General features: G+C 44.1%; 1 protein-coding gene across 1 annotated transcript; it reads right to left on the reverse strand.

Moving 5' to 3' along the window:
* Positions 1 to 35,278: 35,278 nt before the first annotated feature.
* On the reverse strand, positions 35,279 to 60,031 carry MYL10 (myosin light chain 10). Its single transcript, XM_034752717.1, has 7 exons — positions 59,923 to 60,031; positions 53,268 to 53,357; positions 47,806 to 47,881; positions 46,072 to 46,176; positions 42,617 to 42,695; positions 37,338 to 37,386; positions 35,279 to 35,524 (listed from the first exon to the last, which is right to left on the reverse strand). Exons 1-7 carry the CDS (start codon positions 59,923 to 59,925, stop codon positions 35,426 to 35,428), a joined length of 501 nt encoding a protein of 166 aa, XP_034608608.1. The 5' UTR covers positions 59,926 to 60,031; the 3' UTR covers positions 35,279 to 35,425.
* Positions 60,032 to 72,089: the final 12,058 nt, after the last annotated feature.

Here is a 72,089-nt window from a genome sequence, read left to right on the forward strand (position 1 = left end):
ACCATTCATGATTTTATAGATCTCGATCATACATCCCCTTAGCCGTCTCTTTTCTAAGATGAGCAGTCCCCGTCTTTTTAGTCTCTCCTCCTATAGAAGTTCTATATCCTTAATCATTTTTGTTGCCCTTCTCTGTACTTTTTCCCCAATTCTAATATATCTTTTTTGGGATGGGGAGACCAGAACTGTATAGGATATTCAAGGTGTGGGCATACCATGGATTTACATAGTGGCATTATGACCTTTTCTGTCTTATTGTCTACCTTACCTAATGGTTCCTATCATTCTGTTCACTTTTTTGAATGCTGATGCACATTAAGCAGATGTTTGTATCACTTTGCCACCACATTGTTTATCCCCTTTTCCAGATCATTAATGAATGTATTGAATAGCATTGGTCCCAGTACAGATCCTGGGGGGACCCCACTTTTTACCTCTCTCCATTGTGAAAACTGACCCTTTATTCCTACTCTTTGTTTCCTATCTTTTAACCAGTTATTGATTCATGAGAGGACCTTCCCTCTTATCCCATGACTGCTTACTTTACTTAAGAGCCTTTGGTGAGGGACCTTGTCAAGGGCTTTCTGAAAGTCCAAGTACACTATATCCACGTTTGTTTATATCCTCAAAGAATTCTAGGAGGTCTGTAAAGGGAAACCAGGCCTTACTAACACCCTGAACATCCCTCAAGATCTATGGGATTTAGAGTATAACCTCTGCCCATTGGGGAATAACCACTCACCCCTCCACCTTCTCCCCACCCGTCTAAATACTTCTGTGCTCCTGCCCCTAATCACTGTCATGCCCGAGTGCCTCACAAACAGTTAATTTATCCCTGCAACACCAGTGCTGCTAAGGTCTCCCTGGAAGTACAAGCAGAGCTGGGAATTGAACTCAGATATAGCGTTGCTGCATCCCAGTGGGTTAGCCACAGACCATCCTTCCACCCTAAGTAACGGCCTGAGGGGAAACACCAAGAACTGAATGTCAAGGAGCGTTCCTCCCCCCTGGGCCCTCCTCCAGTGGTTTGACTCACAAGCAAGATTGCCCCCAAATTAGCAAGTCATCACAAAATGAAATATAAAGGTTGTCCCAGTTCATTTCCCCTTCTCCACGGCTTTCCCTCCCCTTGCCATTCTGTGTGGTCTCATGCATACGCTGTCCTGATTAGCATTCGGGCTCCTTGGGACAGAGCCCTTGTTTTCTCAGATGTTAGCCTACACACAATCATAACCACTCAGAATGAGGCCAGAGAGATTAAATGAACCTGCCCAAGGTCACAGAGGAAGTCACTGGCAGAGTCAGGGATATGCATACCGTTATATAACTGTAGCTACAAGTACTATACCCGGTGTGAAGTTTTTATATCATCATAGCATCATCGGTAGTTGCTGCAGGACTGCTTTACTAGGTGTGCGGGTGAGAGAGTATATTCACTAAATAAGAGAGATTGTCATCTTTCTAGATAGAATAGCGTAGTTTTAGCTCAACGGCCTTGTTCTTTGTCTGTGTTCCTAGCGAGTAATAAGTAGCTCATTGGCTAAAGGCCAGCACTCTCCAAACTGCTCTTGGGACAGTCTAATCGGAGCTCTGATCTCTTCTGCACTCATTTGTTTAGCCACATTGCAATTTTTTCCCTATTAGAATATGTGAACGTGTCATTTTCTAAGTGCAGTAGCTCACCTCAGGCTCTCCTGTTGTGTAAATGCAGAGGCAAAAGGCTGGTCATTGTGCCCAAGGGGGCAAATACCTCCCTGGCACAACTGTACGGGAATCAACGGAGTTGCACCAAATAGCTGTATGTTTTGCCACACGTGCGTGCAGCGATAGCGGTTTAAAGAATTGTTCTATGCCAAGTGACTGGCAGTTCAGTTGCGATCTTGAAACAAAACTGAGCCCCATGCACTGGGAGGGCTTTTTTGGAATAGATCTAAAAAACCAAGGCCCTTTCTGCTCTGCATGGAAACTGAAGACCCTCATGGCACTTTGTGAGGTTTTGCCCCACTCCGCCTACCCACCTACTTCTGCACAGTGCAACAAGCTTTCTGGCTGCTGCTCTCCATCTTCAAGTTGGGTGAACTTGGGTGGTGCTGTACATACGCTGTGTGTGAGGCATGTTCGGATGTGAACCATAAAACATGGTTCTTCACAGGTACTCTGTATCCTCTGCTGCACAGAATATGTTCTATGCCAGTGCACACAACAGCATGCCCAAAGGTGGATAACTTAAATGTTTTACTTTCTTTCCTGTGTACAGTTAAGACTTAGGGCCAACATTTGCTCCTCTTTGTGCTACAAGATCACAACTAAGCTGCCAGTCATCTGTCCAAGAGGGTTACGCAACAGTCAGGTTTACAGAGAAGTTGTACAAATTTTCTAGCACCACAAACACTTTAACTACCAGGATGCTTAAAACTCAAGAGCCTTTAGAGAACAAGGAGGGTTATTCAAGTGCTGCAGCACTTTGGCTGCATGTTTTCCAGGTGTATGATTTCACCACATGGAAAAACAGAGACATGGCCAACGTGAACTCATAAAAACCTTTGATGAGTAACGTTTGGATAAGCACAAATCATTTGAACCGACAGTTGGTCGAATTCGCAAAGGGGTTTGGCAGACATAATATAATTCGTGGTTTCACACACAGGCTTTTTTTGCTAATCTTCACAATCCGGAAGATGTTGTTCTGGAAGATGCGTTGGGCTGGGTTTGTTGCTTTTTCCCCTTTAGGGTTAGGCACCGAACTACTGCACCTGAAAGTCATTTGGGGCTGCGAGCTAGACCAGCAAACAGGTTTTCCAGAACGGTGATTAGGTAGTTGTATGATCTGTCTAATGCACACACACACACAAAAAAAAAAACTATTAAAACTTGGTTCTCTCACCACCCATTTGCTAGCAGGCAGGTAATATAAGGCAAACGCTTTAACATCTCTCCTTTTGACACATTTGGACATGTTATTTCAGGGTAATAGCATCATTGTCGGCTGTGCCATGAGATAACGCAACATTTATTTCTCCAAGCTGGGAGCAATACTGCTACAGCTTTTAGATAACATTGAGAAAATATTTTGCTAGATGATTTCTCAACAGATTTATCCAACAAATTCATCACTGAGTTAATGTTATGGGCTTAATATTCCAACAGGGATCTATCGGTAATAGAAATATTATTATTTAAAGAGCACCACCACCATCTTCTTGATGCATGAGCACAGGGTCCATCGACACTGCATTCACGGGGTGTGACTGCAGCTCATGTAGGCATACCTGAGCTAGTTTTAGTTGAACTAATTTGGGTACTGGAGCAGCGCCACTGCGGCAGCCTGGGTTTCAGCATGGGCTAGCCACACAAGTATTTATCCAGGGTCCCAGGCGGGCTCGTATAGCCTGCCCTGAAGCTGTGCTGCTGTGATTTCACCACTACCAGTTACCTAGATTAAAACTAGCTCAGGTATATCTCCATGAGCTGAAGTCACCCCCTGTGATTGCAGGACATACATACGCACAGATGAAGACAGACTCCTAGCTCAGGCAGATTATACTACCTCAGCCACAGACAATAAAGTTCAGATGTTTATTTGGTGCTCGATTCTCCTTTCGTTTACACAAGGATAAGTCAGGAGTAACTCCACTGACGTCAATAGCATTTCACCTGGGTATAAATAAAATAAAGAAAGAAATGAAGCTTCTACCCCTTTAAATAGTAACTTGCACTTTCCAGGTAATTAACCATCATTGAAATACACAATGTGAAACTTTTTTGGACCATCAGGGCTCTTCTATCCTGTAATGGGTAGAGAGGAGTCTTTGAGCTCAGTTTCTAGAATAAGATGCACGTAATTTCCAACAAACTTCACACTAGCGGCTGAACTTTGTGACGGTGATCCCTTCCAGGTCCACCCATCGTTTGCCATTAAATCTGGGTGAGTAATTCACAGTAAACACAGTATTCAATTCATTTTATCACTTTCTCTGTTTGCGATTTATGCTTGGTATTCGCTATTCAAAACTTCTTGCAAACTCATTTCAGTTATTTAATGTCTTGGTTTATATATTGACCATGAAATGGTCAAACGGTTTGAGAACAAAGTTTCAGTGGTCACACGATGCATCTCTGTTCACCAATTGGTTGAGTACCTTAGAATCACGTTCCATTACATTTTCTGTAATATTTGCTTAAAATTCTCTTTTTTGATGGACACTCCTGTCTGTACACTCACTGGAATATTCATGGAAAGCAAATATGAAGAGAGAGACAAACAAACAGTGAATTAGTTAAAATTTTCACAAGTGTTTTTCCTGATGTTCACCCTGTTTGTCATAATTCTCTTCTGAGTTACACACGAAAGTACAATATTTACATTTCTTCTTGTTTATATCTGCATATGTAATTGGAATTGCATCAGCACAAGTCATAAGCAAAAAGAGAATCAAACTATGAGTGTTGGTAACAATCACGGAGTATTGGTCTGTCATGTCTATTGCCAATTATGTCCAGTTTTTTAAAAACCACCACAATAGTTTGTTTTGTTGCTTTGCTGATTTAGATCAATTTTTTCCTTAGGTCCATGGGCTCTGGTGCAGAACGAATTTACAGGCCTCAAGTTTGTTGCTTTGAAATTTGCGTTAGATTCTTTGCTCCAAATTCTCCCATGACCGACACACCACATCCCCTCATTTAAGTTGATGAGGCTGTAACACATCTAGGCCTTCACCCTTTCCTACATACTCCTATTGACTTCAGTAGGCGCAGAATCAAGCCCTTCATCTGTAACCTGCTTCCATGATCAGCGCTTCCCCTCTTGGTTTGTTTGTAAGTGCTCAAGCTCACACAAGCCTAACGATTCCCTTGAATTTTACAGGCATCTTCATGTTTGCTGTCAAACGCATGAGTTAGTTTTCTGGAGGCTATTGCAAGAGAGAAACCATTAATTACTGCAACTGCACAAAATGTCTCTTATTTAGAGACATATTTCAAAATGTTTTCAGCTGTTACACTGTCGTTTTCACAAACAGGGAGTAGCTAGTACATCATTCAGCTACCTTGGATTTGCAAAAGGCTGGTGGTATTTAAATTTCCTGCAGGCTAATCCTCTCTGTGAACTGCTTTTTACCCCTTTTTAGGATTCTGTGCCTTCAGGGGCTTAACGAGAAGATTTGCCCATACAAGGAACTGCCTTTATAGGATGGTAGAAATGCACATTGACTTATTTCTGAAGCTTCACAATACAATTTATTTTGATGCAGACAACCTCAAAAAGCATGGTTCTCAAGCAGATCCTGTGGATAAAGGCCTTGGGAAAGATGCCCCCTCCTTTATGTATTCCTAATGATATCATGGATTCTTCAACATTTTACATTTCCAGGTGGATACCTTATGGGTGGAGTTTTCAGAAGGGCACAGCACACACTGTTACAGCCAGATTTTCAAAAGTGCTCAGCCCCCAGCACCTCCTATTGCAACACCCAATGAGCTGAGCACTTTTAAAAATCTGATCTTCATTTAGCTGTCTAAATGGTGGCCAAGCTCTTCTGAAAAATCTGACCCCGTGTCTAACCTTGGAAAGTCGCCCTTTTTATGGAACTGAGCAAATGAACATTTAGTTCCAAGTACTTTTGTCCCATTTTTATTGACTTGAATTTTTAGCTCCAGCAGAAACTCTCCCCCCCACACACACACCTCTGCTATGAAATGTTCTCTCTTCAGTAGCGTTCATTAGCAAGAGTAAATGTGTGGGCCTAAATTCTGATGTCAGCAAGTTTACTCGGATAAATAAGGCATCCAGGTTAACAAGGATCAACTGATGAATGACTCCAGAAGTCAAGATTCGTAGGAGACTCAGAAACAAAATAATAAATCAGTGTGTTTCCTAATATTAGTTGGCCAGATTGGCAGCAGTTGCCAAAAAGTGAGCGATCTTAAAACAAACAAAACCAAAACTTTGCCTCTCTCTTTGATTATTAATGTTGGAACTATTTCCTCTTGCTTTTTGGGATGGAGGAGGAAATTAGTTATTGACACTACCAGTGAAAACCGAGACCTTCCAAGCATAGCTATGTCTATTCATAGAATGAAGGACACCTTCACCTTAGCTACACAGGGTCAAAATCTCTCTGGGTGCTGTGAATTTGAAAAACGGCTATTAAAAAGTCAAGGCAGAGATTTTACCACTTTGTTCCAAAACTGGCAGTTCTCTGCCTTATTACTGGCCTGGTAATCTTCCAAAAGATGATTAGTACTTGCCACAACTAGTATCACTCTCACAGATGAGGTCATATCCTTAAAGATCCCCGCTTATCTCCACCACCAAAAGAGAGTTTGAGGAACATCTTTGGAAGTTCTGAACAGACAGCAAGGGAACAGCCTAGAACTTGCAGCTTCAACGTACCAGCTTTTCCAAACTTTGAAATACTTGACTCAGACCATCTCACAAGCAGGGATCCACAGAGACAAGGGAAAGAAGGATGTCAACAGTGCATTAGATCCTTGGATTCTGAGGCCAGGAAGGACCATTGGGATCATCCAGTCTGATCTGCTGCATAACCCAGGTTATAAAGCTTCAGCAAAAGAATTCCTTGAGTATATCTTTTAGAAACACATCCAATCCTGATTTTAAAATGGCCAGTAATGGAGAATCTACCACAACCCTTGGGAAATTGTTCCAATAGTAAATTCTGGTCCTCCGTCCCCAACCTAGGCCAAGGGCTAGCCAGCCTCAGTCACCATCCAGGAGTTTTGTTCCTTCCTAGCACTTGTTGGGTACCACTGCACGTTCATACGGGTTTGTGTGCAAGCATCCATGCTGCAAATGAAACGTCTAATGTTATTTCCCTGCACGGCAGAGCATTCGAATGCTTGTTGGGGGCAGCAGGCAGGATCCCGCACTGGGAGGCAGCTGAGGTTGCTCAGTGGGTTTTGCAGGGATTAGAAACAAAGAGACCTAGCTCTTATATAGTGCTTTCCATCCGTAGATCTCCAAGCGCTGTACAAGGTCAGTCTCATTACCCAATGTACTGAAGGTGAAACAGGCACAGAAAAGGTGAAGCGACTTGCCCAGGGTCACCCAGCAGGCCAGTGGCCAAGCTAGGAATAGAACCCAGGTTTTCTGAATCCCAATCAAGTACTCTGTCCACTAGTCTGCACTGCTCTAGACTAGACAAACTAGAAGAGAGTGATTGGATCTGTAGCTCTTTTGTGGGAGGGCCAGTTCACAGAGGACTATACTCATCTGTAGCATTATACAGCAGTTTACTCACTGGCAATGTCCCAAGGGCTAATTAGCCAGACCAGCAAATGAACGTTTTGTGTTATGCTGTCAGGCTTATGAATGCGAATTCACCTGGAGGTGCTAAAATAAGTAGCCGAGCACATGGACAATTCAGGATGCAGACCATGGACAGGGAACATAAAACCACATCACATGCTCCTCAGAAAGCTCTCATCTGGCAGTTGACAACATTAGCTCTGCAGTGGGTAATTTAACTAGATTCATGGGGAAGAAGGGAGGCGTTGTTGTTCCTGCATCTTTGCCAGGATGCTCCAGAAATATAATTAAGTTTTCATGCTCAGACTAGTCAGCTAATCAATATATGGCTTTTTCTTACTTAACACAAACAACACATCCCTCTTTTACTGGCTAACTCCCATGGGCGTGGCCAGAGGATACGGATCGCTTTAGTTTTATTTCCATCCTTAACAAGGATTTCAATATCTTTATGGCTTTTGCGCTTCCAGGGGAGACTCCATACAAGCCTTTTTCTCTTTAGACCCTTGGAAGTCATTATATGGCCTGCAAGCCACTTGCAATACGATGATTTATCCTCATGCCTGTGACTGTTTTCAGACCCTATATGACGATGTAGAGCTACAGCTGCTGACTCACCTTGAAAACCATCCCCAGTTTGTCTCATTAGCTACAATGGAGGCATATAAAGGGTTGACAGTCTCGCTCTAAAGCAAGAGAGAAACAGGAAACCCTGCAGGAGAAATCCTAGAAACAGGCAGCTCGGCAAAAAGTTCAATTTTATGCACACCATTAAGAAAATTAAGAATAAAAGGAAAGCCCTAAAAAAAATAAGGTAGGGACAGGTGTGTACATGTGCCCCATGCCCCATTTAGAGTCCCCTGCTGCTATTCACCAACAGAGCAAGACTACATATATTAGCTTGTTTCAAGCAGTTGTAATCTCACGGACAGGTATTTTAGAGACATCACAAGCTGGGATGCTCATTATGTCAAGACACTGCATGCCCAGAGGATTGTCAAACCAATCAAAATAGCCACATGTGTTTCCGGTATACGATGTCATTAACACATCCGTTGAAACTGACCCCACAGCTGAAATTTTAATCCTACAGTCCAACCGTTTCGACTGAATTATAATACTACCACCATCAACTTATTCTTACATAGCGTTTTTTATCTATAGATTTCAATGGCCTCCTTTGTAAAGTGCTTTATCAAATATCTCCATTTTACAGATGGACAAACTGAGGCACAGAACGGGGAAGTGGCTTGCCCAAGGTTGCCTAGCAGGCCAGCGGCCAAGTCGGGAACAGAAGCCAGGTCTCCCTAGTTCCAGATAAGTGCTGCATCCACTAGGCCACATTGCTCCATTCCCATAAGGTTCACATGAGATTCTCCACTTTGAAAACTTTGCACTCCCATCACAGGCGTCATTGTCATCGGGCTCTTTGTCTTCAGGCAATTTAATGGACGACGAATGGTCCTTAGGCATGCGATGCCATCCAGACACATTATGCCCTGTGAGGGGGCTGGGAACAGTAACAACGACGAACATTTATACAGCATTCTTCCTCTCCAAACATTCAATTCATTTACAATCCATGTACTTGCAGCTTCGCTGAAAAGCAGCCACCCCTGCAGTGGAACTTGGAAGCCAACTGGTACACAACGTACTGAACAACAGATGGAAATTTTAATCAAGGACACCCTCCCTCCCCCCAGGGCGAGTCTCATTAAAATTGCCATTTGCATTCTTCGCAGACAAGACCTCCCTTTTGAAAGAAAGAATCTTCTCTGAAAGGATGGCAGCCTCTGGTCAAGGCCTGACACAATACTTTAGTTCAGACCCCTGGAGCACAACATGGGAACACTGCGCGAATAGTCCCAGGTGTCCAACGTGAACCAGGTTCAGTGTCACCTCTTTGTAGCCAGTAGCCCAACAGCCTGTAGGCAGAGTTCCCTTGGTGTATGGTCCAGGCAGGCCCTTCAGTATTGAAGTCATGCTTGTAAGGAAGCCTGCAGGTGTTTATAACATCTCAACAGTGAGTTTTCAAACAGCTCCTCCAAGCAGAAACCGAGAGTCAGCATTTCCTCCTTACCCCAGAGCTAGATTGTACCAGGTAGAGACAGCGGCAGAGAGGCTGCTGTAGAGCAGTGATGCCCCAAGGGTCACCCCAGAAGTTGATGCATCTCAGCAGGAAAAACCACCCCATCACACCCTGCAGCTCCCAAGGAGAACATATTTTCAGCCATCTCCTGGGATTCTTTAGCAAGGTCTCTCTCATCCAGACTTTCCATTCCTCCATTCCCTCTTTGGGGCGATGTGTGCCTTGCAGGTTTCAAGGAGTACTTCACATAATCCCCCAAGCACAGGGCCTGCAGTTCTTGCTGGTGCTTGTGTGGTGTGCACAAGGGCAATGGAAAAGGCGCCTGTCACTAGCTTCAGGAACAATCTAGCCCCTGAAAAGTTTGTCGGGGTCAACCAGCCAGCAGAGCTGGACCTCCTGCTGAAGCCAGGAAGCAAAGGCATATCAGGGTGATCCATCATTACATGATAATAAAACCTGTTAAAGACTTTCATTGCACAATGGCATCACCCTGGTTTAAAACTGGAGTAACACAGAGGTGAATCAACCCCCGCACACGCACACACTAAAATGTGCTACTTAAAAAACACACCTTCAGACACTGGAATTAATTTACATCTGATTTGTAAACTAAAACAAAGTTACCATTTTGCAAGATCAGTAGCACACCCACAATCAGGAGGCAGCAATGGAGAGCTATGCAAACGCTTTGCACTCTGCTCCGCACATATCAAGGTGTATCTTTATGACGACATGCTGTCTTTAGTAACCAATGCACCCTGTCGCAGGCAGCATTGGCCGATTGAGAAGTCAATAGATGGTGCTACAGAGCTGCTGCTCTGGTGTTCTCCAAGGTGCAGGGTGTTTTGGAAGTGTCTCTAGATTGTTATAAGCACAGCAGGAACCTGTTGCATGCATATCCTCATTACACACACACACACACACACTCTCTCTCTCTCTCAAAAGGTCAGCTCCCCCAGAGCCACAGTCACCCAAGGGTCAGAAACTACTTAAAAAAAATAAATCTGAATGAGTGTAATGGCCTGTAATGACAGATACAGAGACCCTCTAGCAGGATGTCACAAAAATCAGAATAAACACTTTAAAGGAATTGTGGGAAGAGGAATCCCTTTTGTGATTCTTCTACTAGACTGCCGCTAATGGCGGCATAGAAGGATGCTAATGTGCTCAGAAGGCCTTGGCTGGGCAATGAAGATTTGTGGTGGGAAGTTAATACACTCTCTGTGAGGATGTGAGGAATGGATTAAATGCTTTTCCATGTGCTCCCTATTCCGTTTCACACCAGGGCTGAGTCACTCAGCCAACACCAGTTGCTACCTTCTCCCCATCCGTTGGGCCACTTTGTGATGTCCCCTGAACTTCTCAAGCTGCATTATGGACCTCAGGTGAATCCCCTGCTCCCTGCATCCCATGATGGCAACAAATGGCTGGCCAGCACCACTCAGCTTTGCATTCCGGCTCCTGCCGCTCACTGGCTCACTACTGTTGTCAGGGTCTCCTCAGACAGCGGGGTTTGGGCCCCTCTCCTCCTCTGTGCAGCTACACAATCCTGGCACTGCCAGCTGGTAACCAGACATTAAAGCAGCCTTCACCAACTAGCAGAGATCCCATGCAGTGATAAGGCCCACTGGGCGCGAGCCCTGTGCACAGACTCTCCACGAGGCTGGTTTCCTGATCTATAGGCTGCAGCTCTGTTGTGCATGGAGCCTTCTCCTCACGCCTACCCGCTCCGTGACTGAGCCAGAAGGAGCTGGTCTAACTTTGGCTTGGGCAACTCCCACTCTTGGATGCCAGCTGTGAGGGCCACATGTGCATGTCGGAACAGCATTTGGCCTTTAGGGAGTCTGGAAGGAGAAGGAGGTTGGGATTCTTCTCAATCCATCTGCAATGTTTTGCAGAAGGGAGCAGGACCAGCGCCGCTCAGAGGATTCAGGGGGCCTGGGGCAAAGCGGGGGAGCAGACACACTCACCAGGCGGCGCTCCGAGTCTGCGGCAGTGGCGTGTCCTTCAGTCGCTCCGTAACTTCGGCAGCACTGAAGGACCCGCCACTGAAATGCCACCGAAGACCCGGAGCGACTGAAGGGCCCCCCACTTCCGAAATGCTGCCAAAGACCCAGACCGCTGCCGGGTAAGTAAAAAGGCGCCTCTAGCCAGGAAAGAGATTCTTGGCCGGGGCCCAGGGCAAATTGCCCCCCCCCCCCCCCCCCCCCCCCCGGGCAGCCCTGAGCAGGACTCTAATTGTCCAGAGAGGTGGAGGGGACATCATGCAAGGGGCCTTTCTCCTGCATAGCTGCCACTACCTCCAGTAGAGCAGACAAGAGGGGGAATATTCAGCTTGCAGGAATCTAATTGGCACGCTCCCCTCCTGCACTGCGCAGTGACTGCCTTCAAACGAACAAATAAAGAGTTTGTTAAAGTTGCCCAGAGTGGCATGAATTATCTCGTTGTGCTCTGTGACCACAGGGGAGGGCTCCCAAGGAACAGCTGCAGCCCAATCCAGCCAAGGTGCATTCACCTGGGTTTGACCCTGACAGGAGCACAGCCGGATGATTTTCTGCATTTCCAGCAGAGTTTCCTGAACATCTCTGATCTACATGGGCACTCTAGGTCCTTGTCCCTGCCAATCACCTCTCAGGGGCAGGAGATGCATCTGTTTAATGTAGAAGGTAGCTCAGGGTTAGTGTCACTCACCATCCCACCCCAACCATCATTATGGCCAGACCATTATTCTAAACCCACTGCTAGCTTGCAAGGCTGCATTCCACCGCGCCTTGTTTAATCACAATATACTGTGACTGAGGGTTCAACAAAGCCCCATGACGTATAAATATTTTAAGCTCTCACTGCGAGAGTGTTTTGAGAATTAAAATGTACAGCCTCACAAAATTACAGTGAGCTGCTCTGTTCGGGACCACGCCTAAAGACACCTGAACCAAGGCACTTCATCATGACAAAGCCGGACAGCAGGAAACGACTACAATCTCTATCACACTGAAGCCACAAGTCAGAGTTTAACCTGCATAACAAGCTCATCCGCCCTGCATTGACAACATAAATCTAATACCATCCCAGGAACCTGTACCCTCAAGACTATGATCTTTGGCCAATAGCAACTATTGCACGTCTCAGGTGAAACCAGAAATAGCTCTTTCAAAATTGATCTTGGCACAAGTATAGATGTTTAAAGTGGAGACTGGTAATTTATTGGGATAGTTCGGAAACCATACATTCAGGAACACCCATGACATAACAAAACTCACTTCAATGTATTCATAGTAGGGGTGAAGTCAAATCTCAGCTACATTGGTGTAAATCCTGAATAGCTCCAGTGGAGTCACTCAAGATTCACACCAATGTAAATGTGAACAGGATTTAGCCCAGGGGCAGGAATAGCATTACTGCCATCACTAGAGGTGCCCTGGACTCATGCTAGCCCTCAGCGCTGGGGTGAATTTCACCCATCGTGCTTAGTTCTGAGGCCCTCCTTACTCTTTTCTTACTTAGGTAAAACGTCCATTAAACTCAAAGAGTTTTACTGGAGTAAGGAGCGAGTCAGGACTAAGTCCAGAATACACTGTTCTGTTCTTTAAAAAGTTCACTCATTTTTAAAAAAACATTTGGAGTAACCAAATCAATTAAAAAGAAACAAATTTTAAAATGAGAAAAGGAAATGTTTTAAAATACAAAGTATAGTTAACTTATGGAACTCATTGCTACAAGATATCGAGGCCATGAGTTTAATGGAATTCAAAAAAAGATTATCCCTATACAGGTGTAGGGAGAATGTTCACTGTTACATTATATAGTCTAAAATGTATAAGGGGTATAAACTTTCATGCTACTAGACATAAGCCAATATCTAACTGACTGGGATTACAAAGAAACCGCCTCCAATGGGCAGGTTATTGCCTTCCTGTTCATTACCGTGGAGTTCTTTCATCTTCCTATGAAGCATCTGTTTATTGGCTGCATTGGAAACAGGTTAGTCTGGTCACTATGGAGCGGTCTCTATGTTCTGTATTAGAACTGAATGGCCATGACAGGGAAAGCATCATAAATAAGTGTCAAATCGTCTTGAGTTTCTCTGGAATTGATACCCTGCAGTAGCACTTAGCCCTACTTATTGGTGTCATGCGACCTGAAAGGACGTTTATAGTAAATTCCCATAAAGCACCACCCATAAATCGATATACATTCCCTGTAGTTCTAATATGGTACAATACCCACCAAGATGAGACTGGGCAAACATGAGACAGGTGGCTGAAAAAGAAAAGTATTTCCAAATACACATGACTAGTCATGCTATATAGACCCTTCTTTGGTGGAGCATCACTGGTTCAATGGAGTAACTTAGGTTGGTCTACGCTGGGGGGTGGGAGGGGGGAGAATTGACCTAAGATACGCAACTTCAGCTATGCTATTCTCATAGCTGAAGTCGACGTACCTTAGTTCGACTTACCTCGCGTCCTCACGGCATGGGATCGACTGCCGCCGCTCCCCCGTCAACTCCACTGCCGCCTCTTGCCACAGTGGAGTTCCGGAGTTGACGGCAGAGCGATCGGGGATCGATTTATCGCATCTACGCTAGACGCGATAAATCGATCCCAATAGATCGATCACTACCCACCAATCCAGCAGGTAGTGAAGACGTACCCTTAGAAACTTCAGTGGAATGGATAAGTTTATAAACCAGGGATCCAGGCAGTATCTAGTGAGTTGGTCTGGCTCAAAGATTCCTGATGCATTGATAACCCAAAGCTAAACTAATTAATGTTACTTGTTAAAATGTTCATGCTCACCACTGGCCATGTCCCTCTTCACTAGCGAATCAAAAGCAGATGAGCTAGGACTACAAATACTGTTGGATTGAAAATTATACTGAACCAGGGTAGACTGCAAGAATAGACTTGCCCACAATCCAAAGGGCCTGGTTTACCTCTCTGGGGTAAATCAGAAGCAGCTCCAATGAAATCAATAGTTTACACCAGCATGAAGACTGGGTGTAACGGAGAGGAGAATCAGGCCCGTAGAGTTTGGTTTTGCATGTCACCCATGCCAGCTTGGTATGGCGCTCTGTCCCCCTCGGTGGCGCCTGGGCCACACAGAAGTTGATGAGCCTGCTGCACTTTTGGCGCACAGGCAGCTGTGTGAATTACAAACACTAATTTTGTTAAAGTACTCTGAGATCCTCAGGGGAAAGGAGTGTATGAATTCTTCCATTAACTAATAACAAAAGTATATTAGATCTGATGACGACAGAGAAGAGACTTCATATCCAACCCTCCCGCCCCCCAACTTAGGAATGTTCAAACTCTGGATTCAAATTTTGTAGCATGAGCTCACCTTAGACGTATATGTACATTCATCTCTCAAAGGAAATTCACCCCTGTGCAGAGGGTCTACTTGAGGCCCCTGGGACTTAAATTATGCATAATCCTTTTACAAGCCCTCTGCACAGACCGGTAGGGAACAATCCTGCATTGGCAGGAAATGATATATGGGATAGTCTAGTTAGGAGATCTTCTCCATCTCTAACTTCTTTTAGTTTTACACTAGTGTTTAGGACCCCCATTGTGCCAGGTGCTGTACATAGACATAGTAAGAGAGAGCCCCTTCCCAAAGACCTTACAATGTAAATAGACAAGACAGACAAGGGGGCAGAAAGGAAATGTTATCCCTTTACTTTTCTTTTCTTTTTTTTTAAATCTATTTCGGAATTTTTAAACAGGCTAAGAAATCATCGCCATGCAAGTTTCAGAGACAAAATGAGAGTCACTTCAGCAGTGAGGTTTTGCTTAGAGAAACATTACGCAGTACTACAATCATCAGATCTCTCTATCTATCATGGTGTTACCATACTACAGAGTGCACAAGCAGAGAAGTTAAAGGACCTGCCTACGGTCACACAGGGAATCTGGCAGAGTTGGGAATTCAACCCAGATCTCCTGAGTCCCAGTCTATTGCTTTAACCTCAAGAACAGCCTTCTTTCCCTAATACGTGTAAATCATCATCATCATAGGGCCATATTTCTTCACCCCCAGCTGCCCAGGCCTACATAGATAGAGGGTGGCCCAACCATTGGTCACTAGTGACTACTGCAGCATTGCAGAGCCTTGAGCTTGAATTTCCTGACTTTTGTTAGTTGAAGTTAGGCAGGTCAAACCTGAAACATTATCTAAACAAAAGGGTTTTTTTTTAAATGCTTTAATTGTAAAAATGTGTTTGCTCGGTTAGTCCATCCAAGACACACAGAGAACAAAGTACTGTAGGTGATCTCTTTTATTTGATTAACTTCATACAGGAAAGTTTTTGAAATTTATACTTTCTTCATCAGGCTGGTGGATAAAGAGCTAAGCCAAGCAACTGATACAGCACTTCAGAAGTTTATTAAATTAACCAATTAAATCGAGGCAGTATACAACATATATGGGCCAAAGCAAACAATGCTGGTGGAACTCATTCTTCAATGCGGAGTTCCAGTCAGTGCTGATAATGCAGGGTCAGCATTTCCAGCTCCTACGCATGCAAAAAACTGTAATTCCAACCCACTGAATTCTGCCTTTCCAAGTGATTCATAAACATTCCCCAGAAAAGAGAGAAGAAACTGATTTTTCACTGGTTTTATCTGCCATCTGGATCCAAAAGCAGGTTTGGCCAGGTGAACTGGCTTGGCACATCACAGAACACAACGTGAGCCCGCCTCTCCAGCGCCCAGAGCCATCGGTTGTTATTCACACCAGTGCAAAGCAGGTGTGAAGTGTTAACAAATCGGAACGGTAACATTTTACATTTTCTCTGCCCATGTGCAAAATGACTTAAGCAGGAGCAGGCTAACAGACCATGGAAGCCTGCATCACCATAGGGGGCAGGTGTCAGGGTAAAGGGTCACTTCTACTTGTATGCCACAGCATACATACTTGTCTACTACTCTGTAGCTGTTCACTGCCTAGGATGAGGGGGTCCTGTTCTTGGGTAGGGTTGTCAGGAGTCTGGTTTTCGACCAGAATGCCCGGTCAAAAAGGGACCCTGGCAGCTGGTCGGCACCGCTGACCGGGCCATTAAGAGTCCGGTTGGCGGTACAGGCAGCTCCCTACCCGTCTCTGCACTGCTCTCGGGAAGCTGCCGGCATCTCCCTCTGGCTCCTAGGCAGAGGGACGGCCACGGGGACTCTGTGCGCTGCCCCCGCCCCCAGCGCCAGTTCAGCAGCTCCCATTGGCCGGGAACCGCAGCCAATGGGAGCTACAGGGGAACGCCTGCAGGCGCGGACAGTGCGCCGATCCACATGGTAGCGCTTCCAATGAGGAGCTGGAGGGAGATCATAGAATATCCGGGTTAGAGGATGGATTTGTCTAGGTCTCTCTGTATCCTATCCCTACCCTCCAGCGTCGCTGCTTTCCAGGAGCCACCTGAGGTAAGCGCCACCGGAGTCTGCACCCCGAACCTCCTCCTGCACCCTAAACGCCAGCCCAGAATCCTCTCCCGCACACCAAACCGCTCATCTCCAGCCCCATCCCAGAGCCCACTCCCCCAGATGGAGCCCTTACTCCCTCCCGCACCCCAACCACCTGCCCCAGCCTGGAGCCCCCTCCCACACCCCAAACCCATCATCCCTGGCCCCACCCCAGAGTACAACTTAATCAGCAGGGGAAGCTGTTTGGGACAAGGACGCTCTCGTTTATGTGGCTGTACAGCACTTACCACAAGGGGGCCCTGATCTCTATCAGGTCCTCGTTGCGCTACGGTAATACACAAACAATACAATTCACCAAGACAGTAGAGCACTGTCCACGCCACCAGTTCCATCCCACAGGACTTAAAATACTAGAAGTCGCAGAGCCTGTTGAGTGATCAAATAAGAGCCAAATTCAATGCAAGCAGTGACCACCACCGAGCTTAGGGGGGGGTTGAAATCTGGGTTTGGATCCAAATTTTGCAGCTTAATTCTGTCTCTCTCATCAACCCTCTTGGGCGCTTTGGAGAGCCAGGATTCACTGGTTTTGCAATATGTGCAAAAACTTTTTCACACGGTTCCATAATAAGTCACTGGAAAAAAAAAATAGGCACCGTTAATGGAAACGCTGAGAACATTTACTGTAACAGCATGATCAGCAGTGACTATAATTCACCTTCAGAGAGTTACACCCACAAACTGCTTTCCTTGGCCCATATACCCTGTATATTGCCTCGGTTTAATTGGTTCGTTTAATAAGCTTGAGGAGCATCCAGTTGCCTGGGGGAGGAATTTAGCATGGTTTAAAAATGGGTATCCTGGTTTGTGCCCACAGATTGTTCTTTTGGAAGGTGTAGCCGGGGTGCAGTACCGCGTTCTGGTCCCGCTCTGCCTGCGCTTGCTGCTACACAGCCTGTCTGAAGGGCTTACGAGTCCAGCCCAGTTCCAGCAGGGCAATGCAGATGCACTGATCTAGATTTGAAAGGAGCTTCGCCAACAAAGGTTGACTTGCGTTAGCTGAAGCCGTTTCGTTTCCCAGCTCTGCGAATGGGGCTTACAAGAGGCTGGGAGCTTATACGAGTATCTCCAGAGGAAGACGATGGCACAGTGGGTCAGGCACCGGACTAGAGCTCAGGAGACCTAGGTTAGAGGGCTGCTCAGGCCTAATTTTTGGATCCAACCCAGTTCCAAGTCCACCCAACCCAACATGAGTGGAGAGGGTTGGTTGAGTCGTTCACCACCACCACCTCCTGTCCAAGGGGGTCAGCTCTCCTCCCACTGCATGGCACAGTGGCAGGAGTGCATGCACTGCCCCCGCCATCCACTGCCCCCTGCTGGGCCGTGTGCGAGCTGCCACTCCTCGGCACACAGATTACGTACCATATGCAGTGCAGCAAGGTATGGGGCAGCCGGCAGGAGTCAGGCAAACAGCCACCTCTGTGCCAGCCCAACAGGCAGCAGGAGGAAATCTGACCTGACCCGAGCCCAAAGGGGTCCAGTTACTTTCCCATCCAACCCAACACTCAGAGGATTTGGGTCGGGTTGCAAGGCTCTAACCTGGGCTCTGTTCCCAACCCTGACTGTGACTAGTTCAAGGTCACATGGCCTCTCAGTACCTTTCTTCCCCTTCTTTTGCTTTGTCTGTCTAATTGGACTTTAAGATCTTCAGAGTAATGGTGTCATTTTGCTTGTTCAAACTATGCATTTGCACCATGCTTAGCACAATGGGCCACTATTTCAGCTAGGGCTTCCAGGTACCACTGTAATAAAAAATAAAATGATGGAAGAAAAATATTAGCAACTTAAAAGCCATTAAGATGCCCTATCATGGTCATTTCGTTACCAACATTTTTTTGCTCTCACTTAAAAGTTGTTTCATTGAGAAATAGGGCTGGAGAATGGGTGTGAAGTGAAGGATTCTGCCAGGGCGATGTAACCTTACATATTTTCTTGTTGATTTCACTACAGGTGCGTAGTACCCCAGGGGCCTCTCTGGTTGTGATGTAAGCCAAGACCGTGGAAATCTCACTAAAAACAGGAGTACTGTATCTTTTTGCGGCTACAGACTAACACGGCTGCTACTCTGAAATCTATCACTAAAAACAGCTGATTCTGCAAGGTTGCCACCAATTCAAGATGGGGGAAAAAAATCATACCAGAGCTAATGAGATTTCTGCCAGTCTGGGCTGCGGTCTTGCAAGATCGGTTCACAAGATGTTGGTGCCTTTGAACCAGAGTCTTATGGCCCAGCCTGAAACCCAGACACATAACCCTACCTTAACTCTAACTAAAGATTCTGTGCCAAAACTTGCCTCCTCCTAATGTGTACAGATAATCCCACCCAAAGATTGCAAAAGGCAGAAGAAAGGAGAGAGGGGACCAGCATGGATCAGACACAGGGGGACTGGGGAGAGAAGAAATGAAAACACATCGTGAACAATCCCTCTAGGTTAAGGTCTTCTGCCCAAAGAGCTGTCTGTCTCTCTCTCTCTCACACACACACACACACACACACACACACACACTAAAATAAAAGGCAACTGAGACAGCAGCTCCTGTTACTGCTGCTAAGTTAGAGCCTCGGATTCTGGCAGTAGCAGTGGCAGTGCCCCAAGAACAATACTTCAGCGGAAGAGCAGGCACAGCTGGCCCATTCCCCTCAGGCTCGTCAAGGGCCGGGATCACTACTGTTTTCCTGGAGAATGTGCAGCAGCACCCAAGACCGCACCCGATAAGTTTAGTGGCTTAACCCATAGGAAGGAGGGGGAGCAGTTGTAACTATGGCCCCGTTCCAAAGTGCTTCAGAGACCATAATAGGAGAGAGGGGCAGAGAAGCGGCAGTACATGCTGAGACCCAACAGGAAAGAAACAGCAGCAATGTGCAGGTAACTTTTCTACGCTCAGTGCCACAGCCGGGATTTTGGTATTACTCACCTGGATTGGTTATGCTATTTGTGTTTGCATGGTCCAAATGATAATAGTAAACAAGCAAGTGAACGCTGTTATTTGTATTACGGTAGCACTGAGAGGCCCCAGCTAAGAGCAGGGCCCCATGATGCTAGGTGCTGTACAGACACATAGTGAGAGAAGTTACAAGGAGAGAGGAAGAGAAAGGCAGCAAGGGGGAAGTAAACACAAAGCCAGTGGCAGAACCAGGAACAGAACCTGGATCTCCTGATTCCCCATCCAGTGTCTTAGCCACTAGGCCATACTGCCTCCTGACTGACCAATTATTTTGCTTGTTTGAGCTGATCATACTTAGAGAAGTCTTAGTGCATTATCACTTGAACTCCCAAGATTTCTGGTCCCTCGTCTGCTACCAGACTGCATCATGCGTGGTACCTGACAGTGCTCAACACAACTCCTGTTTGACGGCAACGAGAGTCTTTCCATTGATTTCAAACTGGCAAGGGGATTAGGTCCTTAGCATCCAAAGTTGTTACATTTACTGTGATATGTGCAGGATTTCCCATTCTAAGCAAATGCAATAGCAGAACTCTGAGAATGAATCACACCCACTGTACAAGAGATCGCGCTGGTCACTGTGCAGCACTCAAGCGTTTCAAACACCCAGGTATGCACCACGAAATCCCAACCAGCTTCTTTCTCAATGATCTAGCATAAAATGAGCAAGTCCTTCTTGGCTTCATTGTCTCATTCTGCTGCTATTTTGTAAAATTTAACAACATTCATTTTTTAAACAAAGCAAAGATGTTGGAAGGTGTAAACCCCCTTTCCCTTTAATGGCACAGGATTAGGGAATTTGGACATAACTGGCGGCAATATCGGGTTGTTTGTGCTTTTATACAAAATTATTAGTTTCCCGAAAGTATTTTTTTTTTTTTTTTTTTTTTTTACAAAGCAAACCAAATGATGTCCTTATCCAGGCTGCACCAGAGATGAAATGACTTATATCCCATGTTCACATTGGGCACAGAGATCTCTCAGCACAAGAGAGAATCTTACCTACATTTTTGAAGATTTATGGCCAAACTATTGGCCTATGGAAGAGGGCACAGCTCCACTGACTTCCATTTATATCAGCAGAAAATGCAGCCCTTACTCGGCAGCTTTCAATTACGGGGGAGAACGCTGGGATTGGGCAGGCATGCTTCTAGACTGCTTTTGAAATTCAAAGTCACTTTTGCAAGTTCAGAATATATAACAGCTGATCATTCTATAACCAAATCACAAGACAAATGCAAAACCCAATGCCTTTTGTTACCATGTCCAGGACATCCTCAGCCAATTACGAAACTGCAGTCAAAAAGGCACACAAGTCAATCTAGAGCAGGGGTAGGCAACCTATGGCACGCGTGCCAAAGGCGGCACGTGAGCTGATTTTCAGTGGCACTCACATTGCCTGGATCTTGGCCACTGGTCCAGGGGGCTCTGCATTTTAATTTAATTTTAAATGAAGCTTCTTAAACGTTTTAAAAACCTTAGTTACTTTACATACAACAACAGTTTAGTTATATATTACAGACTTATAGAAAGAGACCTTCTAAAAACGTTAAAATGTATGACTGGCGTGCGAAACCTTAAATTAGAGTGAATAAATGAAGACTCGGCACCCCACTTCTGAAAGGTTGCCAACCCCTGATCTAGAGCCTCAAAGAAAGTATACAAGCCCAGCAAAACAATGTTGACATTGCGCAATATACTCTTTACACGCCTAATCCAGATACTATATGCATAACTCACCTCTGACACACATTAACTATTAACCTCACTAGCGTTAATTCCAGTTTACCTCCACCCCTGGGTAAGTAAGGCCCAGATCATACAAATATGCACTTGCTTAGCTTTAGTGCATGAGTAGTGCCATTGAAATCAATGGGATTATTCACAGTGGTAAAGTTAAGCATGTATAAAACTGTTGGCTGGACTGGGGCCCAAGGCATTCTCTACACGGTTTCCGTACTTGTATTTTCTGTTATGTTTTACCAACACAGTTAAAGTGGTATAATGTCCTAGTGCGGATATAGTTAGGCCTTGGCTACACTTACCCGCTAGTTCGACGGCTGGAAATCGAACTTCTGGGTTCGACTTATCGCGTCTAGTCTGGACGTGATAAGTCGAACCCGGAAGTGCTCGCCGTCGACTGCGGTACTCCAGCTCGCCGAGAGGAGTACCGCGGAGTCGACGGGGGAGCCTGCCTGCCGAGTGTGGACCAAGGTAAGTTCGAACTAATTCGAACTAAGGTACTTCGAACTTCAGCTACGTTATTCACGTAGCTGAAGTTGCGTACCTTAGTTCGAATTAGGGGGGTAGTGTAGACCAAGCCTTAGACACTTGCGAAGATGCTGTAGATCAGTGTGATTATTCCCCGATAACTATATTGGTATAACTGCATCCACACTACCGGGGCTGTACCACTTTAACGACATTAGTGTCATTAAAACAGTACCCCTTTGTGTTTAGACAAGCCTAACCAGGAGAATCAAACCCACTGTCTCCACTTTTAAGTCCCTGGGATATCATCAGTCCCGGAGAGGTACCGCAGACTATAATCAAGAGGAGTCCAGGTTCTAAGAACATTTGTTACTGGGAACATTTTGTTCCCCATCCGCCCCAAAATAAAAAGCTTCAATACACAGTTTTCCAACCAGCTCTACTTGTGACCAGGGAAGAGATCCAGATTATTCCCATGAGAAAAGAGAAAGATGATATCAGCTACAAAGTCATTCCAAATTTCAGAATATGGTACTAGGGGGCAGGTAATTAAATGAGGAGTGTTCCAACTGGTAAGAGGTTCAAGAACATGTGGTAACTAAGGGTAAACAGGAAATCCAGATAAATCTATTTCACCCAGAGTAGTAAACATCTGGAATAAGTTGCCAACAATTTAAGACCATCAAAGCAAATGGTATTAAATGAGTTTAAGAGGCAGCTAGAGGGAGAACAGGCAGAGACTGAAGGATACAGTGACAAAGGAGGGAGGTGGGGCTGAAATTAACCTAAGGCGACAGACTTGTTAGCCTAAAAGGTTATTTTCCTGTCCAGTAATTCTGTATCTTCTCATTGCTCCAGGGGTTAACTGATTCTTTTTTCTGGTCTTTGGTTCATGGAGGGGGGAATTGTACTTTAGTTAAGTGATTCTCCACTGGAAAAATGACATGATACGCTACTGCCGAGCTCCCCATTGTAATCCAGGAAAGTGCATGAAAATTTAATATACTCCCTGACTCCCACAAACATTGCTTTTTGAAGTAGAGATTCCCCCTACTGCAAAAATTAAAACCTCCTCTTTTGCGTTTGCTCTGGAATGCCTGTCTGAAGAATAAAAACCTTGCCCCTCTCATCAAAAGAGGTTAGTAAATATTTCCATGGACTCCAAGAGCTGGTTTTAAAAACTCATTTGTTTTAAAGTAATGCAAAACAGACTAAACAACACCTTTAAGGATGTCAAAAAACAGTAGGCATAAGTGAACAGGGAGGCTACAAAGGAAATGCTTAGCCTGCGTTACCCTTTAATATCCTGCTCTTCTCTAGAAGGGAGCTAAGGATAATAAGAAAGTTCTGCTGATCCTTAGTCAAAAGAAGAGAACGGTCTCCCATCTCCTTGCGTAACTGTTATAAATGAACTACGTTGGTTACATTCATGGTAATTAACACCCCTTAAAAGACAGTCTTGGAATTTCGTTTTCCACCTCCTATCATTGGGCAACAGAATATTCATAAAAACAGTAGAAGGAAACAATTCTAATAACAAAAGGAAAAACAAAACATAATCCAACCTCCGAAGTTTTCTTCTCAACTAGTTAAATTAAATTGAACTGAGTATTCAATGTGAAATTGACCCAGGAATTGCAACACAGAAAAACTAAAAACCAATGCACTTCGGAAGGATCCTGGAATAAAAAAAAAAAAAAAAGCAGAATCAAGCCTGCCTCCATCTTTAGAAGTTATAGTTTCTGTAGCATGCACTATCTTAGGCCCTGATCCTGCAAACACTTATGCACATGCTTACTTCTCTATAATGAGTAGTCCCATTGAAATCAGTGGATCTACTCATGGTTGTTGATTACAAAGTTAAGCACATGCATAGCTGTTTGCAGGATTGGGGGAGGAGGGTGAAACTCATTCCTGTGTATGTGACCACTTAAGCCCCCAGAACAGACATTGTATTTGCCCTCATTACATCAAAATCTCAATCAAGCAGGTCACTGGGGATAGCCCCATCAATAACGTCCCATCTACACATGCCCCTCTCTCTCTGTTATACAGCAATCCCATATGACAAATTGCAAACTTGCTTTAATATGCCATTTATACATACAGTATATATTGTGTATGTGTCTACCCCTGTTTGTGTACACGCCCCACTGAGCGTTCATATGGTTGGTAGTCTGAAAAGAGCCAGTGTCTGATGAGCGAATAATGTTTTACTAGGAAAATGATCCAGATAAAAGGAAAAAAAGAGCTTTGCCCTGGCCCACAGTACTTCTCCTTTAGCCATGTCCCCTTCATTTTCTGTCATGACATACAGGGCCAGTCTGTGGCTGCCCCACCATAGATGTACCAGAGTGGAAAGGGTGAAGGGAACTCAGTCACCTGGAAAAACACAAGTCATTCCCTGCTCATCTATGAAAAGACATGCACATATAGCAGGGGTTTATTCCTAATATAGGCCAACAGAAATCTGTACCAAGAGTTGTCAAGCATCATATATAAAAGAGTTTTGCTTGTATTCTGCTCTTTCTGGAATTGGCAGAAATCAGCAGTGGACGAGCTGTAACACCTCAACTTTTGCATTGTCAGTGCTTTACCAACCAATCCATTAAAACCTAACTAGAGGGACCATCTGGGAAAGAACTGATTAAAAGTTCGATCCAACCAGAAAGGTATGCTGCTACATAAGCCCCACCGGACCCTGTCTGTAAGAGATGGCCAGCCAGCGCCTTGCCCATGTGGCTTGATGCCCTGTAGTTTAATTGACACAACACTGATAGCAATGTGAATGTCTGAAACACAGGAGATCTTAAATACTGCAAATGTTTTTTCTGTGATTGAGGGCTGCTTTAATGAGTGTACTGAGGTGTAGTAGCTGGAAGAAGGTGATAAGCATTACATGTTCTATGGAAAGCCAGAGCGTTACTTTATATAATAAGATACAGCTGACTAAACAGGGCACTGAAAGTCATTCATGGCTAAAACAAACGAAACGGTTCACTGGATACGTACCACAGGGTGATAGAAGGGCCTGAATATTCTAATTAACATGCTACTGGGAAGAGAAACACGCTTGCCAACACTGGATTCATAAGGCTGAATCCTCAGGTCTGACTGAGCCACGCTCAGTGCAGAACCGGATTTGGGGAGGGGGAAACAGTGGCTGTATGCTACCTTTGTGCCCCCCCCCCCAATCCGCCCCTTCGGGCCTTAGGGAAAGTACGAGCAACCCCAGGGGTTCCCACCTCTTCCCCCGCCGGGCGGTGCCCCCTCCCCCCCCCCCCCGGACCACTCTGCAGGTGAGGATTGTCAGAACAACAGCTCCCCACTCACCAGCAGCCTGGGCAGGAGGCTGTGCCAACTCTGTATCACCCAGGGATTCACCACATTTGGGGTAAAGACCCAGCCCAAAGCTTACCCAGAGCAAGTCAGCCCCTGAAGTGAGGTCACCTGGAGCTTCTCACATGAGGCAATAGGAACTTTTACCCAAGTGAAACCCCACAGATCAGGCCCTTTGGGGATGCTGAATATGACCCTTCCGTGGGAGAGAGAGGTAAGTTCACATGCAGACTGTGGGATCAATTGTGCTTGGCTGGCTCAGCCTCTCACTTGGGGTGAGCAGAGCTGCATTCTGCCAATGCCTTCCAAAGTGACTAGGGAGCACAGACACTGGCCCATCCTGGGAGGGATAGCTCAGTGCTTTGAGCATTGGCCTGCTAAACCTAGGGTTGTGAGTTCAATCCTTGAGGGGGCCACTTAGGGATCTGGGGCAAAAATCAGTGCTTGGTCCTGCTAGTGAAAGCAGGGGGCTGGACTCGATGACCTTTCAGTTCTATGAGATAGGTATATCTCCATCCTATTAGCGGGCACAGCATGCATTCCCATGTAAACCAGGCCAGCTCTGCAGGAGGGATTTCAAAGCACAGCCCTGCCTCCTCCCTTTGGGAGAGCAGCCCATTGCCTAAACAGCTCTATTTAATCAGCACAAGCTTTTAATCAGATGCAACTCAGCCCTCTTTGGAAGCACCAAACCCAGCACACAGGTGAAGCCACTGCATAGCACTGCCTGCTCCTCGCAGCTCTGCTACTGACCTGGAGCAGAGTCTCAGATTTAATGAAATAGAGGGTTAAAAATACACTGCTCTGGCATTTTACGCAGCTTTGGGTAGAACCCTTCCCTGGACATGTGTTTAACCCTACAACCATTCCAAAATGTCCTCAAGTAACACAAAATAAAGTACCACCTCATATTTCAGCATTCTCTAGTTACCGTTTGTATCAGCTGCACAGGGACTATAAACAATACATTTCCTTTAGTCAAAAAACGCTACCAAATTTTAATGATAAACAAAAGAGTTACGTGCATTCTTTAGCATTTGATTCTTGCAGTAAGTATTAAAGTCAGCCACAGTTTGCCCACTTTGCAACCTTGCTACAACTTGGTTTCCCCTGAGCCTAACAAATTCAGCTTCACAAAGACCTCTGTGATTGCTGCTTAAGCTTTATCACCTTTGCAAATGACCATAACAAACTCAAAAAGGGGTTACAATACCTGCAAATTCAAGGGAGTCTCAGCCCACAGTGGATATGTTTCAGGTAGCTCAAGCCCCTGCAGCAAAGCGCTTCCTATCCACCACAGCTGTGCTGCTAAGTGGGCACAGAATCTCGGGTTTAAAGAGACAGGGGCAAAAATATAGTTATCTGGTAATTGACCCAGCTTTGTGTACAACAACCTCCTGGGAAAGAACATTGCAGTGTACACCACACTTCAGAGTGCTATACTGATAACATTAGGGGGGTGGGCCAGGAACAGGCCTTGAAAACAAGGAAGGAGGACTTCACCCCATGGCATTTATTGTGTGTGGTTGGATGTCTGCCTGTTACAGCCATATACAATATGCCTGGGTATTTCAGTGTTCTGTGACCCCTCCAAGTAACCAACCAACCCAGAGATGTCTTTAGAGCTCTTCAGGAAGGAAAATAGAATCTGTAACGACTGTAGCAAATCTCTGCTAACTCCAGGAACGCTTCGCTCCTAGAAAGCAGAGAGCAGGTTAGGGAGTGGAGAACAGCCATTCAAGTGACAGACTAAGGTCTGGTCTATACTACCCGCCTGAATCGGCGGGTAGAAATCGACCTCTCGGGGATCGATTTATCGCGTCCCGTCGGGACGGGACAATCGATCCCCGAATCGGCGCTCTAACTCCACCAGCGGAGGTGGGAGTAAGCACCGCCGACAAAAAGCCGCAGAAGTCGATTTTGCCGCCGTCCTCACAATGGGGTAAGTCGGCTGCAATACGTCGAATTCAGCTACGCTATTCACGTAGCTGAATTTGCATATCTTAAATCGACTCCCCCCCGTAGTGTAGATGTACCCTAAGATCCTGAGCCTGCAAGCTCAGATGTGTAGGTGAACCATTGTGTCTCTATAGGGTCTCATGGACTTGGTGGGATTCTATGTAAGCAGAGGAGTCCCCCACTCACATGTCTAAGATTATTGGGTTGGAGCCCAGATTATTAGAGGGGCAGTATTGCCCAGGGGATAGGGCACGTGACATGAGTTCTATTTCTAGTTCACAACTGACCTGCTGTGTGATCTCAGACAAGTCACTTTGTCTCTCTGTGCCTCCCACTTTATATTTTACCTATTGTCTATTTAAATTATAAGGTTTCTTACTATGTGTATGTACAGGGCCTACACTATGGGCACCCTACACCTATACAAATAATAATCATTACCAAAAAAAAAGGAGATCCTTCCTACCCACCCCAGTGTTTCAAATCTCTTCCTGAACCATGCTTGCCAATAAAACACCTTATTTTCATGTTCACCAGGCTGCTCTGAATTTGCTGTGTCATAGAATCACAGAAATGTAGGACTAGAAGGGACCTCGAAAGGTCATCTAGTCCAGTCCCCTGCACTGAAGCAGGACTAAGTATTATCTAGAGTAGACCAACCCTGAGAAGTGTTTGTCTAACTTGTTCTTAAAAACCTTCAATGATGGAGTTTTTCCTGATGTCTCACTAACTCTTCCTTGCTGCAATTTAAGCCCATTACTTTTTGTTCTATCCTGAGTTTTAGGGAGAACAATTTATCACCCTCCTCTTTATAACAACCTTTTCCGTACTTGAAGACTCTTACCTGATGATGTCCCTCAGGTCACAGTGCGTATTAACTGGTGAATATACCTGGGAATTGCCTCTGAGAAATGTCAACATTTACAAATACACACAGCCTTAGCCACACAATGTTAATCACCCAGCTTCTAAAAATTCGGAGTTCACGTGTTGGGAAACCCATTTTTCTAATTCCCAGGAATGAGTGTCCAGGAGCACTAAAGTCCACCTTATAGTCTGAAATCTTGTCTCCACACCCAAGTCTCATTTACATAATTGGGAATTGCACATGGGCAAGAAAGGCATTGGCATGGGTTCTGGAGAAGGCTTAATAGGATTAGGAGCCAAGGAACATTACGAAGTAGCAGCTGCATTAGCTACGCAGATGTACGGATAGTCTATAGAGAGACAGCGCAGCATCAACCAATGTTCCTAATAAAAGCAGGGCCCCAATCCTGCAATTAGACCCATGATGATGGAGCCCTCTTGATTTCGATGGGGCTCAGCACTGGCATTGGGTCTGCCTGAGTGGATCAAGGCGCAGGATCAAGGCTTAGATTCAGGCAAGTGCAGTTTATCCAGGATGCCACAGTCATAGCAGGAAATCCATTTCACTAACTCATTTGATTTGGTAGTGGATGTCTGAGGCCTTTGTGAGTTGTGAAAGTCAATCAAGGATGCTGTTACCTTTTGTGGTATTGGAAACGGTAATTCTAAGTGATTTAGCTTCCCAAACAGGAAGTCTGCGGACAGGCACTGCAGAAACCCGTGCTCTGCTATGCAGGGACAGTTGGAACGGTGTCACTGAATATACACCTTTCGTGCACCTTGAGCCCAGCATGATTACTCTACGCCACATCGTGTACCCATTCATGAGATCTGGGACAGGTTTACTGGATGGACCTTCTTATTGCTCATGAGGCGGGTTATGAATTCTGCAATGTTTCTATCCGTATCCAGTCCAAAAAGTAATCCTTTGAGAAAGGGACAGAGCTAAACAAGCAGCTGCAAAAGACCAGGGTTCATGTGAGTTCATTTCCCACCTGACCATTTGATCAGGAGTCCTGGGGTACATCTACACTGAAAAAAACCAACCCCCAAGGCAGCGAGTCTCAGAGCCCAGGTCAACCAACTTGGGCTCGTGGGGCTTGTGCTACAGGGCTAAAAAACGCAGTGTAGACTTCCCTTCTTGCCCTGAGGCCTGGGCTCTGAGACCCTCCCCACTTGCCGAGGTTAAATCAACCCTGTCTCTCTCATGGTGTTTATCCCAACATATCCAACATGCTCATTAATAGGTTGCCAATTACAGGATGTTCAGTGTATAAAACGGCTTCCCCAAAGATCATGCAGGACCTTCAGTAACATGTCCATGTTCACTTTTAAAGTGTCAGGCCCACAAAGTCTCTGGTTGCTGGATCATGTAGGGTCAATTTCACCCCTCTGCAGAGGGTCAACAGTAGGCCTCGCACCATTTAAGACGCTCTTAAGCCCCATTCTGAAGTCTTAAGCAATGCATAGACCTGGGTCCCTGCACAAGATGAGTTTTACCCGTAGGGAACACAGATTAGAGCTGTTTGGTCAAGCATCAGGTTTAATGGTCCTTCTGAAACTGACTGCACAAAAACCAATCGTAGAAGGTAGGACAAGACGCTGCAATTTTGTCAGCCCCGTACAAAAGCCATTTCACCTGTCCAGTGACATATTAAAACAACATAGTACTGATTTCAGAAATACACATTGATGGCTTCAAGGACAGTTGGCTTCCGGGCATGAGAACAGCCCTGCTCCCAAACACCACCTGGTAACACTCACAGGCCTTCCTCAAAGATCAGGAAGAAAGTCTTCTGGCCCTGTTTTCCATCTGAGCTGCCTCCTGCACACAACAACATACCCGTAGTAGAGGTCTGGTTAAAGAACGTACTGTGCTTGTCCTGTGGCATGAAACTTTTGAGATTTTCATGAAGACCTGCTGGCTGTGTTGGGTACAAACAGGAAGGAAAAGAAACAGAGAAACTAGCAGCATTCCCAGCTGTGAAACTAAACAGATCACTGTCTTGGAGAGAACACCCAGCTCAGTGCTTTCCCCCTTGCCACGGTATACGAGGCAGCAACACACCAGCTTGCCATGGCCTTCCCAGCTCCCTATAAAGTACTCAGGAAAAAGGGGGATTATGATAATAGCCCTGGCAAGCTACCCACTTCCAACTCAGTAGATTAAATTACCTTCTGACCTATGAAAGCACAACGGCTTTCATATCCAATGGAATTGTATGATGACTGCATGGCCTTTCCCTTCCTGGAGAACATTCAGTTCAAGAAAATCTCTTTCGCCCACGTGACTCTCGCCAGAGTCTGTTTCTTCGTGATTTTGGGCCTTTGCTCTTAACCGTGGGCTCATGCTGCTGCAGGTAGGCATCCTTCTCTCTTTCTACACTCCCCGGGATCAGGCGTTGAACCACCCCCTCACAGCATTGACTGAGATAGCTGGTGATGCCCCACACTGCCTGAGAGCCCTTTTCTTCATTCTTTTCTGGGGTGGGTGACAGGTAGGGTGACCAGACAGCAAGTGTAAAAAATCGGGACAGGGGGTGAGGAGTAATAGGCGCCTATATAAGAAAAAGCCCCCAAAATCGGGACTGTCCCTATAAAATTGGGACATCTGGTCACCCTAGTGACAGGACATCTGGAAGGAAGCCATACATCATTTTCAGGTATCTAAAAGGGTGTCATAAGGAGGAGGGAGAAAACTTGTTCACCTTAGCCTCTAAGGATAGAACCAGAAGCAATGGGCTTAAACTGCAGCAAAGGAGGTTTAGGTTGGACATTAGGAAAAAGTTCCTAACTGTCAGGGTGGTTAAACACTGGAATAAATTGCCTAGGGAGGTTGTGGAATCTCCATCTCTGAAGATATTTAAGAGTAGGTTAGATAAATGTCTATCAGGGATGGTCTAGACAGTATTTGGCCCTGCCATGAGGGCAGGGGACTGGACTCGATGACCTCTCGAGGTCCCTTCCAGTCCTAGAATCTATGAATCATATATAGCAACTAGCTATGGCCTCTACTGTCACTGATCAGAAAACAACCAATGGATCGATCGCTACTGTAGGAATCTGGCTTTGTTCAGGCGTGGTGGCCAAGGCTATGTGAGAGATACGGGTTGCACAATGGTTGCCATTTCTCTCGTTCATTCCAACGCCCTTCGGGAGACCAGGCAGGGGAAGCCAAACAGACGATTTCCACCCTTTTTGCTGGTGAGGCAGGATTTCCAAGAGGCAAAGCACAACCCAAGAGCAAATATCCCTCCAATAATAGGCGAAGCAGAGACAAGGGATGTACCCAGGGAAAGGGCAGCATGCGTAACAACACAAGCAAGAGCAGTTTCCATCTAGGCACAGGCAGCTAGAAGGGCAGAAGCTAATCCCCCTGGCTACTGAACAGAAAGAGTCTTCTCATTCCAGTAATACCAGCTGATGAGGTGTTGCTTTTCTCCCGTTTGTCCAAGGGGCATGTGGCTGGGTGCAAGATGTGCACAGCTCACCAATAAAGTCAATGATATTCCACAACTTCTGCTTATTTAGCTGGGGAGAGAGGGGAGTGGGAGGGGGAGGGGATCAAGAATCAGTTTCAACAACAAAGCGATGCAGAGAGAGTCTCTGCTCCTGAACTCCTCCTGCCTTGCAGGACTAGGAAGTGTTGTTGGTGGCACAGGAACAGAATGGCACAGACCTGGAATTTGAAAAGCCCCAGTGGCAAAGCCCAACAATGGTCAATTCATGTTTATTATTTATGTTACCATAGCGCCGATGAGCCCCAGTGGCGGACCAAAATCCCGTTGTGCTAGGCCCTGTACACACAGAACAAAAAGCTGGCCCCCACCCCAGGGAGCTTACAAAAGGCCCTGCTGCAACAGTGGAAAGAGGATACTTACAGAAAAGCTGCCTGGATTAGGTTTCTAAACATCCATATTAATTATTATTTGTTGTTGTTATTATTAAACCATGTTAGGATGTGGCGACACGGACACTGCTTCCATAGTTCAAATCCCATTTATGCTCCTATTCATAGGCAATGAGCTGAGCCACCTTTCCTGCCCCCGACTAAGAGCCCCTGGCCAGAGAACAGGCAGATAGACGAGAGGGGCACTGTGTACCACACAATAAGAATGGACAGAAATCGGCTCTGACAGAGCCTCTGGCTGGTTAAAGCACTGCACCGAGGACCCAGGAGACCACACATTTCCAGGCACGTGGGGCCAAATCTTTAGTAGAACTCAGGACCCAGATTTTGCCAGTCCTCGGCACCCACACGTAGGCCCGGTTTTGAAAAGGTCTCAGCAACCAGCAGCTCCCATGGCAACACGGATGGTCCGATTTTCAGAAAAACACAGTAAGTTGGGTGCTGAGCGCTGCTGAAAAGATGGCCACTTATTTTGGTGCCTAACTGGGTGTTGAGCCCTTTTGAAAACTTGGCCCCCATTATGGATGCTGAACTCTGTGGATAATTCTGGCCACAATAGTGACCTGCCTCAGTCTCCCATTATAAGAATGGGATAATAATTCTCTACTTCTCAGAGGGATTGTTAGGCTTACCCCATTCATGTTTGTGAGGGATTCAGATACTCTGGTGATGGGGGCTAGATACGTAGAAGCCAACTCTAGAGCCGCAGGCCCTCCACCACTGCCATATGAGAGCAACCATTGGGATTGCCTGAGAGCAGCTCCCAGAAGGGAATGTAGGGAGAGAGTGAGTCTGAGAGATGATGAGGTCATGGGAAGCGTTCCTTGCTATGTAGCACCCTTGGATTGCTTTCCAAATACAGTTCATCACCAAATTGGCCAGTTCTGAGTCTCTCGCTAGCAGCAGCAAACTCCTTGCTGAGAAACGATGTCATTTGTTTCTCCGGCCTGGGAGCCCAAGGCTGACAACCACAAATCATAAAATCATATATGCATCCAAAGAAGTGGGCTGTAGCCCACGAAAGCTTATGCTCTAATAAATGTGTTAGTCTCTAAGGTGCCACAAGTACTCCTGTTCTTTTTGCGGATACAGACTAACACGGCTGCTACTCTGAAACCTGTCATAGAATCATAGAATATCAAGGTTGGAAGGGGCCTCAGGAGGTCATCTAGTCCAACCCCCTGCTCAAACAGGACCAATCCCCAGACAGATTTTTGCCCCAGATCCCTAAATGGCCCCCTCAAGGATTAAACTCACAACCCTGGGTTTAGCAGGCCAATGCTCAAACCACTGATCACTTTCACTCTGTGTCCCTGATCCATATGCAGACCCCTTATCTGCATGGTTCTCTGTCCCATAGTCTGCCCTCGTCCCTTAAGCAGAACTCCGTTTGGTGTGAACAGAAATACGTGCCATGGAGAAGAGATCCACCATGCACACCAGAGGGAGGAATTGTGCTCATGTAACCCACACACCTCCTGGGTGTGGTGCTCTGTCCCCTCTAGCGGCACTGAGACCACTTAGGGCTGGTCCACACTAAGCCCCCAGTTCGAACTAAGATACACAACTTCAGCTACGTGAATAACGTAGCTGAAGTCAAAGTATCTTAGTTCGAACTTAAAGGTACTTACCACGGGTCCACACGCGGCAGGCAGGCTCCCCCGTCGTCTCCGCCTACTCCTCTCGTGGAGCAGGATTACTGGCGTCGACAGCGAGCACTTCTGGGATTGATTTATCGCGTCTAGACAAGACATGATAAATCGATCCCAGAAGATCGATTGCTTGCCGCCCAACCAGCTGGTAAGTATAGACGTACCCTTAGAGATTAATGAATCTGCTACAGCATTAGCTAGGTGCCATGTGGCTTTAACTCATGCAGTAGAGGCTCATGCACTAAGCTCCAGAGGTCCCAGGTTTGATCCCACCTGCCAACGACCGGGGTCTGTTGGTGTTACAAGTGGGGGCTCATCTGGGATTTCAACTGAGAAGTCTCTGAAGCTTGGGACACACTTCCTTAGGTAGGGGACGTATGTAACCCACACACCTCCTGTGTGTGGTGTTCTGTCCCATCTAGTGGCACAGAGACCACTTAGAGATTAATGAGTCTCCTCTACTGCCTTAGCTAAGGGCCATGTGGCTTGAGGCTCATGCATTTAGCTCTAGTGGTCCCAGGTTCGATCCTGTCCGCCATCGGTCAGTGTTACACTCACATGGAAAAATCCTGCCCTCTTGCAGATGAACTGCCGTGCAAGGCGGAGACTCAGAGAGACCGTGGTGATGGAGCACACTTCCTGCCCTGGGTGGAGCCCAGCTGTTGTACCAGGTGGTTTGGGCCCAAAGAAGACCGCTGGTATGTAGATCCTCCACCCCTTTTCCCCAGAGGTGGGCAAAGACCATGAGGCTATTCCATCTCTAGTAGTGGTAGTGGAGCAGCTCCACTTGTTCCTTGATCTGGACAGAGGATTTCTACCAGCTTCCTTCCCCCTCAGAGTTCCTCAATGCCCAGTCAAGCTACACAGACTGGGTGGAGGATTTGGGTCTGTACCATAAAGTGCCAAATTTTGCTCTCAGTTATGCCAAAGCAATCTCATTCACGACTCTGGGGTTCTACCCCTAAACTCTCTTTATAGAAAGATTGTGATGGAACTACAAACTGGTGAATAATTTATCTACCCTGATTGCTTGTATGATTGACCCAGGAACAATTTCCTCCCTCTACAGCAAAGGTGTTTCTAAGGGTGGAAGTTCATCCCTCAGTTGTTTCCAATAGTGTCTACTTAAAAGTGCTGCAATTCTGTTATTAATAAACTGGGATAATTCTACAATTTATATTTTATTGCCCGAGGGCAAACAAGTCAAGTGATTTATGAAACTGACCACATCACTAAGACAGAAGACAAAAACTTATTTTTTTTTATTTACACTTTCATTGTAAGGGGCTGTGAAATGGAACAGAATTCTATTTACAAAATGCTCTTCCCAATGCAATAAGCTAGAGCATTTCTCAATGAGTTTGTGGAGCTCATGTATAAAAGACAAAAGGTTAAGCAACACTGCACTGCCCAGTGGACCATCTGGTGAACATTAGAACTGTCAAATCATGAAAGTACCAGTTCGTCAAGAAAATTCCACTTCAAACCACTGCTGGGAAAAAAAGGGGATGGGCAAAACTAAGAAAATTGGTATTTTCAGCTTTTCTAAAAACAGAAGCATTAAATAACTTTAATCTAATTTCAATTGTTTTATTGGTTCTGTTCTGATGACCATATGGCTTCAGCATGTTGAATGCTTAGCTCTCTGTCCCCCATACAAAAGCACAGGGAAATAACTAAGCATAAAATCTCTTCAGAGGAGAAGCTCATCTCCTCTTAGTCCTTCTCCTCACCATGGGTGATAACATAACAAAGGTTCTTATAGTCAAGATTACCGGAGACATCTGGAGGGAAAGCAGCAAACATCTGGCTGACCTGCAAAACAAACAGGAAATAAGCATTACAAATGCAGGACGGTAGGACAGGAACTTGTACTGATCTCTGTGACCCAGGGAGCTCTTTGTGCCAACTGGCAGAGGGTACAAAGGTGCATAAGGGTTACAGGAATCCCCTGGATCTGGGATCCCCATACAAGTTGGCCAAAATGGGCCATGTAAAGTCTCTGCTGAAAGCCAGTGTCACACTGGTCATCATAATCATTGTGAGATGTACATATGGCATATATGTGGGGAGTTATGTGTATATACCTGTTCTCTAGGTCTGGGTGAGTTAGGGCAGAACACCAAGAGGTGATCTACAGACCCCTGTCAGGCAGGGGGCAAGAGATGCTTCTCTCTCTCTGACTGGTCATGTGCAAACTGAGCATTGTAAGGTTCACAATAGATGCCTGTTTACAGTCCAAGCAAATTGATTGGGGTGAGCTGCAGGAAAAAACAAAAGCAGCAAGGGTTATTCTGTGTAGGAGAAAAAATGATGAATCTTTGGAACTCTAACTGGGGTGCAATTATCCCCGTTATCTTCAGGAAGGGGAGACAAGTTGCCAGCAGGGTTGGGCTGGTGGGAAAATGCTCTGGGAAGGACTTAGGAGAAAGCAGGACTGTATTAGACAAGAGGGCATCTTGTTAGTTGAGTGTAGGCTCTAGAAGGTGTGCGATGATTTTATTTTCTGTGTCACCATTTGTTTCCAATATTTCGGTTTGCTTCACATGAATCTCTGTTCTTTGCTAAATAAACTTATGTTCGCTTTCTCTGTAAATAAATCTAAGCGCTGTGTGTTAAGCGAAGCTGTGTTCTAAGGTGTAACTAGTGAGCTGGGGTGAGCTATTCCTTTGGGAGGAGCCAAGCTGGGAGTTCTGTGACCCTTCAGTGGAATGGGGGCTGGGCACTTCAGAGGGATGCTCAAGGGAGTCAGGGGTTGGTGTGTGACTACTGCTAACCTGCATGAGGGTCAGTGGTGCCTGCGAGGGCTGAAAGGGGAGCGTGTGTGTTGCCTTTGGCTGGGAGAAGCAGGGAGTTGACCCCGGCAGGCACACACAATATTTCCTCATGCTATGGACAGGTGTTAGCAAGGTGCTCGCTACCCAGGGTACACAATCTCCATATGAATTCCAACCCAGTTCAGCTCCTCTGCAGCCTGGTCCATAGCCCACAATGGAAAATCCTCCATTAACTTCAATGGTTATTGGAACAGGAATCACAACACAGCTGACTTAGCTAACCCACTCCCATTGGAACCCCCAGCCCCCCGATTAAAAGAAATCTCATCAGCATCCAAGCTAGCCCCTCACCCAATAGAATTCCATTCAGTACTCCAGTCTAGCCCCTCAACTAACAGACTGTAGTTTGAACCTCCTCTCAGGGCCCTGCCTCTCAGCTGGCAGAACCCAGACTAAGTCCCACACAAAGCAGAACTTTTGATAGATTAGTTCAGGAATCCAGCAAGATTCCAGATGAGATAAATCCCACAGAAATGGAGCCCAGATCATGTTCCAGCCCACACCCAACAGAACTTCATTGCCTAGCTCACTGCAGAACAGAACAGCTGACTATAGGTCAGTCTTATACCTCCATGGAAATCCGAGGAATGCTTTTTGTATGCGATGCTGATTTAGCCATGAAATAACTTAGGGGAGGTTTTTTGTATTGTTCCTAATTGCCAGAGCTAGCATGGATCTCTCTATCAGTCTTGACATGAACTGAATTCATACAGCTAAAGAAGGGCAAATGCCAATTGCTGAGTAGCAGCTAGGGAGATATTCATATTTCAAAGAAGGTAAAAGGTCCTTACCTCTTCTTGACTGAATCGGTCTGCCTGTGTCATAAGCATTTCTTTGATGCTGTTCAGATAAAATGAAATTACCTGGTTAAAGGAAGATAACTGCACATCACATCTCAGATTGCAAGCTGCTTTCTGAAAATGTGTGTGACTGCATAAATTAGAGCTGCTAATCCTCGAAAGATATTGTAAGAGATTTACTATGATATCTTGGTTCCAAGAGCCTCCCCCCATCAATGTCACCTCATGGTTCTGCCAAGTTATTTTGCTTTGTAACATTTTAAGATTGTTTACAGTTATTATATTTGTAATATAGCCATTTTCAACGCTTATCTTATCCTAAGATGGTGGTTTTCATGCTAGCTGTTTAAAAATGTGTGTAACTTAGCAAAGCTGAAGAAGAGAGCATTTTTGTGACGTCTAAGGATGAAAGAAACAGAGCATGAAATGAGAACAAGGACATGAGAAAGAAGACTTGAAAGAACTCCAGCAGCTATTCCAAATCACCACATGAGTATCCTTTTTATTTTATTTTTTTTCCCAAGCACTCATTCCCAGAGGAGATTGTGAACTGCTTGTATGTCAAGGTAAAGTATCTTGATCTGGAACTACTGAACTTTAACACAGACTTTATGCCACACACAAACTCCCTCCTATGCAACGACATCAAAGAGAGAAAATACTCTGGGCCAGAAACTTAGCTGGCCTGCGCATTGTTTCTGTACTAGTATACCTGTCAAATAGGGGTGTGATTTTTTTACCGAAATTCTCAGATTCATAGAGTTTTAAGGCCAGAAGGGGCCTTAAAATCATCTAGTTTGACTTCTTGTGTATCATGGGCCATTAAATTTCACTTATTTACCCCTATATTAAGCTTAATAGTTAAACCACTACAACCCCTAGTGTAGATGCAGTTATATCAGTATAACCGTACCTTATACTGGTATAGCTTATTCCCCTCCAGTACAGGAATAGCTATACCAGTATAAAGAGCCTGTGTCCACTCTAGGTGGGGTTGTACTGTTTTAACTGGTGTAGAAAATGGTACAACTTTGTGTGTAGATAAGCCCAGATCACTTTTACTTTCAACCTTTCCCCAATCCTTTATTCAATTATTAGAGCGCAAATTAAAGCTGTGTCTTTATTGTTCTTGTTACCAAAGGATACTTGTGCACTCTCAGAAAGTCCTAGAGGAAATTGATCTAGACCTAAATCTAGAGGAAACAGATTATAAATTGATGACAGTGGGTTACAATTAGATATGTGCATAGAATTTGAAACAAGAATTGAAATCCAAAGATTTCCATTTCAGTTTTATATTTTTGAAAATGGAACTGATTTTGAAAAACATAACAATAGCCCTGTGCTATGTCATGGATGCATCTTCTGAAAATAGAACATTTGTGAAATGAAAAGTGCCAATGAATAATACAAAAATCAGAATTTCTTTATGGTAGAAGTCAATTTGTATAAAAAATATATGTTTCTGAATGTGCATACTGTTGTTGGGAAGGGGCCATTTGGTGAGATATGAAATTTCTGGATTACCAATGTGGCCTGAGGAACAAAATAGTGAAAATATTCACAAAAAATGTCTGGAAAATATTTTCCATGCTTTAACACAGCTCTAGTTACGTTACAGTAAATTTCCCGTATTCTTTTCCCACCCTCTTTATTTAGCAAAGTCATATGAAGACTTTCCTTGTCACTAATAATTTTTGTCTTCTTAACCAGACCATTTGTTACATTACCATTGCTTTTGCAATGTAATTATCACATGATCTGCTGCTGCCTGTAATTAAAAGCTAGCAAGATAGTTCTCATGGAAATACATTGATAATTGGACATTTGCACCCTATAAAAAATAGGAGTAGAAACACATAAATAGAAGGGCGCTGGATACACCAAGCAGATTGTTCAATGGGAAGAAGCACTTAAACTACTTGTTGTGTTTTAGGGATCCCAAATAAACTTCCATCTCATACAGGCTTGAATTAGGAAGAGAGCTGGGTGCGATGTGTCCTCTGTTCATGGGCTTAGAGTGTTTTTGGAAAGAAAAAAAAAAAGCTTAAATGTCTAATTATAATCTTCTGATGCATAGCCCAGCAGCCCTTGGCATTCTCACAAGTAAGAAGGACTGAGTTAAGGACCTATGCACATTTTCCATTATTTGTTTTATAGGGAAACGAACACTCAGAATTTCCAAAACTAGAAGCTATGTACTTCTTTTTTGCATAGTATTTTTTTCTCAAAAAAAAAAATTAAAAAAAATCAAAGCCTTGTGGTGACTTTACAGAAACCAGTCAGTGCCCATTTGCTTTGATGTGGCACACGAGATTATATCTGTTCTGGCTAATATTGACTGGTTCTAATATTTAAAATATTTTGGTTGCTCCTTTGATTTCCAAATAATTTTAGAAAATTACCTTTGAAATCCATGGGGCAAGTTGCTTTTTATCGGGAAGAGCCCATCACGCAATGCAGTCTTGGAAAAAGCTATCCGGGTTCATGTAAGCACTGGTTTAGATCATGGGAGATCATCCCCAATTCAGTCGTATCCTGTCGACTCTCCAAAGGGCCAGGAAACATTGAAACTCAAAGAGCTAGTTCCTCAGCTGGTGCAAATCAACACAGCTTCATTGACTTCATTATTAGAACTGACTGACATTGACCAGACTCAGTTCAATCAATGGGAATTGGGACTGAGTCATCTAACCTTTCCAAAAGCTACGCCAGTTTACTCCGGCTGTGAATCTGGCCCAACATATTTTCTCTCTTTGACGTCATTGTATAGGCGGGAGTTTGTGTGTGGTAAAACAACGTGGAGAAACAAAGTTTGTCATGGAAATAGGAAGTCTGTTACAAACTCCTGGAGCTTTTGGAAAGGTTAGAAAAGTCCATCCCAGTTGCCTTCGGATGGACTGAGTGAGTCATTTCCAGACAAGAGGTGAAAACATGCAGCGGGAAGAGACATAAAATCTCCAGAAGGATGTTAACTATATGAATCTAAAAAATAAGTTCTGATTCAACGGTCAATGTGACTGAGTTTGGGGGAGCCATCCCAATGGTTTTAATATGGAGGAATATTATTTATTAAGATATTAACTGTCATATTGAAAGGGTTGGGTGAGCCACTGTAAAAATGATTGCAAAACCTTCAAATGTTTAAAATTTGGAAGCATATGAATAGAAGTTAAACCTCAAAGACATTTATGGAATTGATTTAATGGTTTGTTCTGTAATGATCAACATTACCCTCGGGTCTAATAAGTAAACATTATGCTCTGTTGTGGTGATGAACTAAAGCCATTGTCTAATGCTAGCTGTGCAGAGGAAGTGGGGAGGATGAGCTTTTCCGTCAAGGAAAAAAAAAAAGTATTGTGCTCTCTTCTTCGCTTTTGGAGTCATTCCTAATTCCTAATTCGCCCCAGACTCTAAGAGGCTTCATTTGGACCTTGGCGTGTGCAAAGACTGCAGGATCAGGCATAGGAAGGGGAGCGGCATATTTTGTATCCAATATTTTGCTAAAGATGGTGGTGGGAAAATAATATTTCATGGTTGTGATTTCACTACCATGTGATATGGCCTATTAGGCAATAGGATAAACTGTACTCTGGTATGTTGAGTCACTTCAGATGTCCCACTTTCCACTGCCCAGCAAGGAGCTCTTCCCAAACTGTCTGGATAATATTAGCCTAAAAACAAACAGGAGGGCTCTTACCTCCAGTTCCTTCCATTTGTTAGCTACACCCACTTGATTAAATTGGGTTGTAGACTCTTTAGGGAAAGGGTTGTTTCTTAGGGTTCGTCTCCATGGACACTTAGTTTGTGGCAAGCTGTGGGTGCTAGCCTGCCATTGACTAACTGTCAGCGTGGACCCCACTGATGTGCACTAACAATTCATTTATGCATTTTGATCTAGCCCTCTTTGAAACCTGACCAGATCAAAGCACATTAACAAACTGTCAATGTGCGTCAGCAGAGTGCACAGGGACAGTAGACTGTGGCAGGCAAGTATGGGGGAGATTCACACCCCAGCTTGCTGCAAAACTAAATGTTTGTATAGACGAGCCCTTACTCTCTGTTTGAACAGTACCTAGCACAGTGAGGCTCTGATACTGACTGGGGACTCAAGTGTAAGAGAAATAAATAACACTAAATAAAGGAGACATTGTACATTAATTTATTTTTTTAATTTACTTGCACTATCCATCAGTTACACCGAACGCAGTCCACGAATACTCTGCTTCAGGCTACACATACACATCAGGGAGTCTGAGAGCAGCACAGACTGCTGGAGGTTCCCTCACGTTATCACGGTGTTGACAGAACCCCTTGATGTGTTATCACTTTATAACTCATGGCTTCCTAATTAGTATCATTTACAAAATGGACATTGTGAAAGGCCCCAAAACTGGCTGCTGAAGCATAAGTAATTAGGCCCTTATTCTCAAGGTATTTAAGTAGGTCTAACTTCAACCATGTGAGTAGTCCCACTGAACTCATAGGTCACAGTTCCTTAGCTATTTTCCCTCCTTCAAATAATTTATCTCATGGGCCTGATTCTCATTTATATTAAGGCCCCTTTATACCACTTAACACCCCCATTCAAGCTCCTTTATGTTGCCAGATTGATGTAGAGAGGCCTACTGTATGTAAATAAAAATTGGGCCTCACATCTTTATATAAGCACAGTTGGGGAGCTGTCTTTAAAATAATAAATAATACTAGTAGTCATAATTAATGATGGGGCTTCCACAAGGTCCACTGGTGATCTGGAAAGCTAGAGAAAATGATCATCTAGGAGTAGAGGGCTCAAATGGTAAACATTTAACAAGGGGAGATCCTCTCTGAAGCCATCTCCCTGTATTAATTAAGCTGACTGCTCTATTTTTAAAAGAGGACTAGCCTTCCCCGTCAAGTCAAGCCCTCTTTGAGAGTTCTGCACCAGACACTCATTTTAATTTTACATATGGAGTTGATCTATAAAGAGTGGGTCGTGTGTTGATTTATATCCAGACCTTGAAAAGAGGCTATCTAATGGCATGCATGTGATTACATTTCCGCTGCCTTTTGCAATATCTAAAGACAATAACATCTCTTTTTGGGGGGATACAAGGACATTTATACAACAGGCTAGTCTTTTGACTGTCGCTTACAAAGCTACATGCTTTTCTGCCTGCCAGCTCTTCTGCCTCTTAGAATACTGTAGAATGTACATCCTTTAAACTGCCCCTTTAAGCAGTGCATTTATTTATTTATTTATTTTTAAGGATTATAAATAAACTTACTAGTCTGCCTTTATGTGGCCTTTTCCTTCTGGGTCGAAAATCTTAAAAGCATTCAGAATGGTCTCTTCTGGGTCCGTGCCTAAAAGAAAATGAAATATAATGTAGATGTCTCTGTGTATATTTGTATGGCTGTCTAATATTTGCTAAATAATTGCATTCATCTGAAAATGGAGCATTCATCTGAACCTGCAGTTGTGGGTTTGAAGACAAAGGTTTCTTAAGTCTGCAGCATTTGTCATGTCAGATAAACAATAAAGGTGAATAGTTCAGTGTTCAGAAGCTTAAAAATAATAACTCGTATCTATTCTGTGTCTGCAGGAGAGAAAACTTCCAGGAACTGGTCTCCAATATCAGTACCCAGAGGATTAGCAGCTTTCAGAAATGAAAATATAACAAACTGTTTCCCCGGCTGGCTTCCTTTAATCTTGTACTGTACGTTCCTTGTAAAAACACTTTTTGATGTTACTTGTTCTCCACTATATAGAGGAGAGGTTATTTCCCTCGCCAAAGGAAATGGAGCTCGTCACCAAAACGAAGTGTCAATGAAATGGAATGGAAACAGGATGATCAATGTACAATAGTGAATTGTCCTTATGTTGTGTATTGTGTTTCCATCTGAGGATCTCAAAGCACCATATAACCCTCACTGACATGCCTGGGAAGCAGATAAGTATTAGTTGGAGAAAAGAGAGGGTCTTTTGGTTAAGGCACTAGATTGGGACTGAGGAGATGTGGCTTGGCCACAGACTTTCTGCTTGACCTTGGGCAGGTCATTCAAACTCACTATGTCCATAAAACAGAATAATAATCCTTCCTTTCTCCCACCCTGGGTCTGTCTCTTCTATTTGGACTGTAAGCTCTTGGGAACAGGGCTTCTTTTATTATGTGTCTCTACAGCTCTGAGCACAATCTTGGTTTGGGCTTGTGGGTGGTACCATAATAGAAATAACCATTAACAACAATAGTACAAAATCCAATTTACAAACAAGTAAACTGAGCCCCACAGATCATTTAAATTAACTGGAATGGTGAGTCTTTGAAGTGTAATTATAATAGGAAAATGTGCTCTCAGCATAACAATGCCATTATGTCACACAGTGTGACAGAGACAAAACCCAGGAGTTCTGACTCCTGGTTCTTTGCTCTGTCTATCAATCCACACTCCCTGACCACTCCCCAAGAAGTTTCTTGCTAAGGTTTCACAAGGATATTTAGCACATGGCTGTGCAGTATCTGAACTGACAGGGTGGCCCATAACAGCGTGGCCAATGATCCATAAACTAGAGGACTTCTTTCTAGGCCATTGTACCACCGGCCAGGAGTATTCTTCTGCAAAATTCTGGACACTTATTTCAAACTGCAATGGCTATGCATTCAATACACTGAGTGCTGGTATTTAATGTTTTGATTGTCTCATGCAGTGAAACTTATCCCAGCTCGGAGGAGGGGGTTGCATTTTAATCAGTCACCTCTGCATGGGGGATTTTTTTTCCCCTTAGTGCGTTTCACATTTTCTACTCTGTCATATCCCTGGACTTCAGCTTTGAAGAGAAGCAATGCAGCAGGCATTCTTTATTGATTAGCTAGTAAATAAAGTGGTTTCTTTGATGTGAGGCATCTCTGTTTTCTGTACAAATTGCATTATTCCAACTCCCCGTAGAAACAGCTCCATGTGGTTGGCATTAACATAAACTGAGTTTTGTTAGCTGTTCATCTGGCATCATAATATCAATATACAAAGCTAAAGCTTGTCTCAAAAATCCCAGCTTCCCTTTTATGACAGAAATCAATTACAGCACAACAAATTTCACTTAGAAAGCACCTTTCACCAAACTCTCTGAGTGGTACTTAGCTAATAAAAAGTGTTGCAAAATTGCCATATCCACTTCCTCCAGCCCATTCTCCCTTTATAATTGTACTACAAAGACTCTTCATCCCAATTAGTTTTGATTGGGAATGTGCAGTCTTTTGGCTCTGCTTATTTTGCATGACAAACCCAACCAGAAGGGCATGACAAGCACAGCTGTGATTTTCCCTTTGACAAATGGAAAGAAGAAGAAGAAAAAAAAGCTCTCCTGCTAATAGCCAACAGGAAACCTGTGGACAAGAGGGGTACACTTCACCCTTTTTCCTTCCTGTGGTGGCTCTGTTTTCATGCCACGCAGTTGGCAGGACTGGAATCTCACCAGGCTTCAGCCATTGTGAGAGGCAAAGGACAGAAAGGAAAAGAGGCACTTTGCCAAGCACTGTGTGATCATGGACATTATGAATAGGCAGGAGTGCACTCCAGAAGGGTGAATCAAGATATCCAGCAGATCCCAGTTGGAGCACTGTGAAGGACGCTGAGTGTTACCTTCTGAGGGTATGGCCACATTGTAATCACGGCGTGCGAGCACGACATACTTTAATCTAGCTAGCTATGGCAGTTTGGTGCAGGCTAGCCCCACAAGTAATTACCCAGGATACCAGACTTGTACAGCCGTGGCTTCACTGCTCCAGTACCCAAGCTAGCCAGATTAAAACCAGCTAAGGTTTGTCTACACGAGCTGCAATCATATCCTGTGATTGCAGGGCTGACACACCCTAAGGATCTAAGGGCTTGTCTTAAATAAATAAAGATGCACATACCACTGTGATGGGCAGATTAGAGAGAGAGATTAGATAAACTTTAAGAGATATTACTGGTTCTACTGACCTACCCCAGATTAAGTTCAAGTCCACCTCAAACCTTACGACTTTCTGTTCCAAGAGCAAGGAGCACTTCTTTGACCTTGACTTCAGTAATATAGACACATAGCACAGCAAACATAAAATAAATCATTAAAAATATGTTTTTAAAATCCCAACATAATATTCCCCCTTGAGACAAAATGGGAGGAAAGAGAAAGACAGCAAACACTTGCTATAACACTTAATGGACTTTGGAAGGTGTTCAGATTGTAAGGGGATGAAGGTGGTACAAGAACCTGAACAGAACAGAATTACCTTGATCTGAAGGCCAAAGCTTTTTCTCCTCATTAATATTTATTGAGAAGGTGACTGGAGGTGCATCTTAGCCACTGGGATCTCTCTTCTGCAATTCTTGGCCACGTACAATGCAAAAATTTAAACTAAATTACTGGCTTCCAGTTAGAATCTAGTACCTGTGGCAGAAATCCCTGTATTTTATATAGTATTGGGCCAAATTCCCCTTTGTTCTAACTCTAGTGAAATCAACTGAGATTAAATTAGTCCACTTTGCCCACTAAACATGCCCTTGTGTGTCCAAGAGCATGTCACTTAGTCTCTCTGTGCCCTAATTCCCTGTCTGCAAAAATGGAGATAATTCCTCCCTACCTCACAGGGGTGTTTTCAAGAAGCATTGATCAATGTTTGCGAGGTGCTGAGATATTACAACAAAGAGGTCCATACAAGAACACTGATAGATACCTCTCTAACCCACCAATGGTACTTACCTTTCAGTTTTTCACCAAACATAGTCAGGAAAATAGTGAAGTTAATGGCACCTGGAGCTTCCTGCACCATGGCTTCTAGCTCTTCATTCTTGACATTCAAGCGACCTGTAGTAGCAGAGATTATTTTTCATAATAAATAATCATTTTATTTCAAGAAGTGATTCCCCACTAACTCTTTCCCACTGTGGTGGTCTGGACTCAGAAGAACAATGTTAATGATGTGGTAAGACATAAGAACATAAGAACGGCCATACTGGGTCAGACTAATGGTCCATCTAGCCCAGTATCCTGTCTTCCGACAGTGGCCAATGCCAGGTGCCCCAGAGGAAATGAACAGAGCAGGTAATCATCCAGTGATCCATCCCCTGTCACCCATTCCCAACTTCAGGTAGATGTAATTCAAAAAGTCACTGTCATAAAACAAACTGAAGGAGTTGGCTATAGGATAAAAGGACAAAAGAAGGAATGGGAGGGGAAAGTAATAAATAATTAATATGGGGGCAATAATAGCCAACATGGGGGCCCATTTCTGAAGAAACTGATTATCTTTCACCACGGGTGAAATCCAGAATTTCAGCCCTCGTCCTATTACACAATCACCCATGAGATGGTTTTGTGATTATGCAATCATAATAAGAATGAACAGATGACTTGGGTAACCCTGTTTGTCCCCTTCCAACCTGCAGGACTTCGACTAGAGTTGAGATTCTGACAGCCCTACTCAAATTGAGTCATACCTGGCTAGGTGTGCAGTCCCATTGATTTCAGTGGGCCTAGCTGAAGGGTGAATTAAGGGTATCAGAAACTGGCCCTAGGAAATGAACATTCCAGAATAACATTGGTTACAGGTGGAAATTTCCTCACTATCACTATAAAGATATGGGGAGCTGCAGCTTTTTGCATGGACTCTGCTGAAGTCTGATTCCACCACAGAGAGCACTACGGATTTTAATCATTAACTCCTCTTGATAATATCCAGACAGCAAAAGCCCAGACACCTACATCACTGTTCAAACCTCAAATACTGCAAAAGGGATGTAGCTCCAGTTTGGGTTTATGAGCCTTTTGACCTTCCATTGCATGGGAAGGCCTGATGTTGTAAGGCGTTAAATACGCTCTAGACTTACGGCTTGAAAAAGGCCTTCATTAACCTCATGACACGCACATTCCAATCTAGGCACAGAGGAACAGACCTTCACATGAAGTTCCCACGTTGGCGTGGGAAGGACGGCGGCTGGTCCATGACAGAAACATTAATTGGTAGATATTTACATGACTCTTAGATGAAAAAGGTGCAGCTCAAGAAGCCGGATAAAAAGGCAAATCAGAAATGCCAGGCACGGACCCCTACTTGGGTGGGCTAATTATGAAAGGGTTGATGGGGAGGGATCAGTCTCTTAGGAGAGGATGTCAGCTGCACCACTCTCTATGACCCGCCAACGAATCCCGGAATGGCCCTCATTTAGCCTTTGAAAGGGGCTGCTCAGTAAACTTCCCGGCTAGAGATAGACAGCCAAGATAGCAGCTACCAGCCATAGAGGAGGATCAAATTGAGCAGGTTTGGCAGGTTTTCCCTTTGGCTCTCTGAGCCTCATGCATATCTTATGACTCATCCGGCTCTAATTTTAATATAATCCTTTCATATGTGCTTGAAATTTAAATTGCATTTAGAGTACTTTTATTTATTTATTTATTTATTTATCTATCTGTTTGTTTGTTTGTTTGTTTACTCACCCAATGCAGCAAATGTATCTCTCAGGTCTGCTTTGTCAATGAAGCCATCTCTATTCTGATCCATGATGGTAAAAGCCTATTAAGAGAAAAGGGGCATTGTGTTACCATTGCCTCTTGATGTCCCACTGTCAGTCCTGATACTCATCAATGTGGTATTATATTTGCGTTAGAAAGGGGAACATTTATCTTTCCTTTATTAATCTACAACGTACAGCGTGATTTTGCATTACTTACTTTCAACACGTTAATGTATCTTGGCAAGAGATTTAATTAAACCCACCCAAACTTCTTCTTACTAAATTAACACTCGGCGCAGCATGGAGTTGGGTCTATGCCAGTACTGTCAGATCCAGCCATTTGGGCTTTAACCCGTGAAAGCTTGGATTAGGGAAGCTCTAGTCACAGCTGCCACGGAGGCTGTTACATGGGTTGTGTACCCCTGCTTATATCACATTGTCCTGTGCGGCTAGAACAAGCTGTAAGACAATTAACAAGAGTGGCCATCACAAACTCAACAAGGAGTCCGGTGGCACCTTAAAGACTAACAGATTTATTTGGGCATAAGCTTTTGTGGGTAAAAAACCCACTTCATCAGATGCATGGAAAAAGTGAGGTTTTTTGCCCACGAAAGCTTATGCCCAAATAAATCTGTTAGTCTTTAAGGTGCCACCGGACTCCTCGTTGTTTTTGTGGCTACAGACTAACACTGCCACCCCCCGATACTTGACATCACAAACTGGGTGCTGAGTTAAAGTCAAAGTTCTGTGGGGGCTAACAGGGAAGCCTCAAAGTCTCATAGAAGAAATAAAAATACAAAAGTGAAGTAAGAAAACTCAGAAATCTCTACTTTGATGTGTTATTTATTCAACCCAGCCTTGTTGCCCTTTCCATCACACTGTGTCCTTCAGGCTGTGGTCTAATTGTTCTCTGAATGACCTCAGTATGTTGACCTTAAAATATCTCCTGTCAGGCAATTCTCGATAGTTTGCGGAAAATACACTTGTTGTTTTGTAGTTTTTAGCCAACACACAAGTTTGGAACTTCAACATCTTCCCCATTCATCATTAAATACGCCTCTCTATCTACCTACCTATCTACATACATACAATGGTCATAATTTAAAATTTTCTTATACTTTGAAAGATTTTAATGATTTGAGAGATATTTTCCTGAGCTCACAATGGGAATGTTGGAAGAACCAATAATATCTCTGAAAGTGGTAACTATCCATCCATCCATCCATCCATCCCAGGGACCTTCTACATGCTTCCCAAAGATACACAATCAAGGGAATTCAGGCAGACTCATAATATCTGGCTACAGCACTTTTACTGGAGGAATCTCAGTACTCATAGAAACCATCCTCAAATCCTTCCGCATACAACAGGCCAGCTTCCCCCAAGACACTACCAACTGCCTCCAGAAACGCCACAACATTAGCAGCCTCCTCAAGAACATCATCCTTGCCACCACTGATGTCACCTGCTTCTACACCTACATCCCTTACCATGATGGCATTGCTACCTGCCTCAAATGCTTACAGGATAATGTACAACACTCACCTATCCCTCTAAATGCATTACCAAACTCATTGATTTCATCTTCGCTCACAACAGCTTCACACTTAACAACAAACACATTGTCCAAGCTATGGGAACAGCCATGGGTACTAAGATGGCTCTCCAATATGCCAACCTCTTTGTGGGCCACCTCAAAGAAGAATTTCTGGAAAAATGCACCACAAAACCAATGATATGCCTGACATACATCAAGGATATTTTCCTCTCCACCATAACTTCAAACACCACCACCCATCCATCAAACTCATTCTAAAACACTCTCACACCACCAACTTCCTGGACATCATGACTAGCTTCTGCAATGGAACCCTACAAAAGACTATATACAAGAAACCCACAGATCACCACACTTATCTCCACAAATACACCCCAGGCACACAAAACTATCTGTTGTCCACACCCAGGCATTCAGATACCACAGAATTTGCTCTGAGGAGGAAGTCTGGGATACACAACTAAACATACTTAAAACAGCCTTCACTAAACAAGGACACTTTGCCAGTGAAGTAGATCACATCATGGAAAGGGACACCCAAATACCCTGGGAGAACATGCTTCAATCCAGGAAAAAAAACCCATTGACTGCACACTTCTAGTTGTCACCTACCACCCCAGACTGGAACATATATGGAGTATTATCAAACAATTACAACCCATGTTGGATGGGGCTCACATCCTGAAATAAATTTTTCCCAAACCCCTTCTTCTGGCCTTCAAATGATGCCCCAATCTCACCAAGCTGATCATCATAAGCAAGCTCCCCACAGATCAAGACCCACCAACTCAAAGTGGTACCAGACCCTGCCAGAACAACAGATGCAAAACCTGCAGACATATCTCCACTGCTACAATGATCAACATCTCCTAAAACACACCTTTCAAGGTTCATGTGTTCTACATGCCTATGTAGGCATGAACATGTGATGTACCTCATCCAGGGCATCAAATGCCCCAATAACGACCATGTGGGTAAAACCAGACAATCACTACCCTCTCAAATGAACTCGCACATTAAAATGATAAAAGACAAAAACACCATTTCACCCATGGGTGAACACTTTTCATGAAGCGATCGCTCCTGATCTGACCTCTTGATACTCATCCTCAAAAGAAACCTAAGGCAAGCCTGGGAGCTTAAATTCATAACTCTCCTAGACACTCAAAACCATAGACTCAGAGACACTGGTTTTAAGGCTCATTACAATTTGTAACATCCCATTGCCTGCTTACCCTGAATTCTCCACTTCATTATAAGTAGTCTCCTACAGCATGTGTAAACCCTTCTGCTTAATACTCTTACCTTGAATTGCCAACTTCATTTTAAGTGGTCTCCCACCACGTGTTATCTCCTTATCCTTAACAATTTGTCCCAACTTGTATTTAGCTCTGGTTTCTTTCCCCAGACCTGCAGGGAGCTCCGTGAAGCTCAAAAGCTTGTCCCTTCCACCAACAAAAGTCGGTTCAATAAAAGATATTTGCCTCACCCGCCTTGCCTCTATCTCTCTACCTGTCTTTTGTGCCCATTTCCATGGTACTGTATCTTTTACCATCTCTGATGTCACCTTGTTTATTGATACACATTGACTATAATGAGCGGTAACATCCACAGGTGCATATAGCTAGCTCACTGTATCCACCTACCATAATTTGTATACATTTGTAGTCTACAGCTCTGTGAGGTGCAGCCCCTTCCATGATACCATTTTATCATCGTATCTTCATGCAATCTCACCTTGATTTCTCATGAAACCTCAACATTCAAGCTCCAGTGTGCCTCTGTGATCATTTACAATAGTGTATATTCACAATAATTGATTCCTATGCCATATACCCATCTAATGATAAGTTTAAATCTACTCGCCATAAGTTATTTTCACTTCTCTTGCAGGGCTGACTGTGTAGAACAAGTAGAAGAGAAGAAATGTGAATAGAATAGTTCTACACACATACACACAGAAGAGAGGCAATATATGATATAAATACTATGTTTGCTTCTTGACAAGTGGCGTTTAAAGTAACATAATCATTGTAATGGTGAACAATCCTTCTATACCTGGAAATAGGTGCACAAATAAGGCAATTCTCACGCACTAACAGAACAATAATGTGTTTTGGTTTTTAACTCTGCAAAGAATGATTATATTTATTAAAAAAACCCTGGATTTTGTTCCTGATTTTTAAAAAGTCACGTGTCCGCTTTTAAACTATGGTATTAGGCCTAATTCTGCAAGCGCTATCAAGTCTCTACTGCCAGGGCTTCACATTGGCTTCAATGGTGCACTGTGGCCTCAGCAGGGCTAACTCATAGTGGTCGGTACTAAACTCAGTTCTAGTCCCTGATTCCACAAAGTCATTGAGAATGTGCCCAATCTGAAGCATGTGAATAGTCCCACTGAATAATCTTCAGAGCCGATTACAGTCAACAGGACTCTTTCCATTGATTTTAATGGGCTTTGGATCCGGCCGTAAGTACATAGTGTTGGCTGAAATTGGAGGGGGAGGGGTGAATCTCTTTTTGGTGAAAAATGGCTTTGATTTTTAATTTTAGTCAAACCTCCCCAGTTTTTCAACCAGAAACCGAAAACTTACCAAAAAATGGTTTCAGGTTTTGAGTTTTGCGTAGGGAAAAGTAAAACCAAACTTCTGCAAGAAATATTTTTAAACAAGCATTTTAAATACTTCACCAAAAAAATGGCATTTTTGACCAGCTCTAGTTTATGCAGGTGGGTTTTAGATGACAACCCTTTAAGAAAGAAAATGGGCATTGATTATGATGCTGATAAAAGCTGGTTAAGTTGTGTTCCACAGAAAAGGCTAACAGTTTCAATGAATTTTCTTTGGTCATGTTCACAATCTCTTGTGTGGGTTCCAATGGTCGCTCATGAGAGTGAACTTCAATAATGTGAATCCTCCAGGAAAGTGAATGTTAAAGTCACATATATGAAAATGAATTGTATCTAGTCACACACCCCAAGAGTCACTCTGGAAGTGCTTTTCAGGGAACAGAAATGATAGAATACATCTTACCTGACCATCCAGAGCTGCTCAACACAGCTCAAAGAATGAACATACAAAACGACTTGTAGTCAATACACAAAGTTAACGAAAGTCATGGGGGGGGCAGGGAAAGCAATGAATAATTTAAAATGACAAATCTGAGAAAACTGTGATGTGCTCATGGACATTCCAGAAGCAGAAAAATAGCTTAAATACATCAAATAAATTATCCATCATTAATTATTCATTCAGCTCTTATGCCCGAGTCATTAGTTTTGACTCTACACAGGTAACTGATCAAGGAATCAACAATACATAGTTAATCCCAGACTCTCCTTGATCTCAGGAGCCTGAATTAGTTAACCTTAGGTACACCACTGTAAAGCCCTTATTTTTGTGGGCATTTGTGAAGAGATAGGTTGAGGGTTTCGTGGGGTTTGGTTTCTGGTTTGGGGGTTGGGTTGTTAGAGAAAGGTGGGTATTATGGAACTATCCATTAATTAAAGCCCCAGTTAAGGAAAGTATCCCAGCATTGAAATACATGCTTAAAGTTAAGCATATGCTTAAATGATGTCTTGAATGTGAATAGCCTTAAGCATGCACTCAAATGCTTTTCTGAGTGAATTGTATAATAATTTTTTTTGTATTGAGTTTTGTAGGTTTTTAAATAATGTGTAACACCTAGATCTTGAGCAAAGAAAGAAAGAAAGAAAGATTCATAAAAGTGCACAAGTAAAATGTTATCAGCGAAAACCACTAAGATGATTCAAAAAACAACCATGTAGTCTATTAAAGCAGATGAACAAAGTAACGATTGCAAAACAATCCTAAGCAGTGATGGGAGAATGTATAACATAGCAGTACAGGATAACAAAGTTGGCCCACCTCTTTAAACTCCTGAATCTGGGTTTGATCGAACATGGAGAATACATTGGAACCACCTCCTTCTGTCTTCTTCTTTGCCTTTTTTGGAGACTATAAAAGAAATAAAAAGATCCAGTAGGTAATAAATAACACTTGGAACACCAGGTAAGACAACCACATTTATAATGGAAGGTAATATGCATGCACAAGTAGCATGAGAGGGTTGTATTCGGTTATATTTTCTCCCACGTTTGATTCAGTACTTAGTTGTGCAACAAATATATAAACACAGAAAAATGCTGCTTGGTTACAAAAAAAATGGGGTGCATTTTTACCAAGGAGTTTTGTTGCCAATTACTTTCTGTGGACTGGATTGTAACCTGATAATCCAGCCTGAGTAAGAGGCAGTACATGGTTATGTTGCCCCAGAAGCAGTACAGGAACCAGACTTGGAGAGTCCAAGCTGGTCTTTGCTTTCTCCTTGCTTCTTGGGGGCAGTGGTCCATGCCAGCCCGTTTGCTAGTGCTGATTACTTTCCTCTCAGTGCTGACTCTGTTATGGTGGCTGGCTGGTTGGGGGTGCAAGAAGCTAAGACTCTGACCTCTCCCCACAACGTGCAAACCTGTGCAAGAATAACACCCCTCCAGCAGCTGCTCCCTCCCACTTCCTTGCCGGCTCTGGCAATGCAAGGAGCCTGCACTGGAGAGTGAGGAAGCTCCTTGTTCTATTTTACTCCCCTGCCAGATCCTCAAAGGTATTTAGGTGCCTAACTTCCGTCGATTTCCACACCTAAATACCTTTGCGGATCTGGGCCTAGATGTCTTGCCCAAGGTTGAGGGTATGTCTACACAGGGAAAAAACCCACATCCGCGAGTCTTAGAGTCCAGGTCAGCAGACTCAAGCTAAAAATAGATGCTCAGGCTCTGAAGCCCAGGAGGTTCAAAGCCCAACTTCGAACACCTACTTTTAGCACACGCCCAAATCTGTAGACCTATGCTCCGAGACTCACCACTATAGGGTTTTTTGCTGTGTAGACAGACCCACAGGGAATCTGTGGCAAAGCAGGGAGCTGAACCTAGGCCTCCTGAGGACTAAGTCAGTACTAACCACTGGACCATCCTTAACCCCATTTGTACTATAGTCCTGTCTGCCCCTTACGGAATAGAAAATGAAAAATTCTGTTCTGTTTGGACTACGCTGTACAGAACAAAAGGCAACTTTCTCCTCTCACCAAAATCTGTCAAGATTCAAATGAGATCCTGGGAATGAGAGCTGGTCAAAGACGTTTTTCCATCTAGCACTGCTGGAAATATATAGTGTCTGGTCAACTTAACTTGCCATGCAGATTTCAGCATTCAGCCATCCTGGTGAGGATCTCATGTTATGGTATATACCCCACACACATACACACATTGTACCTATCTTCTGGAACACAAACTCCTGTACTATGGGAAATGCATGAGAGAATGTATTTGCTGGGAAGAAAAACAAAGACAAAATGCCACCCAAGACGTGGAAAGATATGTGAACAAATGGAATGTTTAATTAATGTAGAAATATTGATTTTGGAAAATAAACAGATTCCCTCCTCCTCCTCACACAGAATGAGTGTTGTTTTGAGCCAAAATGGGCAGCATTTCATGCAATTTGAGGTGCCTGGTGGACATTTTCAGCATTTCTAGTTAAAGTGGAAATCTAGGGACAACCCCACTTCTTAACAGTGTATTCATTCCCCAAGGTAATAAGAGAACAGATGTTAGCCCCGTTGAGTACACTGACACTTCTCTAGGGGCTAATGACTTCACAATGTAAGCAGTACTTGCAGGGCTGGCCTTAGATTTTGGGGGAGGGCCAGGAGGGTGATTTCCTAAGGGCTTCTCAAATTTAGCTGATCCATCTGAGCAGGCAATTTTTGAGCCCCCCCTTTTTTTGCTGCAGATAAGGGGAGCCCTGTTGCTCAGTCCATGTATGATTTTTTTATTCACCCTGATAAATTTCCTCCCTAATAATCAATTTACTTTCTGAGGTTAACACCACAATGAAAAGGGCTAGAATCCTCCTCCTCCTCCTCCCAGGGCAAGGCCTGACTACACCATGCATTGGGTACTCCCTGGCTAATTTTGGTGAGTTGTCTATATAAACAGCTCAGAGTGCATACACAGTAGGGACTTTAAGCAGGAGTTGTAGTTGTATGAAATTCTGTGGTAAAACCCAGAGATGTGGCACATTGTCAATACAAAAAAAATCAGCTCCCTTTTTTTAACAAGGAGTGTTAAAGCCCATAGAGACTGAAGCATATTTATTCACAGAACAAGTACAGCACCGGGCAAATTCAAACCCTTAACCTCACCACCTCAATGATTTGTTAATAGGCTTCAATCCTGACCCCTAGGAACCACCTCCAGGGTTGATAAAGGATTGTTCACTGCCAATATTGACCATTCTGTCTTTAATTTTTCTGCTGAAAGTCCAAGTATGGGTCCCAGTTAACACCTTTTACAATTTGCTTCCCTGCGGAATCAGACTGAAACCACCAAATCATTTCACAGAGGCCACCGAGCAGCTGTCAGATGGTAGTGCCTTTCCATCACTGGGTCCAAATTCAAACTGTTGGATCTAGGGCTCAAAGGATTATCAGCCGTCTGCTGGGCTATCCAGCCTCCCAAATCCCCCCTTATAGGTGGTGTGGGTGGGTGGGTGTCTCAGTTGAATTGCCAGGAGATCCCGATTCACAGGGCGGAACCCCCAGAATCTTGGGAGAATGGGAACATGAGGCAGCCTGAGGGGCTATCTGCCGGAGATGAGATTTCACCTTGGTGGTGGTGTAAGTCAAACCCAAAAGGCAGCTAAAAGAGAGCAGAAATGCGTCTGAGCTGCAGAGTTTGCACTTGGGTCGAAAACTCCCCACAGTTCTGCAGTGATTAAACCAGGATTTCGTCTGAGGCTTATCTCTCCAAAACAATCTAATATCTTTGTTTTACCTCACAGAACAGGGAGCAGGGCAACAGATGGGGAAGCAGAACACCTCGTTTTTATTCTTGGATATATCTGTGGTTTACTGCCTGGCCTTTAGCAAATCACTTGACCACTCTGTGCCTCAGTTTCCCCATCTGTACAATGTGGTTAATAATAACTTTGCTAAGTGCTTTGAGATCTACTGCTGAAAAGTGTTAGATAAGAATGTTAAGAGCTATGAGGAGGTGCGGGTTCCCCAAACTGAGATTCCAAAGCCTCTGACAGAAAAGAGTCTGGAAGAATGTTGCAATGTCTGATACAATTCCAGCCTGGGTGTATTTATCACCCCACTGAGAAGACAACAGTTCTTTTTCAAAGGGGACCTCAGAGCCATCACGCATCGCTGCATTATATCACCAGTGCTAGTGCTCTGTCAGTTGGCTTGGGTTTCTAAGGATCTTTTTGTTAATTTTTAGATGCTTTAAATAAAACCCGAATATGAAAAACCCTGACCCTGAGACAGCTCAGGCTAGCCCAGTGCTTGTTGTATTCTGGGTTTCCTTCACTGAGATTCTTTACATTTCTGCTGTCTGGTAGGGCCTGGGAGTCGGAGAGAACAAAGATAGACAGAAACAGTGAGTCAGCATCGCCTCCGCCTCTCTGGGTGCAAAGTAAGAACAGGGATCTGTGGGCGGGGGGGTTAGAGAGGGGGTGAGTTCGTGTCTACAGGTGAAGAATTTCTTCTGCTGCTTTAAAGGTGACCTACGCACACAAGCAACTTAATAACTGCAGCGGCTGTATGCCAATGTAAGTTAGGTCAACGTAATTTTGTAGTGTAGACTTGGCCTGTCTGTTTCACACCTTTTGGATCCTTTCAGTGGCAGGGCTTGCAAGGAATGATCTATTCTAGAGGAGCAAGCAGCATAAACTGCTCTGAGAGCCACAATCGGCATTTCAAGCAGGCAACACAACAGGCGCTGAGAACTCAAATAAAAACCAGAGCAGAGAAACAGAGGATCTTTTTATTACCCCTTCTATGCTCACAAACAAATCCCTCCTCTCACCTTCCCACACACCATCGTATACACAGCTCCTGATTCCCTCCCTTCCCCCTCCACGATCCCTTCCATATCCTTTGAACTTCATCCCCCACACATCACACCAACAATCTCTCCTGTTCCCTACAAAATCCCTCACCCCAGCCATCTCTCTCTCTTTCATAAACACACACACACACACACAGAGTCCACTGGCTTCCATCACTCACACACACACACACACACACACATCGCAGTCCCCACGACAGCCTGTTCAAACCCTGTGCCCCAAATCTCCTCTGCGATCCCCTTGCGCTACATAAGCACACGATACCTTTTCTCCTCTGGCAAGTATACACATAAATGGCCCCCTCTCAAGCACACAGAAATGAACAGCTCACCCGCTCCAACACAAACTCCCCCCCACACACACACACACACTTCCATAGGAAAGCCACGGGCCAGATCTCCAGCTGGTGTAACTCGACCTTGCTCTATTGCGGTCAATATTTTTTAGTACAGGTGGTACATTCCAGGCAGTCTAGCAAGCTGCAAAACACATTTCATCAGAATGTGATCTATTTTTGGGTACATGATTCCCTTCAGCACACACAATTCACTACAAAGTGTCACCGAGCTGAATGAACGCAGGAATGTTGTTGGAATATGGAAAAGCTCTCTCTCTCTCTCTCTCTCTCTCTCTCTCTCTCTCTCACAGACACACACACACAGAGACATCACAGATCCAACTTTACTGAAAATTCCCTGGTATTAACTGGGACCTATAGACACACAGTTCTCAGAATTCCATCCTGTAACACTTGTGTGGTCTGCTTCTTGTTAGAAAAATTATCTCCCTGAACCCTGCCATTCTTATTCTCTTCAATCCTGTATATCAGAACCTAGTAGCACTGGCTGACTTCTAATTATTTTTTACTGTGGTGCTTTGTCTGCACTAATCCTTTGAAAGTAGCTTTACTGAACATCTGAAATATTATGATGCTATAAAACCTCTGTAATATTTATAAATCCCTTAAGACATCATAAAGGGGGGGAAAACCCTCCTCACAGAGTTCATCTTGCATAATTACATATAGATTTCCCTCTGATTAATAAAAAATGATCTCTTCCTTATGTAAAGATATTCTCAGCTTTCTTTCATTAAGACAATTTTTTCTTTCCATTTTAAATCTGTTTCATGTGTCCGTGAATTGTAAGGTGCTTCAGAAGATGGTTTCCCAGAGCAAAAGGCACAGTGAAAAGCAACATCAAGGACAGTCTTCAGTAGCAATGAGGCTTTGGGGACATGTGTTGCCACATTCTGAGATCCATAGCATTGGCCAGTTTGGCCACAGATAGTCTTGGAATAATTATTCCAAAAGGCAGAGAGCATTGTGGGAAAGGAGTCAGTTCACCAGAATGAGAGGGGGGAGAGAAAGACACGTAAAGGAGCGAAAAAGAAAAAGAAAAAGTCAAGACCCAATACATGTCACCAGATAAATGGTTGGCTTAGGTTCTAGAGAAATCCATTAAAGTGTAGCCTATATATCTGAGGTCCCAGTTGGAAAATCAGGACAAATACACTCTCCTCTAAACCTGTGGTGAACAGGGTTTGGTTGCTGGCGTGTACAGGGGCAAACCATTTTCACTATGCGCAAGCTGATGTTACAACCTGGTCTTGAGCATGGTTTTTAGAAATTGTTTTGATTGTGGTTTGGTCCTGTTCAGAACAGTGGTTGGGGCACATTCATCTCCTGCTTCAAGGGAACCAGGCTTGAACCACGCTTCAACAAGGGTTTTCAAACACAGGTCTCTGGTGTCAATAGGCTGCAAATAGCAGCCACAGGTGCCAGTGGGAAATGCTACACTGAGAGAGCTTGAAAGGAGGCAAGAGACGGAGGAAAATAAAGAAAAAGAGCTGAAAGCAAATAATTAAAGACACAATATTCCTTTCCCTCCTTGTTAAGATAGAAAAACCTCCAGTGCTCCAGCCCTTGTTGAATGATGTTTTAGTCATTCCAGTGAAAATGCAGAAGGCAAGCGCAGAGCCAGATACACAGATGTCATCTTGGGTTGAAAATCTGCCCTTGCTCTTTGGAACCACATAGGCTGGGACAATAGTGCAGAGGTAGCCATGCAGCAGGTCCCGGAGCCATCCTGCCAGCACAGGGCAGCATGCCCAGTGGGGCTGGGAGGGCAAGGAGTTGGCTATGGAGATTACAATCTCTGTAGTGCTCCTTGCCTCTTCTTCCTTGTGCCAATGACAACATTGTCACAACGCTGCCTCGGCCGCAGCAGACTATTTATCTTCGGACTGTTCAGCACTGCTGGCTGCATTAGTTGCTGCCCCAAGGTGAGACTAGGTTGGAAAAGAGACTCCCAGCAAGCTGGTGAATCCATGCAGCATGGGTACGATTTTGCTCTGACTGTCTCCAGCCCTAGCACATTTATTAATAGAGTGCAAAAGGGTGCTCTGAAATTCACAGCTCATCCAGTGTCCCCGGTGCTGGCTATCTCCTCAGTCTGAATGTGAGTCTGTTTAAGGATGAGATCTGACATTGTTATTATCATTGCTCCTGTTAAAGTAGCTATGGTTAGAAAGAAAGAAAGAAAGAAAGAAAGAAAGAAAGAAAGAAAGAAAGAAAGAAAGAAAGAAAGAAAGATTGGGAAAAAGTAACTCCTACCATGGTGTTGCTGTTCCTTCTGCCCCTTCTGTGCCAACTAGCCAGCCAGCATACACAATGCCAATTGTTCCTTTATATAGTGTCACCGAGGAGTAAAAATATGCCTGCTCCAAGTTTAGACAATAGATGTAAGATTGGAAAAGTGCAGTCATTGGATCCCAATACCATTCCAAGCATCTGTTCCACACAGGGCTTTTGCTTTCACATAAATACTGCAGCAGATAAGTAGATAGGCAGTTGGGATACAATTGTACAGTCCTCGCAATGAGCCAGAGCTGAAGGGGCTTTCCCATGTGCTTCTAACCAGTGAATACCAGCACTCACTAAAAAGGATTGTAAATTGTCAAGGCCTCCTGGAAAGGCAGGCAGAGGGAAGCACCGAGACTCCTTGAGAAAGTGCAGAAGAAACTAGCAGTGATTTGTGGCCATCAAGACTGCTCAGAACTAGAGAGAAAGGCTGGAACTGAACCATCACCGCCCTCCCGAATGATACCTACACGGAGACAAAGAACGCCAGCCACAGCCCAACCATGTCATCAACCCAAATACCATTCTGGCAGTTACCTGACGCTCTATGTGTGGCCCACTTAAGTGTGGGAAAGTAACCAGTCCGTAGGAAACTCACCCTTTGCATGACATGGACGACCCTGTTTAGTTAAACCCCATTATTAATCATCATTTATTTTTAATTTATGTTTGTTTAAATTGAGACCTTGGTCCTGCCATATGTAGCACATGGCAGGCTGCTGCCCCTGCCCAGACTCCCAGTAAGGTCAATGAGGCTCCCTGCAGATACAGCAGTCATGGGGGTAAACACTTGAAGATCATTGTACTGAAGGATGGCAACCGGTGTGATTTTCTTATTACTTCCACCAGTGAAAATAAAGGCGTCTGTGGGCCAGACCCTCAGCTAGGGTGAATTGATGGTAATCCCTGGACTTCAAAGCATGGAACACTAGGCACAGGTAGCAGGCTAAATATAGTGTTATGCCAGGACTTGCCTGGTTTATCGCAGGGGCCTTGTTGTAGATTCATTCCTCTCTTTAACTGAAATGCACAAATTGTTAGAAAGCAGGAAACAAAAGTACAAAATCTATCTCATGTTCTGTACAGCGCCTGGCACAATGGGACCCTAATCCATGACTGGATGCCTATAGGTGCTGCTACATCACAAATAAATAAAATAAAATAATAATGGAATAATTTTAAGGGAAAAAATGATCTTCTGGCTATGAAAGGTTGCTATAAGTCCAGTAGGCTAGACATTCAGAAAATACATAGAGCCAAATTCTGTTTTTTTTTATACTCATGAAAATCCAGAGTAAATCAAAGGATTTCAATGGAATTACTCTGGATTTACATCAAGGTAACTGAGAGCAGAATCTGACACATTAGCTACAATTTCCATTAATGGAAAATGACACTAGCCATTTCACAGAGATTTCCATTATCATTTCCATATAGATCCCCCCCAAAAAACTATTGTTATTATTAATTGTTCTCTTTACTTATTGTAGGGCTTAGGAGCTCCAGTCATGGTCCAGAGCTCCATTGTGCTAGCTGCTGTACAGACACTAAACAAAAGATGGTCCGTGTCACAAAGAGCTTACATGTAGTATCTAGAAGTATCTGTCTAGATAAATCCAGAGATATATCACTTTCATTAGAGGGGACACATATGTATCTATAAATGCCAAAAGCCCAGTGTCAAACTATGATTAAGTACATCTCGTCAATTATCTTTGACTCTGTTCAAATGGGTCAGATCCTCCGTTCATGTAAATTGGTGTAATTTTATTCAATGAGGTACAACATTTCACACTACCTGAAAATCTGGTATGTATATATAAAAATACTTCATGTTTCCCGTTCAAATGGGTCAGATCCTCCGTTCATGTAAATTGGTGTAATTTTATTCAATGAGGTACAACATTTCACACTACCTGAAAATCTGGTATGTATATATAAAAATACTTCATGTTTCCCGTTCTGTATTAGAGCAGAACCTAGACTAAAGAGCAGTGAAATATACAAAGAATGGGGGCAAATTCACTGCTGTGATCCATTTAACAATGATTCCTATGCTTGAAACCTACTTCTTGATCCTATCTGATATAATCTCCCCTCCTTTACATCTCTTCTCACAACTCACTTCTTCAAGAAGGTTTACACAGTGCAGCTTCATATAGGAGCTCGGAAGCCATGATAATGGAAACAGTATAAACGCGTCGGATAAAGTAGAAAATGCATTTTAAAAATACATGCTTTTTAGTCATATGCGTTAGTCTCCCAAGTCGCTGTATACCGCAATCACATTGGCCCTGTTTCAGCAAGGTGTTTAAGCAAACTGAAGTCAGACAAACCTAAAGTTAGGTGTGTGCTTATGTACTTTGCTGAATCAGGCCTTTGTTCTTCCCAGTGTCCAACCCTTCTCTGCGAGATCCACCTGCTGTTTGTATCTTAACTTTGACGGCAAGCTCGTCAGCTGTTGTGTTTAAAGCACTGTGAACAGCTACGGTGATAACTAAGCAACAAACAATAAAAGTAATGAATAAATAAAAACATAATAAATAATTATAATTCCATTGGCTTTAGTGAAATTGTCCTGGTTGCAAGTCCGAAGTTAGGACAGCATTCATTATCCTGACTTGAGTGGAGTTACACCAACGTAGACTCAGACCCCTGCAGTCCATTCCCCTGCAGCTGCTTGGTGGACAGCAGCCCAGTGTCTGTACTGCAGACTGACTCCATTCAACTGAAAATTCAGAATAAGCCATTTGAGGATAAACCAATAGGATTTCAAAAGTTTCCTGTGGTTGATGAGATAAAGGCTCTTTTTATTCACCGTACTGATTTAGACCCCCCATCCGGCAAAGCAGTTAAGCATGTGCTTAACATTAGGCAGTGAGCAGTCCTACTGAAGTCAGTGTAATTGCTCATGTTCTTAAGTTAAGCACATGCTTAACTGCTTTGCCAGGCCTGAGCTTGGCCTTAATCCTAACAATAATGATACACGGGCAGTTTTGCCCATGACTCCAGTAGAGTCAGGATTTTACCCTGCCTATTTTGATTTCTTTTGCAGGAATATTTGTCCTTGCTATTTAACCATTTTGTGTCCTTGTCTTAGCACTTGCATTACCAGAATTGTTTGTATTTTATTTTATTGTGATTTTAGAGTCTTATGATATATTATTATTTATTTATTATCATCATCATCAATCTGTGACATTGCTTGCTATGTTGATCTTCAGGTTTCTTTCTATGTTGCTTATTTTTCCTGCATTGATCTTTGGAGTTTCATGAGAGTGTCTACATTTAATTAATTCTTTCAAGCCAGTTTTTCAGGGTTTTTTAAAATAAAAAGACACATTAGACTAAAAACCCACCCTGCATTATGTTTGCACAAGCTCACCAGGTCCCTCTCTGCTTAGTCTATAAAATAAATCCGCAGAGGAATTTGGAGAGACATACGTCTTGGCTTAAAAGGTTTGCTTGCCTCTTGCAACTGCCTCCAAATTAGAGAAAGGCTCCAGACTGGAAAGGGGAGGGAGAAGAGGGGGATAACATGAGGTCTGAAAAAGGAAGGCTTGAATTTAATTGCCCTAAAAATTTCAATCGTTCAATCTGGTAATTAGAGAGCTGGCTGATTCTGAAGGCAATTTCCTTTGGAAAAAAACAAACAAAGATAATTGATGCTAAGTGAGTATTGTACCTGAAATATTAAATACCAAACTTAAGTCTGCCTCTAGGGCCCTTTGTATTGCCCTTTTTTGAGCTGTCTTTCTCCTTCTTTGTATTTTTCCTCTCATGTGGCTCATCAGAACGGGACACTCCTTTAGAGAGTCAGATTGTCACAGGGCGGGTTTGATTTATTAGAAAATAAAATAATAACAGGAGGTCTCTGGTGATCCACTCTGGCTTAAATTTTTCTGTTGTAAAGTCTCCATGTCTCCTTGTCCTTAAGAATGGTTTGATGTGCTACCAAGAGTATTGATTTTCCTTACAATCTTCGAAATTCTTGCCAGAATGTCTCATGTTTAATTCCACAGCCTCCGATGCTCCAAGATGATCCATGTAGGTAGACTCTTGCATGCAAGTGACTGCTTGGATCTGTTTGCAGGATAGGGGTCTCAGCGGGTTTCCTGGACACAGTTCAAAAACTGTAACTGTTTAGCTCTTCAATGCTCTAACGCTCAATAGTATCATAAATCAGAATCCACATCACTTCACACTGGCATCTAAGGAAAGAAGGAAGTTTAGTTTCTACTCAATTTACTAATGCAGAGGGAAGTCAGGTGACTTCTCCAAAGTCATATGATGAGTCAGTGGCAAATTCAGGAGTTCTGACACAGTGTCCTCTCTACATAGGTGCTAGAACTAGGGATGCGGGGTGTGCTGCTGCTGCATCCCCTGGCTTGAAGGGGTTTCCATTATATACAGGGTTTACAGCTTGGTTCAATGGCCCCCACTCTACAAATTGTTCCAGCTCCCCACCTCTCTAACCACTAGACAATGCTTCCTCTTTCCACAAACCCATCCCCTTTCCCTGAAGTGTGGTCATGCTCTTAAAAATATCCTTTAAAATGGGCTTCCATGTTCATTCCCTCTCAGCGAGACCATATCAAATGTCTTTGGCTGATAATGCCACTCTGTCAGCTCAGCACAAGACTCTCATAACCTTGTCCTTTTTTGCTTCCAATACCATCACCACCCGCACAGATCAAGTAACTAGGAGTTAGCCAGCAATCCTTTTTGGTGATCTGGGAGGCTGAATGGAAGCCAGAGCCCTTTCCCAGTTCTCTGGGACCTCAGCATGAATAGAAATAACACTTTTCAGAGTAGCAGCCGTGTTAGTCTGTATCCGCAAAAAGAAGAACAGGAGTACTTGTGGCACCTTAGAGACTAACAAATTTATTAGAGCATCCGAAGAAGTGGGCTGTAGTCCACGAAAGCTTATGCTCTAATAAATTTGTTAGTCTCTAAGGTGCCACAAGTACTCCTGTTCTTCTTTTTGAGAAATAACACTAAAGCTGTATGTGCTGTATAGAAAATTCGTGCACATGAAATAAATTTTGAGATTAACAAATCTGAAAACTGAAACCTTCCTTCCTCGATCTATAGAAACCAAGGCACTTTCAGTGACGTGGGCTTCCTCACAACATTTTGCCCTTCCAATGTGCCTCAACCCTCAACTGGTGGGACCACCTCTAGCAAGAGAGAATTTCAGTCTTCGTGCACCAGTCAGACCTTAGTCCCTGTGGGGGAAATTTAGCCTGGTACAGAAAGGCCTATGCATCACCTCAAATTAGGGCTTAAATGGGCTGCATGTTGATTCTCTGAAGAGGGGTGAGTTACTGCCATTATCTGGTGGGATGATCTTGCTATCTTTAGTAACTATATAGTAGTTACTATAGTATAGGTATATAGTACCCATCGCCGTAGTATCTGAGCACCTCACAATACGCTCTGTGAGGTATCCCCAGTTTACAAATGGGAAACTGAGGCACAAGGATGCTATATGTTTTGCCCTAAGTCACACAGGATGTTTGTGGCAGAGCAAGGACTTGAATCCAAGTTTCCTATGTCCCAGGCTAGTGGGCTAACAACTGGACCATTTTTAATCCCCTTTCTAGGAGGAACCAGACTGAGGGCTTGTCTATATGGAGAGCTGGGTGCGCCGCAAGCTGAGGTGTAAATGTACAACACCCTAGTGTGCTAACTCACCATGTGGACCCTGCTACTGTGCACTAAAGGGTCAAAGGTCAAAGAGCACTGTGGAACTTGTAGTGTGAAGTAGCAGTGTCCACGAGATAACTTCGTGTGCAGCACGCCAGAGGGCTGTACAATTACACTGTACACTATCCCTTTGTACAGCCGGGCCCTGAGAACACTGACTCATTTCACCCAGGCCAACCATGGCTAACTCCTTAGTCACCACCGCCAGCCAGAGCCAGAATTTCAAACGAGAAGCGCCTTCCCCTGAGCCATCCACTCTTCCTCAATTAGATTAAATTAATTAGGGTCTTTCTTTCCTTTCAGAGACAAGATGACCCCCTTTTCCTCCTCCTCCTTCTTCAGCAGTTGGCAGCTGATTAAACCTCTGCTAAAAAGGACCCGTTACACACTGAAGCTCAGAAAGCCCATTGGTGACTCTTGATCTGATTACTAAATTTCGAAGACTAGCAATGGGATCGGGGAGTCTCAGTGATGTTAGTCTTACATGTACTGTAACTGGGACTGCCGACACCAAAGAAAGAGCTATTACAGATACCCCATTACGAGCTTTTTAATAAATTAAACAACTACGAGTCCCACTGAGAATCTGTTTCTCTTCCTCTATTGAGCAGGGACACATAGACCTACTTGGAAACAGCCAGGGCAGCTGGGTTTCTGCAGTTTTAATTTAAGTTCTGTGCAGTTGTTGTTCAGTACAATGAAATGGACCTCTCTCTCTCTCTCTCTCTCTCTCTCTCTGAGAATTTATAGCCACTATCCAATCTGACAAAAACTGTGTTCTTTTTTTATACTTGGAGGTCGTTTTATGTTACTTCCAGTGTGTTGCACTGTGTCAAGTGGCATAACATAACATAATGAAAAGTAGACTAATGTAACTCAACGTGACAAGAGTGACATGCTGTGATGTGGCCATAGAAGAATGCACTGTTGTCATTGTTTTGTATTTCATCTGATACCCACCTACGTGTCAGACACTGGGCATTTGTGTGGAATTCTGATGGATAGTTTGTAGACTGGAAGTCTGATTCCCCTCTTGCTCACACCAGTTCCCTGTTGATGTAACTCCCCTGAGTTTACTCGGTTACTCGGGATTTATATTAGGGCGAATCAGGCCCTAAATGTTTATTCCTTACAAATAAAACGACATTAAAAGAACATCGAAGCTGGAAAGTGAAGCATTCAAAAGTCGGGAAATGACAATAGTCCGGTAGCTCATGCACCCTTAACTCTGCCCGGTTGGGGGTATGCTTTACAGTCTTTTTTTCTGCAGGACCCAGCCTCATTCAGTGTACAGGATGGATGGTGCTCAGCAAACGAAGCAGCTGTCCACTATTTCTTTTTATAATCAACATCTAGTGTATGGTTCCATGCCTCATTTACTGCACACCATCCAAATCATTGTCTGAATAAAGGTTTGCCCCCCCCACCCTCGTCTTTATAGGCTTTTGTATTGCACTGATTTCCATACTATCTGAGCTGCTCAAGAACAATAATGAAATTATCTTAACACACCTATGAAGTCAAGGAGCATTGCTATCCCCATGTTATAGATGGGGAACTCGGGCACAGAAAAAGTGTCTTGCTGAAGAACTCTGGGACAGAGGCAGGAATAGGTCCCACCCCAGTGCCATAATCCCCAAAACATTCTTCCTCTCCCACAGACCTGTCCCTACACCACACCCCATCCAAACTCCGCGGTGAATGAAACAGATACCAGCTCATTTCGTACCACCTCAGACAACGACTGCAAGCAAACCAGGACCCCAAACCAATTCACTACACAACCCTGCTTTGTTCTCCACCCAACAGTCCCAAAGAACATGCCAGAGGGTGTAGAAAATAAGTAGATGGCAAATGTCTAAGGACTGTACCATAATGCATAAGCACAATGGAGAAGAGCTAAGGTTATGCAAGTATCTACCTTCATACAAATTCCTGGCTGAAATTTTTCATATCGTTCCTTGCTAGTTCAAGCAGGTGACCATGTCTGGAATGGAACAAAAGATTCGTTGTTTTATTGGTCCCTTAGCCTACTATTCCCCCAGTAGAAACCAAGAGAGACCAATAAAAACTAACAGAGACTAGCTGATGGATTACAATGGAGTCTTCTGGGTCTTGTAGAGTCATAGTCATAGAATTAAGGGTCTGAAGGGACCATTATAATCATCTAGCTTCACCTCCTGCATAACACATGCCATAGAATCTCAGACAGTAATTCCTGCACCAAGCCCATACCTTGTGTTTGAGCTAGGGTATATTTTCAAAAGCCATCCAAACTAGATTTAAAGACGTCAAGCAATGGAGAATCTACCACATCGCTTGGTAAATTGTACCAGTGGTTAATTGCCCTCACTGTCAAAAATCTGCACCTTCCAGTCACTGGATCTTGTTGTGCCTTTGTCTGCAAGATTAAAAGGTATTTCTCTAAATTAATCTAATCTATTTACAATTTCGGTTTGTGCACATACACCATTTCTGAAAAGTTTGGAATACATGCAGCATGGTGGCTCCTAACTTTTTGGGGGAAACAGTATCAACTCACCAGGCTAAGACCTCAGCTGTGTTTGCATTTATACCTCTTCTGTCAGAGAGCCAGGGCTCCAAAAATCTAGGCCACGGGAGAATTTTGTTTACAAAAAATAATATTGGCATATAGACCCAGTGACTAAACTCATGCCATGCATTTTGTGGTTTAATTGAGAGATGAATCCCAGAATGTGTGGATCACATGAGACTGAGGTTTGGAGTGGCTTCTGTTCCATTGCGGGCTGGAGCAAACATGTAACTAAATGTGGAGTAGGCAATAATAGCACAACAAGGCCCAGCACAGATTTGGGGCTGCATGGTCCTAAGGGTGTTTGCAATAGGAACTGCCAAGTGAGTGGCAATCCACCAGTCAAGGCCAGTGACAAAAGCTAGTTATACTAGTCTGCCTGGTTGGAGACCCCTGGTTTACCAACCTGAGACTGATTTCCAGATACTGTCAGTAGGACACAGTAACAGGGTGGTTATTTCATCACCACAGTAGCTGTAAAATCTGGGAACCACAAAGAAATTTTGCAGTTTCCTTTGGAAATGTCGCCCACCCCTAATTCAATCCTTAGGCACTCTTCTCATACATCGTGATGAGAGCATCAAAAGCAATCCCTCCTGTTTTGTACTAAAGAGGCAACCACACTCCCCTCCTAGGCTTTAAATAGCATGACAAGCACAAGAAGCATTATACAGAAGCAATGGGCCAGATTCTGAGCTCTGTCACACTAGTGTAAATCCAGAATAACCTCATGGAATTAGTTGAGTGACTCAGGATTTGCTGGGGCGTGACAGATCAGAACCTGGCTCAATCGCGTTTGTTTTTCTGTCAATGACAGCACTAGGCCTTGAGGCCTTCTATCTGAGCCCAGGACCTGTCTGTGAGATATGTCGCGGAGGGATGAGGTGGGAGGGCATTTTACAAGACTGGGGCAGCTCAGCTGTGATACAGGAGGACACCTCTTCTCACGGATGTGCGAAAGGATGGATGGCCCAATCTTGCAAGACACTGAGCTCTTCTGAGAGGCGCTGAGCACCTTCAACTTCCAACCTCTTGAAACTGGGTCCTGAGTCACCATTGAAGGTCTTTGCTCAGAAACTGCTAGCCTTGGTTGGCTTCATGCTGAGCTGAGAGTTAATCAAGTTTCTTTTTTTTTTTTTTAATCTAGGACCCCCCCAAGCTAGACTGACATTCTGTTGGATGCAGTATATAATTGTGATGTGCCTCTACCTGCTGTGCACCCAAGTCAGGTAGCAAACCTATTCTGCATTCCACAAGCTTGAAAAGAGAGGAGCGATGTATGTATGCAGCCCATCTGGATGTACTGAGAAGTGCCACACAAAGTCCCATGGATAACCTGGGAGCCTGCTGCACCAGGCACCCAAGTGCCAGTTCAAACGGACATTCATATAAACCCCAGCATGACCAATGCCAGTCATTCAAATATCATATCAGCCCCCGAAAAATCACAAAGTGGTCTAAACACACATGAGAATTAAAAAAAAAAAAATTTTCAGCTTCTTGATTTTAAGCCTTTACCGTTCATATGTTCAAGCTTTTCTCTGCAACCCTGAGAGCTAGAATCTGCCTTTTATTTTTCAAATGATGGCTGAGATTCTCACATGACTCCAGGAGCTGGAGCGTGAGACTCACAAGACTCACAATAAAATCACGAGAGCTGGCAAAACTGAAATCTGCTGAATTCAGCAGGGGTGAACCTGTGCATGAGAATCAAATGTGACCCTCAGAGCTCTCTTCAGTGGATGAAGGGCCCAGAAGCAGGAAGCGGAAAGTGGGCTGGGGGAAATCTGCCCACAATTCCCAATCTACTAGGTGGCTATAGGCCCAGAGAAATGGGTTGGAGTCAGAGTACCCAGAGGATATGCTGATGCAGTGCAAGTCCTGGACAATCTCCACTGTTCTGGCTCTTATGGAAATTAACATTGCTCCCCTGTGAGGGAACCACAGGAAAGGATGGCACGTATCTATCACCTCTTGTCCCCTGACACCCAGGGCGAATCCTCCCTCTGAGGCTGCTGCCCCATTGGATGAATGGACTCCCCTGCACAGCAGCCGTAGCCAGGTCGCAATCTGGCCCAGCCCAAAATGAGAGATGAAGGTTGTATCAAATTTTGCAGGGCACCACTCAGAAGAATCGCTTGGCATTGCATGTACGCTGGATGTAAAAGAAACACGCAACAGCAACAACGGGGAATGGAGAGCAGTGAGACCAGGGACAGAAGCATATCCTCCCTGTTAGCCACGTTCCTGGGAGAAATCCAATGAACGAGGTCGACACACTTATTGCAAATGACCATAGACACCAAAACCCAAAGCAAAGGAACGTAAGAGGCTCCAGCTCAATACAGACAGAAGTGGTTTCTGATTAAACTGATGGCTCATTGAGCTGTCTGCATGGCTATTACTATATCCTACAAATTAACCCGGCCTGGCTCTCTGGGTTTTGAGATTGAGAATAAGAGTCTCAATCATTGAAATGGCAGATCCTGTGGTGGATGTTCTGCTCCCACATCATGCCATCGATACCTTCCTGATTTCTTCAGCAGGGAAGCCCATTAGGCACTATCACAATACAAAGAATAAATAATAGCAATAATTCTAATAGAGGTGTGAATTCTTTGACCAAATTACACTCCTGATCCCTGATGTCTCACCCACTCCCTCCATTCCCCGCCTGCCTTCTTATGCCCACTCTGCCCCTGTGTATTATCGTACTGAGACTTGAGACAAGTCCCAGGAATCCTGCCGGGGGTAATACTTCACCTTACCACCTTAAGGATGAAGTCGCTTGTCTCCAGTCCCTCTCCAGCTTTCTTTCCCTTGTTGTTGTGGCCCCGCCTCCCTCCCTGCCTTTCCCTTTCCCCAACTTCTCATGACCTGCAGAGAATGAATCAAGAGGCACCCTCCTGGCCAGAGGGTGGAGAACCTCCTGGTCTCTCCCCATCTGACCTCCTTCAATGGATAGTCTCCGAGCACAGAGTCACTTTGGGCTCTGTGCCATTTGTGCCTGCAACTCTCCTGCTGCTGCTTCCCTGCATTGGGAAGCCGCAGGACTGGCAGCAGAGGCAGGTTGAGGAATGGAAAGGGAGCAAGTCTTAGAAGCAGGACAGGTGAAGAGGGGACTTATTTGCAGCCTGGGAGAGTTGGAATGGGACAAACTCTACCCATGAATCCAATGCCAGTCATGCCTTCTTTGGTTACAGTCCTTCCCAATTCCTTATCACCGTGCCCCCTGCAGGCTTCCACCACTCTAAAGGAAACTTGAAACCTCCATGCTGGCCAGTGTCATAAAAGTGAAGCGTTCAACCTGCAATGGGGCTGCTCACGTGCTTAAGTTAAGCATGTGCTCAGATGTCTTGTTGCATGGAGCCAGAGCGCTTAGCACCTTGCAGGATCAAGCTATACCTGAGAAATCATTATGACACCTTCTATGACTCCACCATATTTAACAGACATAAATGGCATGCCCTCTTCCATCTGTATCCATCTGTTGTTTTGTCTTATATTATCAACTCTTTGGGGCAGGGTTTATCATTTTGCTCTGTGTTTGTACAGCACCTGGCACCATGGGGTCCTGGTCCATGACTGGGTGCTACTAAAAATACAAATAATAATAATAAATGATATCAGGACAGCGCAGTCTGCGTCTATTGAGTTACTGAAACTAAGCATCCAATTCAGAGAGGTGCTAAACTCCTGTTTTTCCCACTGACTCCACTGGGAGCTACAGTTGCTCAAAAGGCACTCGGCATCCCTGATTTAACCCAGGATATGTCTGCTTTCCCCTCCAGTGCACAATGTGAGGTAGCCAATAGTGTGACTATGAAATCCTCATCTGCCAGCCAATTCTATCCTCAGCATTGAGTGAGCGAGCGAC

This window comes from Trachemys scripta, chromosome 18, assembly GCF_013100865.1.
Source record: "Trachemys scripta elegans isolate TJP31775 chromosome 18, CAS_Tse_1.0, whole genome shotgun sequence".
Lineage (NCBI taxonomy): Eukaryota > Metazoa > Chordata > Testudines > Emydidae > Trachemys > Trachemys scripta.

Coding starts and splice junctions, on each gene's coding strand:
- MYL10 (XM_034752717.1), bottom strand. Junction 46,177..47,805: donor AGATACATTTGCTGCATTGG/GTGAGTAAACAA, acceptor CTGCTACTACAG/GTCGCTTGAATGTCAAGAAT. Junction 35,525..37,337: donor ACCGATTCAGTCAAGAAGAG/GTAAGGACCTTT, acceptor TTTGTTTTGCAG/GTCAGCCAGATGTTTGCTGC.